The following is a 60,948-nucleotide window of genomic DNA, read 5'->3' as shown; positions in this document are numbered from 1 at the left end:
GAGAGTAATTTAAGGGTTTATTAATTACGATTTTACTTTACTGGTAGTTGGTTAATTAATTTATCTGTCTAGCTAGATGAATTAAATAGTAGATACTTTAACAACACTTTAAATTATCTCTTTTACTAAACATCAAAATAGCTTATCGTAATAATTGCTCAAATAGCACTTTTATAAAGTTAGATGAACATCTTTCAACTTATTGAACTCCGATAAGGGTCTGTTTTTTTGAGCTTAATTTCAGTTCAGCTTCAATTAGTTCAATTCAATTCAGTTTAGCTCCAACTAATTCAGTTTAGTTTAATTCACTTCAGTTCAGTAAATTAGAATAGACTCTAAGTTATTTATATCATCTAAATTTCAAAACAACAAAAAGATTTTGGTATTGTACTCAAGCCATCTAATTGCTGCTAAAAACAAAAATCTCAACAATCATCACTAGTTCACTATCATATTTAATATTAATAATATATATTGACAATTTAATATGTAAAATATTTTAAACTAGTCTTTATACTCTATATATTACTCCGTACTCTGTAGTAGATTAGATGTGTCAGACAAATTATTGCGACTAAACAGTATAATGCGAAGCTGAGTCCGGTGAGAATGTGAGATCTTTCGGTCCATTTTTACGCACCCATAAATGTACAGCCGTATCTTAAAAAGGATGGTGTAATATTTGCTGGGCTCAGCATTGAGGCACGTGTCATGCAAGATTGGTAGCTTGGGCCCAGAGTAGGATATTTTTTTTCTCGCACATCGTTACGTCAACCAAGGTACTTGCTTCTTTGGTCATGATTGTGACACGTGTTGGGCTATTTTTTCAATCATTTGATTTAATTAGTGGTTCTCATTTGTCTGACCTTAAGGTGCGGTTTTTTTTTTAATCTTTTTTCGCTTTTATGTTTAAAACTAGTTTAAGGTTCGGACGATGCCCCACATTTTGTTTGAAAAAAATGAAATATTTTAAAGTTTTAATAATATCCTGAAAACATATTATGTTAAGTTTAATAATAAAATAAAATGTACTTTAATAATATCTTGAAAATATTATTTTAAGGAAAAAAATATGGGATAAAAAGAGAGATGTAGTAGTATATGGTTTACAATTAAGTAGGGAATTGCATGATAATTACGAGTAATTTTTTTTTTAAAGCAATTGCATAATAAGTTAAAAAACTTTTAGAATCCTAAGTTAATGAAAATTTAAATCTGGTAAATATTAATTAAGTGATTGAATGACATTAATCGTGGAAAAAAAAAAACAAATGCAATAGAGTAAAGAGAAATTTATTTACGGGAAATCAATGTGGTCTAAATACAATAATGGTCATAAAAGTTGGACATTGCAAGGGTTGCGAGGGGATTCAATATGTTCTAAATATGTATATGTGGCGTCATGTCATTATCCATGTGACGCCATGTAATAAATCTCATTATGATATGGAGTGACACATGTCGCCAACACGTTGTTCCCATGAGATTTAATAATATTAAAGATTGAAATAGACGAGGGAAGACCGAAGAAATCTCATGACTAATCCCTTTTTTTAACTCCGTAGCATCACTTTTTGAGAGTAGAAAATTAGGAGTTAAACTGAAGTGAACTGAAATTAAGCTGAAGATAACATGTCCTTACTCCCATCACATACTCTGTAGACCTTATTAATGTTTTCCCTCAACATTTCTCTAGTAACAAATTGTCTAAAGATCCATAATTTTTAAAGTAATACCACTTAATAAAAACGAAGAAAGTAATGTAAAATCTAGTACTCTACTCCGTACTCTGGATATGAAGGGTGTTACGTGAAGTTTCTTGATGTCTTTGTAAGGAAACATTAGTACAATATATCTACAGGCCTATTCTCTTCAACTTATTTTCAGTATAGCTCCAATCAGTTTAGTTCATTTCAGTTTTTAATTTCCTTCTCTCATAGAATATTCAGTTTAGTTCAGTTCTTAATTTCCTTCTGTCATAAAATATTTAGTTCAGTTCTTAATTTCCTTCTCTTATAAAATATTCAGTTCAGCTCAATAAATCATAATAGGCTCTACGACCCTAAGCGGCTTTACTTGCTAGCCATTATTCCACATAATATTTCCTTTTTAGAATAATTAACACATCTTTTTAACTGTTTATCAAATAATTAACATGTTACTGTACATTTAATTACATATAAACAAAATTATACTCGTAGTAATATTAAATTGAATTTATCATATTCAGGATTTGTTTGGTTGAGAAAAAAATAGGGGAATTGAAAAGTCATAGTGGGAATTTAGAAACAGAGGTTTGTTTGGTTAGATATAAAAAGTGAAATATGTAGAAATTAAATTACCAATATCCCCTTGATAACTCAAAAGTCAAAATTTCCATAAGTTGCAAATTCCTTCATAGTAACAAACAAATTTATGCAATTCCTAGAAGATTGAAAGTGAGAATTTTAATGTAATGAAATGCAATTGCCTATAGGAAATAAGTTCCCATATCAGACAATAATACCTCAGTATAGTGCACAAACTTTTCTCACTCTCGCGTTTGTTTGTTTTTTTTATTTTTTAATTTTTTTTAAATTTTTTTTTTTATGTTATAAATTAGAGTCGCAAACTTCTCTATAAATTAAAATAATTATTTTTAAGGTCCTTATTGTGGAGTATATATTTTTTTTAATTACTTGGTATTGGAAGTGTGTCAATTATTTTAAAGTGGAGGGAGCAATTTAAAATATTATACTCCACATTTTTCTTTGTTTCGTAAACATCGTATCTTTAAGTATTCATCTTTATATATTTTTCTTCCACTACTCTAATTAGTAAATAAATTTAAGAATAAAAATAACCAACACTTCATAGTTTCTCCTCTTCCAAATTTTCTTTAGTAAAATGATTCTTTTGAGCACGTATGTGAATACAAAATTTGACCAATAGTGCAAAAAAAAATTACTACTTGTAAAGGCGTAATTTTTTAATGACAAAAAAAAAAAATTGTATGTTGATGGAAAAATAATGAGGAATTAAGGGGAGTTGGAATTTTTTTTTTTTTTTTTTTTTTAGGAAAAGGGGAGTTGGAATGTCATCCCACACAATATTTATTGAGGAAAAAAAAAAAAAGAGCAAATCAATGAGTCTATCGAACTCTAAAATATTTTGAAGAAAAATGTACTTTGTATATTTTAGTTTCATTACTCCGTTTGAGACAGAAAAAAAAAAGTTTGCGTATCATGTCATGGATCGAACACAAGATCTAGTGCGTGTAGGATAATTTACTAAATATTTAATTTTTAGTGATTTAATAATAAGTGGGTCCATAGCTCAGTGGTAGAGCATTTGACTGCTGATCAAGAGGTCACCGGTTTGAACCCGGTTGGGCCCTGTTTTGTAATTTATTTATTTATTTAAACGTGATTTAACTCATACTAAGAAAACATGTTTGATAGGAAACATAAAATCTCTCCTTCCTTTTTTTCATCATCTTGCCTTTTGATCTACTTCTTCCTCCAATCTATTTGTTGTCATTCGAATGCAGACTTACTCTTGATTAATGATCAACATAATTTGCTTAAGCTCAACTTTTAGGTGTAAGGAAAATAATAATTCGGACATCACTTAATCATGAATTGAATTTTTCCCCTCGTTTGTAAGTGTGTATTTTTCCCCTCGGCCCTATTTTGTAATTTATTTATTTATTTATTTATTTTTTTAAACGTGATTTAACTCATACTAAGAAAACATGTTTGATAGGAAACATAAAATCTCTCCTTCCTTTTTTTCATCATCTTGCCTTTTGATCTACTTCTTCCTCCAATCTATTTGTTGTCATTCGAATGCAGACTTACTCTTGATTAATGATCAACATAATTTGCTTAAGCTCAACTTTTAGGTGTAAGGAAAATAATAATTCGGACATCACTTAATCATGAATTGAATTTTTCCCCTCGTTTGTAAGTGTGTAGTTTTCCCCTCGGCCCTATTTTGTAATTTATTTATTTATTTTTTTAAACGTGATTTAACTCATACTAAGAAAACATGTTTGATAGGAAACATAAAATCTCTCCTTCCTTTTTTTCATCATCTTGCCTTTTGATCTACTTCTTCCTCCAATCTATTTGTTGTCATTCGAATGCAGACTTACTCTTGATTAATGATCAACATAATTTGCTTAAGCTCAACTTTTAGGTGTAAGGAAAATAATAATTCGGACATCACTTAATCATGAATTGAATTTTTCCCCTCGTTTGTAAGTGTGTAGTTTTCATCATCTATGTACATGAAAGATGTTGAAGCAACTGGTAATTGCGATGATTTGATTTTGTTGGAATAAGATGTGGTCTGGTCTTACGTTGGGAGCACCGGGGGGCGGGGGACTACTGCATGGCTAATATTGCCCTAACAACTATCCTAAGAGTGTGATAGATCGATAAATAGGAAAAATTAAATCATGTGGAAAGTCAATAGTCCGTATAATTGTATATGTTTAAAGTATACTAGTTTAAAAGTTTGCATTTCGATCATAACTCCCACTAAAAGCACTTTGAGGTGGGATTTCCAAAGGACCTAACCCACTACCTCAAGTCAGGTGTATATATAAGAGATCTCGTATAGATTCAATAAGATCCTTATCATTACCAGTAAGAAAAGGGTGATTCAAATAATTTATTAATTGTAAATATTGTTGTTGTTGGCTTGCATTCAATTTTTTGAGCCAAAAATATAGAGAATAGAAGGAATCCAGGTGTAGTACAAAGTATACAACTTATTAATAAAAATTAAAAATACAATTCATCATATTTCATCAATTGGGGATGTAGCTCAGATGGTAGAGCGCTCGCTTAGCATGCGAGAGGTACGGGGATCGATACCCCGCATCTCCATTTATTTGTTTTCTCTTTAATTTTTTTTTTCTTTGCTCCTAAACTAAAATAAACTCGTCAATAGTTCTACTATTGATTTCATCTAGGATCTATCAGTCAATAATTCTTCAATCTTTAATCTTCAATTTCATCCTCTGTTATGATTCCTATGAACTACCATAGCAATAATCAACCTATAATTTTTTCAATATGACAAATCATTCAGCCGCCTCACAATCTCCGCCGGCGACGGAGGAACTTGACCTTGACTCATTTCTCCGGCGACACAACGCCGCCTCCTCCGACGAAGACGACGGCGGAGACAATCGAAATTCCGACATTCTTCATCGTTCAATCGACGACATCCTCAACGATTCCTCTTCCGATTCTGATCACGACGCAATTTCGGTATCTTCTTCTGTTTCTCAAACTGAAACCCTAAATTCCGACAATAAACACTTGAATTCGACGCAAAGTAAGTATAGTTTAATACAAAGGTTAAAATCTGATGAGTTTGCTGGAAGTTCTAGTAGAAGACCGCCGATTCCGCCGCAGAATGTGCGGAATTCGTCGATTTTCGGCGGTGGAGTTAGTAGGAAGCCTGGGGCGGCGTTTGCGGCTGCTGCTGCGGCATCGAGGAATGTTCGGATGCCTCGTGCTGCGGTGATTAAGTCGAGGAGAGCTTTGAGTGTGAGTTTGGAGGGGAAGGTGTCGGATGGAGATGAATTGTTAGGGTTTGTTAGGGATGATGTGAAATCCGAGGGTGGTGATGGTGATAGCAATGTAAGTGAGGCTGTTGGAGGAGTGATTGAGGAGAGGGAGGATGGTGATGAGTCTGGCAGTGTGATGGATGTTGGAAATGGGGAGATGATTGCTTCACTGGAGAAGCAAGAAGTTTCGGAATTCGAGGATTCGAGTGTCGAACAGGTGATTGAAAAGAGAGAGCATGATGAAAAGGTAGGTAGTGAATTAGAGAAGGATGGGGAGTTAGTGTCTTGTTCTGAGAAGAATGATGTTATTCATGAGTGTTGGGGTGTGGAGAGGGAAGATAGTGTGGAGTTTGGGGAGAAGAGAATTCGGCATTCGTTAGATGATGAAGGGGAAGAAAGGAATGAGGAGAAGAATGTGGTTGGTTTGCATGAGAATTCTGTTGATGAGGGAGGTGGTTTGTCTTTAGAAGTTGAGAATGAGAATAAAGAAGAGCAGGATTTTGGGTTTGGGGTGCAGCAAGTACAGGAAAGTGAGAAGAGTGTGGTTTTAAATAGTGATGAATTTGGTTCTGGAAGAAATGAGGGCTCTGTAAGTGATGAGGTTAAGGAGCTTGGGCTTGCTGAGGATAGGATTGCTGAACTAGAGAGCGAGTTTGATAGTACAAAGACAGAGGAGAAATTGCTTCCTGTTAAGAAGCAACTAGAATTAGCAGAAGAACTTGAGATAAAACAAGCTTCTACGGGTCAGGATTGGGAGGAAGGGGCTGCTGCGCAGCCTATGAGGTTGGAAGGTGTGCGCAGAGGTTCGACTGTTCTGGGATATTTTGATGTAAATGCTGATAATCCAATTAGTCGAGCTATTAAATCTCAAGCATTTATTCGTGATTATGGTACCTCACAGGTCATTGCAGTGCATCTCAATTACATTGCTTTGGGGATGTCTAAGGGTGTCGTCGTTGTTGTGCCAAGTAAATATTCTGCACATCTTCCTGATAACATGGATCCAAAGGTTCCTGCTTTATCTTTCACCTCAGTGTTAATTTATTACATGTCTCAAAGTTTTACCTTGAGGGATGCCTGCTTACTTTTTGTTTCTGTTACCTGTATTATGCTCTGATGATCTATGAATTTGTTATGATCTATGCACCTTGTTTAGTTTATTTTGAGTGTGATACATTTTTTTTTGTTGGCTTACCCTGCAATATGATAAATTTGCTCGTAATTTGTTAATGAATATTTGATTTCATACTTGGGTTCATTTAGTGCTCTGATCATACTTCTTTCATTGATTTGAGAAATTTAATGGCCTAATTACCTATTTCACGAAGGAATCCTTTTGGCTAACATCCTATCCTATATTGTATTAACTTTTTCAGATGTTGTTGCTTGGTGCACATGCTGACCGATCCCAAGTTCCTGTAACTTCTATTTGTTTCAATCAGCAAGGGGATCTTCTTTTAGCAGGGTATGGTGATGGTCTTATTACATTGTGGAATATACCTAGGGGAACTGTAGCTAGGGTTGTCACTGGAGAGCATGCCGCACCTGTGGTACATACACTATTTCTGGCGCAGGATTTTCAAGTGACTCGCCAATTTAAAGCCGTTACTGGTGATTGTAAAGGATATGTTCAGCTACATGAATTCTCCTATATGCCAATAATTGGGGTGACAGTCAAAACACTGGTGAGCACTTTTTTTTTAAGCATATGTATTTGTTCTGAAAGTGCCTTGCAATATTTGATTGTGAAATTAGTTCTTGAAAACTGAGGCACATTATTGTGTCTTCTTGACTTGATGGACTATTGACATTTATGCTGTTGCTGAAACAGTGTCTTCTTGATGGTCAAAGGACAGGCACAGTGTTGTGTGCCTCACCACTTCTACCTGATGAATTTACTTTCTCAGGCAATACCACAGGCTCAGGAAGCAGCATAGGTGGTGTCATGGGTGGTGTAGGGGGAGCAGCCCCTTGGAAATTCTTCAATGAAGGTTCCTCCTTGTCTGAAGAAGGTGTGGTCATCTTTGTCACCCATCAGACTGCTCTGGTGGTATGAAGTCCTCATATAGCTGGACAAATTCCGTGTACTATTTATTCATACATTCATGCTTGCATTACTTTTTGTTCCTTTTCCATTATGTTGAAGTGATGAGTATGGGATGCAGGTGAGACTTAAACCTAGCTTGGAAGTCTATGCACAACTTTCTAGGCCAGAAGGCGTTCGGGAGGGTTCTATGCCATACACTGCTTGGAAATGTACCACAAAGTCACGGGGTTCCTCCACAGGTATGCAAAGATGTCTTTTTTACTATTGTGTGACAGGTGGTTAATATGTTACATTATTGCAGAAAATGTGAATCCTGAAGCATTGGAGAGGATCTCACTGCTTGCTATAGCATGGGATCGGAAGGTTCAAGTTGCCAAGCTAATAAGGTCAGAACTAAAAGATTCTGAAAAGCCAGAACTTAAAGAAAGTGGAAAGTGGACACTTAGAGTGTGTGGAAAGTGGACTCTTGAGAGCGCAGCTGTAGGTTTGGCATGGCTTGATGATCAGGTACATGTCTCTCCTCATTCAGAAGGCTTTATTTATTTATTTATAAACAATAAATAAGAACATTTTAGGCATGTTTTTTTTAGTTCATTCTTTGTTGTTGGAGGCATATATATAAGTGGAGTACTGGCCGTGGAAGTTGCCGGAAATATGACTTTTTTTCTGGCACAGATGTTGGTGATTCTTACATTGACTGGTCAACTTTGCTTGTATACAAGAGATGGGACCTTGATCCACCAAACTAGTTATGCTAGCGATGAAACTGGAGGAGATGATCTTATTTCATTTAACACGTATTTTACCAATGTGTTTGGCAACCCTGAGAAAGCGTATCACAATTGTCTAGCAGTCAGAGGAGCATCTATCTATATACTTGCACCCAGGCATGTTGTTGTTTCTCGCCTTCTTTTATGGCGAGAACGTATTGAGGTGTTGCGCAATGCAGGAGACTGGATGGGTGCCTTTAACATGGCTATGACATTATATGATGGTCAGGCTCATGGTGTTATTGACCTTCCCAGAGACTTGAACGCTATACAGGAAGCTATTATGCCCTATCTGGTGGAGTTGCTCTTTTCATATGTAGATGAGGTTTTCTCCTATATTTCAGTTGCCTGCTTCAACCAGATTGACAAAGAAGAAGAGGCGGATAATTCTCTCACAAATAGCAATACTGCATCTTCTGAAATAAAAGAGCAATTTACCCGTGTTGGTGGAGTAGCAGTTGAATTCTGTGTTCATATTAGAAGGACTGACATTCTTTTTGATGAAATATACTCAAAATTTGTAGCAGTTCAGCATAGAGGTATGTTGACACCATGTTTTTTTTTGGATATATTCTGCAATGTGTTCCAAAGCTTCTTGTTGATGACTGTTCATTGTAATGCTATGCTGCTACATGAAATGTACTTCATGCACAAATAACGTTCATGTTTGCTTTTATTGTTGAACTTTGACTACTTGTGAAAAGAAAAATGATACACATGAAATATATATATTAATGTAATCCGATTAATAATCAAATACTACTTTTATAGTAAGTTTTTCATAATAATTTTACTTAAGAATTCCGGAAATAAAAAGTGGTCAAGCTCAATGTAGGAGATGGAACACAACAGTTTTTTGTGGGCGGAACAGCTGGAAATTTTAGGCTTTCTTGCAATAGACATTTTTTCTTTGTTTGCTAGTTTTTGATATTGTGCATACAGGTAGTCGTAAGTTGTAAAATATCCTAGAGTTTGTTTTGGAGACTCGGAGATTTGTTTCTTGTTCCTGATGTAGTTTGCTGCTTTGCTGAATCGCAATATTATATTCGTTTACTTCTTCCTTTCTCACCTCTGTAAAAGAGAAAACAAAATGTGATACAAGATTACAAGCTCAATGTTTAAACTGGCCTGGATAGTAGTATTTTGACATTTGCTGTTTTCTTTTTCATTTTCTTTATGAAGATACATTTTTGGAGCTTCTGGAACCCTACATATTGAAGGATATGCTTGGATCACTGCCTCCTGAGGTATTCCTAATCCCAAATTTAAATACCTTTTCATACTTAGTTTTTTAAAATTGCCTTTCCTTGAGAAAAAGAATAATAATCTTGATTGATCTTTGTTCCCTTCCTTAGATTATGCAAGCACTAGTAGAGCATTACAACAGCAAAGGATGGCTGCAGCGAGTGGAGCAATGTGTTCTTCACATGGATATTTCATCCTTGGATTTTAATCAGGTCATATACATCTTCTATATTGCAGATAGTTGAAGCAGTTAACTTCATTTGGTAGCTTATGTTGTCACAAACCAGATCTTGTACTGATTTGAATTGCAAAAAATTTAGGTTGTGAGGCTATGTAGAGAGAATGGTTTGTATGGTGCCCTGATATACCTTTTCAACAAAGGGCTAGATGATTTCAAGACTCCTTTGGAAGAATTATTGAATGTGTTAAGAAATCATAAAAGAGATGCTGCTACTGCTGCTGTTGGGTGTGTAGCTTGGAGATGCATTCCCTTGATTTTGTTATACGTTTTGAGTATTATCTATCATTAATTAGATTATAAAATGCAGGTACCGAATGCTAGTTTATCTGAAGTACTGCTTTTTGGGCCTTGCTTTTCCACCAGGTATATATTGGTTGATTATCTGCAGGGTTGTCATAAAGATGTACTGAAGAAGATTGGGCATTGCTGTTTACTCATGTGATTATCATGGTCATTGTGATTATCGATTTTGTTGCTTCATAATAATTTCAATCTTCATGCACGGGGTTTCTTTAAAAACTAAAAACACATTTTAATTACAACTAGTGTGTGGCCTGGGTGATGCACTGGGTTTTACTTTGAATATCAATAATTATTATTTGAGCTATATAATATAAACTATATAACTAAAATAAAAGTGTACACTAATAACTATGAAACTAAGTGCTCTCAAATTGATGTTAAATACAATGTATCTAGTATATTATAATTGAATATGAAACATAATTACAAGATAGCAAAGATTGTAAAAACATTAATTTATTTTCTTATTGGTCGTGTTCAAACCTTATACTCCGTAATAAATATTTTTGTTGCCATTAAAACATGTTTATTATAATGGATGATGTGTCATACAATACATGTGAAAGGTGATGTGGCATACATCTTATACATGTGAAGGCCTGAAAGGTGCAGTGTGGCACATATTCTGTTTTAGGAACGCTTTTTAATAGATAAGTATAGATTTCCTTCCCGCACTTCTCATTGGACTTAATGAATTTATGTTTCACTGGGATGATCGTCTCAGGATGGAGTATTGTTTCAAGGAATACATCATCCAAATAATGACCACTGGCACTCTTCTTTTTTGTCTATTCAATGGGATACTTTGTGATACTGTCTGAATATGTTTTTGGTATTGACAAAATACTATGATAGCTTCATTGTTTATGATTTCTCACACAGTTGATATTCATTGCTGCTAAAGAAAAGAATGGTTTATGTTTATGTTAGACTTCACTTGTTTTTTCTCATTTCTCATTGCTGTCATGTAAGGTTTCACTCCGTGTATGGCTGTCACTTCAGCTATTGCATCCAGACTCTGCTGAATAAATGATATTGATTTCCTAATATTCAGAGATAAAATTAATGACAGATATAGGGTAACAAAACATGGGATATTTTATAATAATCTTCTCTTGTTAATATATTTAGTTTAACAGTTGACATCCTCAAGAAATTTCTGGGGAATTTCCAACAATCTTGTGATGATTTAAAGTTTCTTCTCCCCATTTGGCTCTTTTTATAATTTTCTTGTGATCACATGACTTCAACCGTGTATCATGAAATATATCTGTGTCTGTTATGCAGGACATGGAAAACTCCCTTCTGAGCGGCTCCCTTCTCTTAGGATGGAGCTTTTGCAATTTCTGCTGCAGGATTCTGGTGGCCCAAAGTCACAGACAGGCGCTAGCTTAACTTCAACTGGAGCTTTCCTGAACTTGCATTATCTACTAGAGTTGGATACAGAGGCTACATTAGATGTTTTAAGAATGTCGTTTCTGGAGGATGGGCAATCCAGGCTTGATAATTCTCTGCCTAACTATTCAGATGCTACTGATGACAATCCGATTGAAAATGAATTAATTGCTGGTGATCAGGATATGTTGGTTCAGAAAATTGTTGATGCTCTAGTTATTGTTCTTGATGTAGATATTTCTCAGTCACTCAGATCTACGGGCAATGATGATGCTAGCATGGTTGTATGGCCTTCAAAGAAAGATATAGGTTTTCTCATTGAGTTTGTGGCTAGTTATGTTGCATCTAAAAGAGCTAATGTATCAAAGAGTGTGTTGAGCCAAATATTGGAATACCTCACTTCAGAGAATCATCTTGCACTTGATGACTGTGAACAGAAACATGAATCTAAAAAAAGAAGGGAGAAAAAAGTACTTGCTCTGTTGGCCGCAGTTCCTCAAACAGAGTGGAATGCATCCTATGTCCTGCACCTGTGTGAAAAAGCTCAATTTTACCAGGTGTGTATACGCTTTGTGTTCTTTTATGTGGTTTCTTAGTAAAAAAAGAAACATGCTTGACATTTGAAATTACACAAGATAGCTGTATAGTGCTGACTATCTTCCCTATTTAAGGTTTGTGGCTTAATCCACACCATCAGACACAATTATCTTGCTGCTTTGGATTGCTATATGAAAGATGTGGATGAACCAGTGCACGCATTTTCATTTATTGATGGTATATTACTGCAGCTCAGTGAAACTGAGTCTGCTGCTTTCCAATCATCAGTCATTTCTCGGATTTCAGAGCTAGTCACTTTGAGCAGGTAGATCTTATAATGGAATCCTAAAGTTTATCTCACTTTGTTTTGTGGAGCATGTGAAATGTTTTGATGTTGTGGAATTAAACAACCATTTGTTTGTTCTTTAGCTGAAAAAAGAAATTTTGTTTGTTTACTTATTGTTTTTTGATCTGGCATTTTCAGAGAATGCACATTTTGCTTGGTGATTTATCACTTGAACAAAGAAAGGGGACATATTCTCTCTAATCTTCAATCAACCCCAAGAAGCCTTTTCCTTTATCTTAAGACTCTTTTTGAGGTTTATCATTCAGGCACCCTCAACTTTTCTTGTATAGAGGGGGATGGTATCTTTGATGGTCCCTGGGGCAGACAAAATGATGGGAATATTACTCTGGATGCTTATCTAGAAAGAATTTCTGAATTTCCGAAAATAATACAAAATAACCCCGTTGAAGTGAATGATGATATCGTTGAACTATACCTCGAGGTGAGTCTGTTCACACATCCTTCCTCTTTATTTTATTTATTTATATATATTTTTTTGGTTGGAGGGTTGGGGGTGTGAATGGAATATATGGATTAAAAAAACGGTTGCTTGCTTGCTTGCTGTGGCCTGTGGGCCTTAATGTTACACTTACTATTTTCTGCTCTTCAATCTGTTGTACTTACTCTTATAAGGTTCCTTGACGTGAGTTATCTGCTACAATTTTTTTGCAATTACTAGGATTCTTCAGTAACATAAATATCTAACTCAAATTTGGCTAACATTACTAAGTATCATATGCTACCCAACTATTGCCACATTTTTTTCTCTGCATCTACAGACTGTTCTTTGTATTGTAGCTACCTTCAGCACAAAGTGTTTTGGCTCCCATAAGTATTTAAAAACGGAGGGAGTATATTAAATTCTTATTTAACCAGATTGTGTTTTTTTTTTCTTCCCTACAGCTGTTATGTCAGTATGAACCTGATTCAGTTCTCAAGTTCCTAGATACTTTTGAAAATTATAGAGTTGATCGCTGTTTGTTGTTGTGCCAAAGATATGAAATCGTTGATGCTGCTTCGTTTTTATTAGAAAGGGTCGGTGATGTTGGAAGTGCTCTTCTGCTTACCCTCTCTGGACTCAATGATAAATTCATCATGCTTGGTACGGCAGTGGGAAATACAATTTCAGACATGGATGTAGGCAAATATATACATAAGGATTGCTTTGCTGCTGCTTTGGGGTTGAAAGAGGTGGTTAGATTTTGTATTTTCTATATAAAAATGTTCTTAATGTTGTTTATTGCATCAGATAATAAATTAATAATGTGATATCTATTTCCTTGCAGGTACAAGACATTAAAAAAGTACTACATTCATGTATTGGCCTTTGCCAACGCAACTCACCTCGTTTGAATCCGGAAGAGTCTGAATCGCTTTGGTTCCATGTGCTAGACTCGTAAGTTCTGTATCCTTTTGTCTATTAACAGCTCATAATTGTTTGGTTCCTTGGATGCTTTTTTTCCCCTTGAAAGTTGATTGTTGTGGAAGTCATTTTGTCCTTCCTGTTGACATGACTGAACTGTGCAGCAAGTAAGATTAGGTAATTTTTTATTATCGCACGACAAAAATAATAACATGGCACTAAATAAGTGTATATTGCAACTTATATTAGTGCATCTAGGTCTATTTCCAATTTGCTTCAGTATCTCAGTAAAACATTACTTCGTAAAAGAAAAGATAAGGATTTTCCCTCTGGATTTTAACTATTCCCTTGCCAGATGAGGAAAAAAAAATTACATTAGGTGATGCATGTAAATGACTAAATGGTTTTAAAATAAGTGAATTGGGACATCTCAATTCTCAAATAACACTGATCAATATGCGATGGGTAAGGGCAGCTTAGCCATTGCAGGGATAATATAATTAATTTAAAATTTAGATCTGTGAAAAGATATTGAGAGCAAGTTGCAAACAATTAACATATATCAATAGTCAAAAGCAATAGCATGTTATGCCTCAGTTGAGTAAGAATTGGATCTGAATTTTGTTTGCATGAATTAATAGATTAGGAGAAACAGGATGAAGAGAGAAATTTACAGATTATGTTGTATGGTGGAGCTTAGTGGTCTGGGAGGCGGAGGAAAGAGATAGTGCACTTAGAAGTATCTATTATTTTGGATTTTTAAATTTTTTTTTTTTTTGGCGGAGGGGCGTTCAGTAGTAGATGGGTTTGTTGAGAAGAAAAATGAGATAATTATTGCAATTAGTAATTGTGTTAAGTAATTGATGGTACAAATGCGATTCTTTGTTTTTTAGGGGAGATGATAAAATAAAGAAATACTTGTAAGATTTAAAAAAAAAATGAAAATATGATCCTTATATTTCTGAAGAAGCTTCACATGCTATCTGCTAGGCGGTAACTATTTATATTTGCTCTCAGGTTTTGTAGACCCTTACTTATTTCTCAAGGTAACTCTGAAAATGGTATTGCAACTCAGTCTTCAAACTTTAAAGATGACTTGGAGGCCAATTCCATCTCATGGACGATTTACAGGACTCAGAAATGTGCTCCTGTTCTGAAGAGAATATTTTCTGAATTTGTCAAGGAAATTGTTGAGGGAATGATAGGATATGTTCGCCTTCCATCTATCATGGAAAAACTCCTGTCAGATAATGGAAGCCAGGAATTTGGTGATTTTAAGCTGACCATATTAGGAATGCTGGGAACATACAGCTTTGAGAGGAGGATTCTGGTAAGTACATTTTGCCATTTGAAGTTTAATTCTTGGTTGTTGAATTCCTATTTATGTGGCTGTATTAAAGACATTTACTTTCAGAATTCAGATTATTGAAAGTAGTAAGAGTATCTAGAATTTTGAATTGTTAGGCATAAATTTTGTGTGAGACTGTTAAGGATTGATTCTTAGAGTTTCAGGTGTTGAATGGTATGTTAATAAATCCTCATCGTTTATTAGGTGGCCTAGTAGATAAGGATTCATTTTTACTACTGACCTAGTGACCTATGGGGATCTAGCACCTCGAGTGGAGATAGCTAGCCCACTTACATCTCTGTCAGCTTAAAACATCTATTTTTTTTCCTTTCTCTCTCTCTCTTTTTTTTTTTTTTTTAAATGTTTAAGGATGCTTAATTTAATTCTATTACAGCATCACCTGTGCCTGCTGTCCTTGTTTACACTAGCTTGAAAAGCATGAACTTTTGGGGCCATTATGCTTCTACCATTTATTTTTTTTGTTGGGGGAGGGGAGGGGGGGGGGGGGGGGGGGGGGAGTAATAAACACACGTGACTTGATTCCAGTTCTGACTTCTCTTTCAATTCACTTTTCACCTATATTATAATGCTTTCAGGATACCGCCAAATGCTTGATAGAGGATGATACATTCTATACTATGAGTTTACTCAAGAAAGGTGCTTTAAAGGGTTATGCCCCTCGAAGTCTTCAGTGCTCTATATGTAATTGCTCCTTCAAGAGCTCTTCAAATTCTGGAATCCGGGTGTTCAATTGTGGTCATGCAACCCATATACAATGTGATGTTCAGGAGAATGCTACAGGTAGTCAAAGTTCCTCTGGTGGATGTCCAATATGCGTGCATAAAAAAAAGATTCGGAAAGCAAAAGGTAAGATGGCAGAACTAGGTTTAGTGAGTGCTTCACCATCTACATCCCGACGAGCGCAGGGAACAAGTATTCTTCACCCTCGTGAACTGGATGTATTTGAAAACTCCACTGGCCCTCAAACTTCAAGAGTACGTATTTTGTGTATTTTCTACCTCTTTAAGTTTTTTCTGTTCTATTTCTATATGATAAGCTATCAAAATTTGATTGGAGCTATCTTTTGTGACCAGTTGGCAGTTGTCATGAATCTTACCTTGCAATTGCACAATAAGAACCAAAACAAATCAATGTTCCTGTAACAATTACACCTGTCATGTAATTGGTCCTGTGCCCATGCAAGGATCATTAATAAACCTCACTTAAGAGTTCCACAATCATTTCACTTGTGTTTTTTCTGGCATGAAATATAATGCCTTCAAAAAAAAATTATGATGTATTTACCTACTTGAGACTGTATATCTTGAACAGACAAATTCATCCCCCTTTTTTGGGTCTTAGTTTAATTCCTATCAGGCTATAGTTAGCTGATCAAAAAGAATTTACTGCTATAGAAGTAATAGAACTCATCCTCACATAAATCATTCTCATCCATGTTTCTGTTACCTCTTCATCCATTGCATTTCAAGACTTACATCCTCTTGTTATCTAGAAGATAGCCCCTCCCAAGATTTCCAATCCCAGCTACACCTTTAATAGCTGTTATGATCCTTCTCATCTCATCTTCTCTAGAATTTCTACAACATAATTACTTTTTAACTTCAAAGTATTTATTACTCATTTAAATTTACACTTAAATCATTCTCATCTAGGTTTATGTTACCTCTATTCCCGAAGCATTGTCTATAACAGCAGCTTATCTGTTTAGCATTGATTTTGCTCATTTTGAGTCGTTCACCGGCACTCCAAATTATCTTATCCTGTCTTGCTATACTGCAGTTTGAGATCTTGAATAGTCTTCAGAAGAACCAGAGATTGGTTACTTATGATACCATGCCCCAGCTGAGGTTAGCACCTCCATCTGTTTACCACGAAAAAGTAAACAAAAGAAATCATTTTACAGCAGGGGGAAGTAGAGAAGGCTTGATGGATTCTGAAAAGCCTAGTAGAAATAAGCAACTCCGAGATCTCAAAGTAAAAGGCTCGTCAGTTAGGTTCCCTCTCAAATCAAAAATATTTGGTAAGTTTATTGTTTATTCCTCCATATCATGTTTATTGGCTATTTACGCTGCTAATGCATGGTAAGAACATGCTGCAGGCAAGGAGAAGACTCGTGTCAACTAACCATGCTGCTAGTGTTGGGATCAAGCTCGGTACATTTCACTGGTCATATTGAATATTTATTAACATTTTCACATATTAGTATCCACCTTCTGATTAACTCATTTTTGTTTCAATATCGTACAGAGTAGAGACATCAATCCCCCTGTCCTTGTAATCAATTGTATCCCTGTATATAGCTATTCAAGTTAGGTAGACTAATAAACCATATTTGGGAATGAATTCATTGTAATATCTTCTTAGTGTTGATTTTCTAATACATTAATTTTTGGCAAAATTTTCACTTTTGCATTTTATTTTATTGCTAGTACTCGAAATTCTCTTCACTTCTGCATTTGCAACCTTGATTTCTGATAAATTTTATATGCTGCAATCAGCTTTTGACCTGTCAATCTTGTCGAGCAGGTTCTGCATGTTTGACCTCAATCCCCTTTCTACTTGCAATTACAGCCTATTTCAGCATGTGAACGTATGAGCCTGAAGTCGAATTCTTGCTGTCTCAATGTCAAATTTGGCTAAAACACTACTTGTATAGTTGTATGGTTACGTAAAACTGTGGAAGAACTCTTTCGTTTCAGCAAAAATAAGTTCAATGTCACCGCAGCTTCATTGCCTATAATCTCTACCATTAAGATCTGTAATTCTGTAAACATTAAGTCTAAACCATATACGGGGTAGTAAATTCAGTTAATGATCACATACTTCACGGGTTTCGCAATAACTAAAATCAGTAAACAAGCAAAAACCACATCAAACAATTTAAAATTCCCAAATTGCGCTTTATTGGTGAGGTAAGTAGAGAAGTACACAGACATTGTTGAAATGGATTGCCTTCTGGAACTAAATTAAAGAGCAAAAATGTCTACTCGTATAAAACAAGCTTAAATGCATCATGAAATCACAGTAACATAACGGAGCCACCATAATATGAAAGGGCCAAAAATCACTAGATTACTTTGTATTCAAAAGATGACTCCACATAATAGTAACAATAGCAAAATCTCAACATGTCTGATCTCCCAACGTACACAAAAAAAAGAAAATTAACAATAGATCTCTTGAAAATTGTGACTAATGTCATCATACTAATTAACTACGACAACGAAAAAGACAGGTGCCTTGCAGCTTAGTCGAACAAGCTGAATCCCATGTCATCATCACTCTCTTCCTTGGGTTCCTCCTGCAAGGATAAAATATCAAACATATTAGCCAAAATTCTAGAAGCAACGCCACAAAGGAAAAAACTAACAGAACAACAATACATGAAGTATATACCTTCTTCTCTTCCTTCTTCTCTTCAGCGGCAGGGGCAGCTGCAGCACCACCTGCAACGGCTGCAGCAGGGGCAGCACCTCCACCAGCACCTACATTCATGATAAGATCCTCAATGCTCCTCTTCTCAACTAGCTTGGCAAACAAATTTGGCCAGAAAGACTCGCATTCAATGCCAGCTGCTTTAACAAGAGTGGCAATCTTCTCAGCCTGCAAACACAAAACATAATTCCCATGAGCACATGTAGCTAGCTTATACATGAACGCACAAAGCTGCTTGACCAAAAAAATTATCAAAAATTGCCAAGAACATTTTACAAGGCTGAAGGTAATAGATAAGCCAACAATGCATAATTCTTCAATACAAGTACCAGTTTAAATTAATTTCAATAATGTAGGATAAAAAGATAAATATCTAAGGTAAATTGTACAACACCAAATAGAGAAATTGCACTTCCAACTTAAAATAAACAATCGATTAAACCGCTAAAATCCTCCAAGTTCCAACCAACGATAGTCCCAAACTCCAAATATTATATCAGATTAACAGCTAGAGTAATCAATTATGGGGAGAACTGGGGAATAGTACTCTTGCAGAGTATAAATGAATTAGCACACTAAAGAATAGATTATTGATAATTCAGTGAAACCATTACCAGTATCCTATCTTCGATATCTTAAGAGACGCACTTAGCAAAGACAAACAATTTGTAAAAGTCCTAGTTAACAATATCAACATGATCTGACAAACTGCTAAGGCTTTGGAAAGTTCCTAATACTTATAATAAATAATAGATAGGTAATAAAATCGATATAACCTAAATGCTAAAACCTAATACAACACTTTCTTAATACATACAAAGGTAGATTAAATCTTAAAATTATATTCCAGCTTAAAAGCAACCAGTTAAAGCTCTTGCAGTATAAGAAGATCCAAACAGATAAGAATGTATAACAAAAAATCTCAAATTAACGAGCAAAACAAGAACATACGAATGCCTAACCATTATTAGATACAAAATCATCAAACCAAAACACAGGTATAATACAATCAGCAAATTGCAAAAAATTCCAATTAAAATAGCAACAAAATCATCGAAAATCAAATCAAAGTCTTCCAGAATTTGAATCTAAAAATTATTATATACATAACACGATGAATTGCGATCGTAAAGCATTGTCAAAATAACAAAATCAAATCGAAATTAAATAAAGGAGCAGAACATTACAGTGACGGCGACTTCGTCGTCGTGGAGGATAAGAGCGGCGTAAGTGCAAGCGAGTTCTCCGACCGACATTGTTAATTGAGTTTTGTAACGAAAAACACAAAAATCTCTGCAAAAACAATTTCCAGAAAAAGAAACAAAAATATGAATAAGAAGATCAATCAAAGAAACTGGAGATTAAATTGAAGAAGAGAAGAAAGAGAATTACCAAAGGAAGAAGATGAATGTTCCTGCTTGCACGCGGCTACAATGGAGAGCAACTAGGGTTTTGAAGCAAAAAGAAGTAAGTGGCTATTTATAAGATGATTTCTCAGGGTTTTGAAGCTTTTATGCGGTAGGTCTTCTTTTGTGTTGTGGACTTTTTAAAGGGCCTTAACAAACCAGAGCCCATTAAACGATGTTTAGGCCCATTAAAATCTTCGATGACACGGTTTTTTTTTTTTTAAGAAAAAAAATATACTAATATATGGAAGTCTATCCATTAATCCAATTAAGTTTTATTATGGAAACATATTAAACAGAATAATTGGATGTTCTGACCATGATAAATTTTGGTTAAGCATAGGAGTATAGGACTATAGGAGTATAATCTGTATCACCGTATGACATGTTGCTTTTTAACTCAATAAACATTTTATTAATTAATCGGTATAATGAGCTATTTGAAAGATTTTGCGAGTATTTGAGTGACTAAATAATTTATTTATTTATTTTTTTGCAAAAGAGGATAAACCAATAAAAGAAAGTGACTAAATAATTTATAATAACTCTTATCAGTAAGGTGAGTTAGAAAACCTAATATGCATCCATGTTGTTACGGAGTACAACATTTTATGGGTAATGAGATATAATTATACATTGGTACCCATATGTCCAATTTCCATTCAAAAGCTATACTTGTTGAGTTGTTGCTATCCAGTCATAAGGTTGAAAATGTTATTGAAGATAGGATGAGGTATAGTTAAAAATTAAAAAAATAAAAAATAAAAAAATAAAAACATTTCCACCTTGCCCAAAATCACTTTAATGTCTTTAAGTACATCTTTGAAGGATCTACATTACAATGTAGAGAAAATGCTTTAGGTTAAAGATTTGGGCGCTTCAAGAAGGAACAAAGCAACTCCTTCTATAGGATAACATCTTTCTTTGATTAGTTCAATTAGTTGGAATTCACTTCACAACAGCATATGTTGAGCAGAAGTTAGATCCTTTGTTTTGTCACTTGTATAAAGAGACAAATCCAAGGTCGAAATTCATGGCTAATTTAGAGCATAACACTATTCTGTCGTATTGTTTCAACTCCTGTAATGTTTATTTTATAAAAATCACTTAAAACATATAAACACAAAGAGCGCGCACACACACATACAATATCAGTTGAAAATGGCTGGCTTTAAACACCAGAGAGTCGCTTATTAGGCACTTAGTTCACACAAGATGAGCTAAAGATAAACTCTTGGTTATATTGCTTCGCAGATCATTAAAAATACAGGAATTTGATGGTGGAAATTCATGTAAAAAATGCTATTGTATGCTTCACTCTATCTTTTGTCTACTATATCTGACACATTTTCCTGAATCATGAGGGCAGGAAGATAGTTAATGCTATTAAGAATAAACTAGTTTAACTTTTGATTACAAACATTTAACCCTTACAATTTGATTTCTTTCGAAACAAATTAGTAAAACAACATCAGCATGATACATCTCAAAAATTTGATATTATTTATTCATAAGATCATGGGACTGAAAAGTTTGCCACTACAACGAAATCCATTTAAAAAGTTAAGTCAGAAAACAAAGTAAAAATGTAAACTCAAATTCCTAAAGGCATAAAATCGAGTATAGTGTACAATGGCAAGGTTCAACAACCTAGCATATTAGAAGTGCTAGCTCTCTAATGCAGGCAAAGGTTGTCAGTGACAACACTTACGACCTGCCTACGATACAACTAGGATACCTAAACTACATTACATGGCTACAAAGTCACCATGATATCCAAGTACAAAACAACGCTACATATCATTTGCCACAACAATGCTTCATAACCACATTACTACAGGTACATTACTTTCTGAGATGGTAAGCTGAAAGTAGAGCGATTTTCACCATCCTTTTTCCCATCTCCTGATGAGAATCACCAAAGTTAATCCATAGTAATGCAGGCCCTGTTGTTAGGCAGAAAAAGGTTCAGAGCAACATACAATAGCTATGTTAATATGCAAATTAGATGGTGGATACTTCAGATAGTATAACGTCAAAGAAAACAGAATTCAACTACCTATGCATCATTAGTTCCAAAATAAAAAATTACCTATGCATCATTAAATCATTTATTAAGCATGTTTATAAATTAACAGAGTTTCTCAAATATAGCAAGACTCATTTATCAGGAGCACTTGTCCAGTTGGCCTTGATCATTTTGCAACCCATGACTTGCAGAAAAGCAGCTTTTATGCCTGTCTACGACAGATATAGTACCAAGCTCTTATTTCAAGTCTTTTATGCCAGTCTGCTTCTATTGTAAACATGTGTACTCTCAAGATACTGCAGAAGCTGAGCTAGGGCTTCTTGGACATTATATGAACATTTAGAAAGTTGTAATGCATGTCACACCGTTAACTAGGCTTTGTTGTTTGCATAGAAATAACATTACTTTTATCATCCATTAATTGATCCATACCTATTACTAATTCTACTACTCTGACATTCTATTTAGCAGTCTACAATACTCAGTAATATGAATAAGATGATCTTTCTATTTAGCAGCCTACAATACTCAGTAATATGAATAAGATGATCTATTTGATCATCAAATTATATGTAATATACCATTTAATAGCACTGTAGGTATTTTACCTTGAATATGAGGCATTTTTCTAGAGCGGAGAAGCAGACTTTGACCTAGATCAACAAGAGAAGGAAAGAAGTTTAAAAATAAAACAATGTTTTATTATAATATGCTGATTATCTAGGATCAAAAATGAAATACAGTACCTAGTTGGCTGTGCAGGGGATGCAGACCTAGATCTTGGAGCAGGTCTGGTTACATATATAATCATGTCATTCTTTGTAGACACCAAACAATGAACTTGATAAGCAATCAAGGGTGCCAAAATATATCTGAATCGCCAAAATATCATTAGAATGTTACCTTGGGCTCTTTCCTACACTCTTGCTTCTATCTCGGATAGGGCTCCTGCTTCTATCTCGGATAGGGGTCCTGCTTCTACTTCTGCTTCTGCTCCTTTGTGGACTACCCTCATAAGCTTTTATCTGTCAAGTGGGTTTCAGAAAATAGGGAATGAAGAAAATGAATAGTGTAAAGATTCAACTATGCCTTACAGAATTAAATCAGCTCCTATAGACAAACATCCTTCATGTCAGATTAAAAGAGGCATGTGCCTAAGTGGCTACACTTGTGTTTTCTCCTGATCACATCAAAATCCACAATACATGTCCCAACCTCTCTAAGGGTAATGCAGGCATAGTAAAATGAAAGCAATAACAGTCAAAAGGACATACAGTCATTGGTTATAATTTTAACAAAGAAAATTCCCAAACCAATAGGCCTAAAACCAAGACAAGACATTTGCTATTGACAGCAATGTGTTATAATGGCCTGATGGCAAATAACTATTTCGAAAATTAATCATTAAAATCTGTAATTACAACTATAGTAAAGGAAATTTACCCGAATGTAAGATTTTGAGAAAGGATTACGAAATTCAGTGTCATCTAGCTTCCGGATCTGTGTAAAATTTACCAGTGTTAAGATAGAATATCAAGACTTTATTACCATTGACTATCAGAAATTCGGAGTACTCTTGATACTTACAGCATATTGCATGTCCTCGTAATTAGTGTAGTCAACCATTCCCATCATACCTGCAACAATATTATTATTTCACAAATGATAGTTATCAATGAAACCTACACCTCAGCAAGCACTGATTTTGGAATAATTGCTTGTTGAAGAACATAAGGATCAAATTACACATGATAGACTCATTAGAACAAATAATTTTTTTGACTGAAGCACACTTCATAAAGACAGCAAATTTGAGCATAACTTTCAGAATTCGTGGAGAAAAACTTAAGTAGACTCAAAGTGAGCAAGAGCATAACTATAGGTAATGTAATTCCTAACATTCTCTCACCTTTAAATATAGCAAAGCTATTCTATAAATCTTTTCAGGTAGGTTAAGGAGGGTTTAAAATAATGTAAAGAGAAATAAAATAAAATAACGTATCATGCCTCAAGTCTAGACAGGAAATAAAATCATGATAGGATTTACACATTACATTTTACTCAGTGATCCATCGTCAAAATATATAGAAAGTAAGATCAAGTTGTCCATTAGATGGAACTTCAGGGGTTACCCTAAATCTTTAAGAAAAAGACAACACTGAAGGATAAACTAGAAAAAGATATAGCATACCTTCACCATCACGGAAAACTTGGGCAAAGCAGACATCCCCAGCCTTACGCATATGGTCCTACAAGACAAAATAACAGTGAGAATCTTTGACACCAGAGCAATTAGACTTTGGTGAAAAGAAAAAGAAAAAAAAAAGTCAATTTACACACCTTTAGATCCTGCCATGAAGCTGAAGGTGGCAGTCCACGCACAATTACTACATAAATAAGAACACGTATTAAACAACCCACGCAGGAGAGAAATAAGTAAGGTTCAAAGATGTGGCAAACAAGTTTTTGGACAACACTAAACTTTACGCTTGACCACATTACCAATGCCTTTTGATATCCTCACTAAAAGTCCAAGCTATGCTGCTATCACTTCTAAACAACCCCCCCCCCCCCCCAAATCCCCAAAAGAAAGTATAGAAAGCAAAAGGTCAGTATCCAAATTATTTGGTGTACCTCGAAACTCAGAGCGACGGGAAGCACCAAACTGCCCACCTCCACCCCCACCACCTGCACCTACAGCACCACCACCACCACGTCGGCCAACAGGGGACCTGCCTCTACCTCCATGAGCCAACTCAACCTGAATAGTGAACTACTTAGGCCTGAACATATTGAAAACGTAGCAGCAAGTCAATCAATCAATCAATCAATCAAAGCCTTAATCCCAAAAGTGGGGTCGGCTAACATGAACCAAATTTGATTATTCCGTGTAGTCATCAACATAAATCTTTCTCCTCCATCCCTTACGATCCAAAACTTCATCCTCACGTAAATCCATGCACTTCATATCCTTCCTCACTCCTTCCAACCAAGTCATCTTTGGTCTCCCTCTTCCTCGTTTAATCCCTCCATGGTCCCACTCTTCCACTCTTCGCACCGGTGCACCCTCGGGTCTCCGTCTTACATGTCCAAACCAACGCAGACGATTTTCCCTTAATTTATCTACAATGCCCGCCACACCTACTTTCTTGCGAATAACCTCATTTCTGATTCTATCTCTTAAAGTGTTTCCACACATCCACCTTAACATGCGCATTTCCGTAACCTCCATCTTTTTAATATGCTCTTTCTTAGAAGCCCAACATTCTGTACCATAGAGCAACACTGGTCTTATGGCAGTCCTGTAGAATTTTCCCTTCAACTTTAAGGGAATGCTGCGGTCGCATAGCACTCCCGTGGCCGCTCTCCATTTAAGCCACCCTGACTTAATCCTGTGGGTCACGTCTTGATCAATGTCACCATTCTTCTGGATGATCGACCCTAGGTACTTAAAACATTCACTCATGGTCAAATCCTTTCCATCCAAACTCACCACTTCATTGCTTGTCCCCCTCTGAGTGCCAAAACGACATACCAAATATTCAGTCTTACTCCGACTTAGCTTAAACCCTCTAGATTCCAACCTTTGCCTCCATTGCTCCAACTTGACATTAACCCCATCCTTAGTCTCATCCACCAAAACGATATCATCTGCGAACAGCATACACCATGGACCCTCATCTTGAATTGGTCTAGTTAATTCGTCTAGAACCGTTGCAAAAAGAAAAGGGCTTAATGCAGACCCTTGATGCAATCCGATTGTAATAGGGAAATCTTTTGTCAACCCTCCGCATGTCCTCACATTTGTTGACACATCCCGATACATATCCTTAACTAGGTCTACATACCTTCGTGGGATACCTTTCTTCAACATTGCCCACCAAAGTATCTCTCTTGGCACCTTGTCATATGCCTTCTCTAAATCAATAAAGACCATATGAAGATCTTTCTTCTTTACCCTATAAAACTCCATCATTTGTCTTATCAAATGGATTGCCTCCATAGTAGATCTCCCAGGCATAAAACCAAATTGGTTATCTGAAATGCTTGTGCATGCCCTCAACCTTTGTTCAATCACCCTTTCCCACAACTTCATAGTATGGCTCATAAGCTTAATTCCTCGATAGTTAGAACAATCTTGAGCGTCTCCTTTGTTTTTATAAACCGGGACCAAGGTGCTCTTCCTCCAATCTTGTGGGATCCTTGTAGCCGTCCATATCTTGTTGAAAAGGTTTGTTAACCAATCAATACCAATCTTACCCAAACACCTCCACACCTCTATCGGTACCCCATCAGGGCCAACCGCCTTCTTAGGTTTCATCTTCCTCAGTGCAATCTCCACCTCTACTCTCCTAATCCTTCGCACATACTCCATGTTGATTTCTTCATCACTCATAGAGGTATCTCCTATCACAACTCCATTACTTCCATTAAATAATTCATCGAAGTACCCCTTCCACCTGTCCTTGATGCCCTCCTCTTGCACTAGGACCATTTGGTTCTTATCTTTGACACACTTCACCATGCCAATATCCTTCCTTGCCTCTTGTCTTCTCTTTGCCATCTTATAAATGATCCTTTCTCCCTCCTTGGAATCAAGCTTTTCATAAACCTCCTGATATGCCTTTTCTTTTGCTTGGCGAACAGCTGCCTTTGCCTTACTCTTAGCCTCCTTATACGCTGCAAAGGTTTCATCACTCCTACATTTTCCTAAGGCTTGATAGCATTCCCTTTTTTGCTTAATTACTGCTTTCACCTCTTCAGTCCACCACGAAGTATCTCTCTGTACCGAAGTTCTTCCCCTTACTTCCCCTAAGACCTCTTTGGCCACTCTTAGGAAACAGTTCTTCATTCGTAACCAGGTCATGTCCGGATCCACCTCTCCATCCCAATCCGCTTCTTCAATTACCTTTTCTGTAAAAACCTTAGCTTTTGCATCCCTTAGGGTCCACCATCTTATCCTTGGTTCTTCTTGTCTAACTTTTTTCTTCGCCTTCTCTTTCAGACGAATAGTCATTACCAATAGCCGGTGTTGGGTGACCACACTCTCCCCTGGGATAACCTTACAGTTTATGCAACTTTGGCTATCTATGCTCCTTGTGAGCAGGAAGTCTATTTGAGTTGCATTTGCTCCATTCCGAAAAGTTATCAAGTGTGAATCCCTCTTCTTAAACCAAGTATTAGCCAAAATTAAATCATATGATTGGGCAAAATCCATAATAGCTTCACCACCGGCGTCCCTCTGCCCATACCCAAAGCCTCCATGGACACTCTCATAGCCATCTCGGCTCGCCCCAACGTGCCCATTTAGATCCCCTCCAATATATAACTTCTCTGAGTGGTGGACACCCTGCACCACCTCGTCTAGGTCCTCCCAAAATTGTCGTTTCTCTTCTGCATCTAAACCCACTTGGGGAGCATAAGCACTGATAACATTCACAATCTCCTTGCCACATAGCAACTTCAGCCTTATCAACCTATCGTTCTTCCGATAGACCTCGATCACCTCTTTTGCCAACCTCTCATCGAGAACCACACCAACTCCGTTCCTAGCTCCACCATTCCTTGTTCTGTGGCTCGTTTCTTGCCCAACATACCATACCTTATACCCCAAAACCAAGCCTCGAGCTCCTTCTCCTGTCCATCTTGTCTCTTGGAGGCACATGATGTTCACGCGTCGTCTTTTCATTACTTCTACCAATTCTGCTGATTTTCCCGTAAGAGACCCCACATTCCAAGAACCAATCCGCAAACTAAATTCTTTTCTCCCACGCTCCCTCCTGATCCCAACTCCAAGTCCTTGATTATTTGACACCACAATTGGGCAATATGGCGCGTCGCTTCTGGGCGACGACCTAGCAACCCTTACATACTTATCACTGCACCCGGGTCTGGGAAGTGCAGCGCGTCGCTCAGTAGGGAACGCCCCAATGGCACGCCCTTGCTCATTTGACACCACACTCGGGCAATGTGGCGCGTCGCTTCTGGGCGACGACCTAGCAACCCTTGCATACTTATCACTACACCCGGGTCTAGGAAGTGCAGCGCGTCGCTGAGTAGGGAACGCCCCCACGAAAATATCTGTTTGGCTCATGTCATGGGATGTGACGAAGTTTTATACTGGCTGTCACTGGCCTACCGTAACCCTCCTCCTTTATCCAGGCTTGGGACCCTCAGAAGACAACCGTCAAAGTTATAGCCATCACGACCCCTAATTGCTTCTTGAGCATCCCTAGGATCCTCAAACTGTACGAAAGAAAACAAAAGAATAAGAAACTGCAGATGCTAACACTGGGCAGGCCTCCAATAGGCCAAGGCGTAAGCCCTTTATTAATTCCTGACCCTGGCTATCAGCTCAACGATGAATGTACGTGAAAATGAAGGGTATACCTCCACAAATGAATAGCCTGGAGGGCGTGGCGGAAGCTTCATTTCGATATCAACGATACGACCATACTGCAGTAAGAGGAAAACAAATCTTAAGAATTCAGTATATATTAAAAAAAAAAAAAAAAAAAAAACAAAGCAGATTGGTGCACAACTGCACATCAATGAAAAATACAGTATTTCTTAAAAGTAATTAAGTTTTGTTTGGGTTGGCAGTTTGGCACTGCACTTGACATGCTAGAATTCCATGCTACGAAGTACAATGAAGAGTAACAACTAATAAAATGAGATAACCACAATAGAATTTGCAAAATCTTGCACACATAAGAACACAGATACAAAAAGCCAAAAATAACCTGGCAGTGTCCCATTCTCCATGTGCAATATATGGAAATTAATTCAATGAGATTAATAATAGTCACTAGCAGAATAGTCAACAGAGATCTAAACAGCATCAAGGTTTATCATTGAGATATATACTCATTGAGATATATACTGATTTAGACATTTGACTAGGATAGGAGATGCTGCACTCATATCATTGCAGCAAGAGGTGCATTATCCCTCAGAATGTTAAACTTCATGCAAGAACTAGTCCATTATAACCTTTCTGGTTAATATGAGAATTATAAATCTCCAAACTAAAGGTTGTTGAATTTATATACAAAGATTACACGAGAATACTACCATAAGTTCAAAATATCTGAACATATTTGAGTTGAAGATGAAAACAGAACCTTGTAAAACAGATCTTCAAGCTCCCATTCCTTTACATCCAGGGGAAGATTGCCAACATAAATTGTGCGGGAGGCACGGCCAGCCATCACTGTAATGCATCTATTTAGCAGCAATTTCTCTACATACAACATAAATGCTTATCAATGAGGGCATAAGAGGACATTAAACACCGATCAACTAAAAAAAAAAGTTTCTTCATAAAGTAGCTTCAACAAAACAGCACAGAAAAGCAAAAGCCCAAACTGTGAAGCGGACCATGAGAGCAATTCTTGACGTGGTGCTACACAACTTTCACCATTTAATCTTCCAAAATGCTCCAGGATTAATATTAAATCATATAAAAATGAAACCCCATACTCTTCCTGATTTTTGCAGAGGCAAAGAAGACCATCTAAGCATGAGCAACAATCTCCATTACCAAGAAATCCAGAAAAGTACACAGAACTCTCCCTCTCTTTTTCTACATCCCTACATATCTTGCTCCTATTCGTCCAAGCTCTTTTCATCTATCATGAGGAAAGCTTGAGTCATCAAATGTGACAATACGGAGAATAGTTCATGCATTTATCATCAGTTATTAAATACTTCATTATCAACCACAGAGAAAAATGATGTATAGCTCCACGTCATTTTCTTGTGAATATTGTTTTGTGACCGGAAGCAGATTTAGATCAGGAGGCAAACACCAAATACAAGGGACTCAAGATTCATAAGTTATTGTATACAGTTGATAGTAAATTCAATTTTGCAAGGTTTATGGTCATTTGCAATGTCACTTAGTAGTTAATGAATACCAGCATCAGCATAAGAATCAACCCAGTGCCTCTAAAGAGGCTCCTGTCCAAGGCAAAGTAAAGGGTCAGCTTAAACAGCCTTACCAAAGTAGTCAATGACCCATTAGCATAATGGTAAAATAGAAAGTTAAAAATAGTTCTGAAGATGACTATAATTAATGTTGCTTAGACACAAGATAGAAAAGAAAAGAGTTGATGAAAGAAGAAGTTCAAAAAACCAACAAATAACCTTCAGCAATAGAGACACAATGTGCATTAGGAATTTTATTCATTAAAAATAATGTGTGAATGTTAAGGTGCTTCAAACATAATCTGAATTGAGATTAATGATCCTTAATGAAATTCCAGTTTCTCATAAGTAAGCATGCTTTATCAAAGCTGCTTAAGTTTGAGCTTTATAGGGAATATGCATAACAATAGTGTATATTTTACCATAAACAAAGTAAAGGTGGAATTATTCTCATTAACACAATTTAGAATTCAATAGCAGCAAAACTTCATTGTGATGACTGCAAGACATTCTTACAATGAGAGCATTAAAGTGTTCATGAGTAAGAGAATTTCCTTAAGTAGCAAAAGCCCTAAAATCCTAGCTTCCTAGTCTAGTACTCTAGTCAGCTTAAAATTTGTGATGAACTCATGAACCTCGTCGATAAGTAACAAATTACATGTTTTATGATGATACTTTTTCACAAAAAAAGCAAGCAATATCTAACACAACAAAGCTTATCTGCAACAGTACAAGAATGATAGCATGAAATTTGTATTCACAAAGTTGTCAACTGTCACCATCTTTTGTTGAAGATATCCATATCCACTAGCACACGAATAATAATAAATCGAAACTTTGAATTGGCTATAGCCATTGTCACCTTCAAAATGCTCCCAGGATTTGAGCCCATACCCCAACTCAACAGTAATACTCTAATACATATGAAGTGCAAAAAAAAAATATATGTAGCAAACAAACAATTCCAAACCACAAAATAAAATGAAAAAATGGATAAAAAGTACAATCCATCCAAAAAACTACCTTAAAATTGAACGAACAAGCCAATGTCGGATCTATAAATCAACTCATTTCTGGGAAATTAATCCCTTAAACAGGAATATCGTTGACTGCTTAGTAACTTAATCAAAACAAAGGCCTACAAACTCAACATTCCACGCATTTACCAATTCAATTTCTGGGTAAAATTACTACTACAACCAAATTCAAAACCCATATGAACAACTTCTAATTTCTTCCCGAGTTTTATCACATACAGACATACAGTTAACGCTAATCTGTAAACCCCAGAAATTAAAAATCAGGAATCACCCACCATTGCACTGATATACCAAGACTAAATACTGGCAGTAAACAAAAAATAACTCACAAATTAAACTTCAATTAAGATAAACAACTACAAAAACAAAATAAATAACAAATAAAAGACAATAAAAAGATCTGGGTGATGAAATTACTTGTTAATGAGGTAAAAAGCGAAGTTGAAAAATCAGCTGAGTATGCAAAATCTTCGTCTTGTTCAAGTGTTCTGGGTATTGCAGCTTAAAGCAGAACAGAGAGAATAGAGGTTTAAAGAAAAAGGGAAAAAGGCCAGGTAAAATCTTCAGTCTATTGTGTACCCTAAAACTGAAAAATGAAAATGAAAATGAAATTAAATCGTGCGACACATAATTAATAATGAAAAGATGATAAATTTATTATTTTCAAAAAAAAAAAAAAAAAAAAAAAATGGGGATTGGATACTTTGGTGGAGGTTTGAAGTTAAGTAGTGATGAAACGTGGCAATAGCCAATAAGCTGTTGGTTTTAGTAAAGGAGAGGAACTTCAATACTTTTGGAATTCTACTCGTTGCTTATGTCTCGAGATGGGAGTTTTTTTTTTTTTTTTTGGTTTTTCAAACTTGACCGTGGGGTTAAAGTGTTAGACTGTTAGAGGTCTTAACGTTTGAAGAAGACTTCGACTGTATTACTTGTAGTCGGAAGGGGAAAGACTACACATACAATGGTTGTATGTGGACCCCCCACATACAACTATTGTTGGATGCATTTGATTGGTTTGCATTTTTATGTCCACTTTTTCCATTTAGTTTCTTCCTATTTTTTACTCTTATTATTTCCCTCCCTTTTGATAATTTGATGTGGCATGCATATAATGGTGTTGTATGTGGGCTACTACATACAACCATTGTATGTGTAGCATCACTCGGAAGGGAGTGCTAATGTAGTGTTATGAATTTGAATAGTTATAACAAAGTACGGAGTACTAAAATACTAGAATTCACATGAAAAGGAGAGAAAGGAAGAAAGAGAAAGATGTGTGGGACCACTTCTAATTGCGGCTATTTCATCAAATGTTGCTGAGCACTTTGGAAATTCACCAAATGTCATCCAACTTTTTAAAATTCACCAAATGTCACTCACAAACAGTACAATGACATGACATGCCATTAATGAGGTTTGGACGTTAACAATCCATTATTGCGAAATGACCAGTATGCCCTGTGTTGGGGTTAATGGCGCGTTAAACCTCATTGACTCTCTGACTTCTTCAAGTTTGATATAAAAAAAAGTCATCTCATTCTTCTTCTCTGTTCTTCGAGCTTTCACCATTATTCAAACCCTGAAATCCATAATCAAACAAGAAGCTTTCTTCAACACCTGAACCAAACATTCCTAAAAATTGAAGCTTTTTTTGCTATTAAAGTTGGGCGAACCAGAACAGCGCTGACAAGTAGGGGAGGAAGTTGAAGCTAAAAGCACTTGAATTTGACTTTGGGGTGTTGGAGATAGCAAACAAGGTAATATTCTCACTTTCGATCTTGTTTTCGCGTTTTGAATTTGACAGTTTTTGCGAGAATTGAGTTAGGGTTAAGGTTTTTTGAAATGTTCATGTTAAATGTGATTACTTGACTTGACTGTGTGAAATAATCTTAAATTTCAAGTTAAAAATGTTATTTGTTGTGTAATTGATTTGGTATTGTTATGGTTTTTGATTGTGAAGTCTTTAAATTACATTTTTTTGCGATTTTTGTATTGGCATTGTTGGTAATGATTTGGTCTGTTATGATGTGTGGTGTGTTGATATGAATCTTGTGTGTTGTTGTTCAGTGAAGTAATATGTCTGCAATTTTTTGTTGATAGGATGAGTAGAGTGTGGCTTGATGTTCATTACAGAGATCAGGGGTTTGATGTCCTGGTTGATGATACTAACAGAACAAGTCTAATGGACTTGTATGAGTTTATGTTTGAGGACTCTGTGTAAGAAAAATGTGATCCTTCCTAAATACTACTTTAGTTTGTATGTAATGCCACCTAGGACTAATAGGAAGTTGGAGTTGTGTGGGGATAGGGACATGTTGAGAATGTGGGATTGGTTTCAAGGTAAGGAAACAGTAGTAGGGGTGTAAATGAACTGATACGTTTGTGAACTACTCGCGAACAAGCTCGGTCAAAACTCGTTTGTTAAGCTAACAAACAAGCTTGAACAAAAATCTTAAGCTCGTCAAATAGGTGAACAAAGCTCGAATAACATCATGTTCGACTCGGTGATGTTCATGAACAACTCGTTTAAGTCAATTTATAAGTTTTTCCACACCCAATTAAAATTCAAAAATTTATATATCTTTTATTCATACATATTTGTAAAAAGTATTAATTATTTCATTATGTAAAAGCATGAAAACTCCGTCATTACCTTATTCTATAGAAAGAATATAAAAATCTTTATAAAATTATTAAATGGATGTGTTAAAATTTGAAAGAAACCATTTTTTAATGATAAATAAATTAAGGCTCGTTTATTTAATCAAGCCCGATTTAGACCCGTTCAAGCTCGAACTTAAACTCGAAATGCAAACGAGTACGTTTGTGAACAAAGCTTGAACAAGCTAAATTCTTAACGAGCCTAGCTAGCTCGAACAAGATTTTAAAAAGCTCGTTCAAGCTCGAGATAGTTCGAACACGAATGTTCCTTATCAAGCTTAGCTCGAACAGACTAAAACTCGGCTCGGCCCGGATTGTTTGCAGCCCTAAACAGTAGTAATTTTTTTAGAGGAGAAAGAAAGTCTTGGGCAGGTGTTTAAGGATGCTCTGGCTAATTGGGATAAAAAGGTAAAGGCCTTGGCTGAGAAGGCTAGATTAGAACAGGAAAAGGCCTAGGAGTTAGGAGGGACATGAACATTATAGTACACAAACCCATGCACAACAGCTTCCCTCAAATAACTCACATCTATCCTATCCTGTACCACATCCCTCCTCCAATAACACAATCCACCACACCACACCAGCAAAGCAAATGTTTTGTTTGTGACACCCTTTTGGGAACAAAAGCACCCCCAACTCTGAACTTTATATTAATTAAACCATCTTGGTTGTTGGCCATTTATCTACTCAATAAACATATGCAGAAGAAGTCAAAATAAGCCATCATCTATTGACCCAATTACACAGTCAATTTTACTACTTTAATCAATAAAACCAAACATATTTTACCAACTAAACAAACTTCAGTCAACAAAACCAAGGACAAAAGAGTGAACATACATGTCAACAAAATCAATGAATCACAGTCGTAAACAATAAACTAATTGCACTAATGCATAGTTCAATTAAGTAAATTCTATTTTAATTAGAAAATCGCACAGTACACTAAGTAATTCACACCCAATTTCACTTTATTATTTAGGGTTCCCAATTTTTTTCCCAAAATACCCCAGAATACTAATGAAAATAGCATAATTAACTTCAAAAGATGCTTAAAATAACTTTAAAAGATTCGAAAGGTACCTCTTTTAATTTGGAATCTTGCTTCTATTTCTGTCAGATTCCACGAAGAAATCCAAGCTTTTTTGTTGTTGATAATGTCTGACGCCCACTCGCTGACTTGTTTCGCTCCACTTCTGACACCTCCCTATGCAACTCAAATTCACTACCACACAATTCAAATATTATATTAGAGTTGATGATGTATATGTAGATTTCGCTTAAATTTGACATTATATTGGTTAGGGATAATTATTGTATTTTATATCACATTAAAAAAAAATGGGGTACATGTGGTGGCATTATAGGAATTTGCTAATTAAATTTTTTTTTTTTTAAAAAACACACAATTCGTAACTGGCGTTAGGCCACGCCAGTTACAAGTAATACTCTATTTGTAACCGACATAACTTAATGCCAGTTACAAATAGTATGCTTTCTAACTTGGAAAATAGACTATTTGTAACTGGTGTTAGGATAAGCCAGTTACAAATAGTATATTATTTGTAACTAACATTAGCCGATTACGAATAATTTTCATTAGTTGTAACGGCGGCATTCGCAACCAACAATGCCAGTTACAAAAAGTAAATTTCGCCAGTTACATGCAACTAGCAGTTTTTCTACTAGTAATTGTTAGGGTTTAATTCTTTATAAGTAGTTGAAGGTATAAAGAGAGAATTGATTGAATAAAGGAGGAGTAGTTGGGTATTGAATGAAGAAGAGAGAGAATCGAATTGAAGAGGATGAAAATTGGATGGTAAACTGTTATGTGGGCCCTTTTCAAATTTTCCGTCACAGTTTCCGTCATCTGGTGGTGAAACCAACATTTAATTTTTTTCAATGGTGTTATAATATAAATTTGAAAATTTCTGGTGTTAAAAACAAAATTCTGTGATTTTGTAGGTGTTATTTTCTAAAATTTCCTAATAATCATTATGTGTTAATACGAAATATGTACAAAAAAAAATATATATGATTTTTGTAAATGATTTGCTTATGAAATTAAAATATTTTTTTTTAAAAAAAAAGAAAAAAATAACTAAGGACACACCAGGAGATGACACGTGTCATCGCTGGTGTGTCTTTTAGTATATACTATTGATTGATGATTGATTTCGCCTAAAATATTCATGATCATATTTCAAATTATATATTTTTCAATTAAAAATTTTAATTGACAACCATTAAATGCGAAATGTTTACCAAAAAAAAATCATAAAACGTATACTTTCAAAGTTTCAAGTATAGTTTTACTCTAATCTATATATATCTTATAATATCATATCACTGATATATAAAGTCTGTCTCGCAGCCAGACTACGTGTAACGCCCCGTATTTTCGAACCATTACTTTATGTGTGTTTCAACCTATAAAGCCTACTTTCAAATTTTAATCTCAATTTCTAAATTTGAAATGTTAATTTAATTATTAAGACTGTTCTTTGTTTTAAAGGCCATCCCAACCTTTTTAGACCCTAATTATAGTATTTTGATAGAACGTTTGAAAGTTATTATTTAAAAAGGTTCTATAATTGAGTTTTAATCATTTCAAATTGTATTTGACTTGTCTGAATTGATATTATATTAGCCTTACAGGGTGATTCCTTAAGCTTAAGCATCAATTTAGTAAGTGCTACTAAATTATATGTAATTTTAATATTTAACATATTGCGATTGATACGGGTCATCATGGGTGATTCCTTGACCGAGGTACCAATCTAATAGGTATAAAATGATTTTTAGAGTTTTAAAAACGTTTTATGCGCAATCGCATCAATATCGATAAATAAAGTTGTATTGGGTGATTCCGTCAACTCGTTTATCAAATTGATATTGTTTATAAACTATTCTTTAATTCTTTTATTTATTGTACTCATTATAATGTCCTTTTGTTAATTATAAGGTCATTATAAATGAATAATATTACTGATTTCACATTTCGTCTTTTATGTCGCTTTTCAGTACTTATGAACTTTATATATATATATTTTCTTTATTGTGATTTAAATGATTATTTTCATTATTATTATCGATATTATATATTATTGAGATATAAATAATACAATCTATATTATCATTTTTGCATGCGTTTTAAATAAAATGCCTTTCGTTACTTTCCTTTCCTAGTCTAGTTTTGGGTCAACTAGCATTTATATATTGGTCGAGTTTTTCCTCAAAGCTTTCATGACTATATAGATTAAGATAGACTTGTTTATTAGCTTCCTTAAACCTATTCTTAAGCTAATGTAATCATTTAATCAAGCCCTAAAGAAAATCCTTGAACCTCGGTATTATGAGGCTTGTTTATGCGCTTCATTTAAGCCCAATTTAGGCTGATTTACACAACAGCTTTGAGGGATATATGGCTGATCATTTTACCCTAAGTAACCTCCTCTAATCAATGGTAATAATACCTAATTATGGCTGCCCAACTCCTCTCCTTCTCTTATAACGTACAAAACAAGGCTAACTTTTATCAGTTTTCTCCACCCAAAAGATGCAGCAACTCACTTCTCTTCTCCCCATCTTTTTTTTGTGGGATTCAAGGTGGGAATAAAAGGGAAATCAAAGACTAACTACTTCCATAAACTCTGCAAAAGTCGTGCTCCATTTCCTCTATAAAAACAACACGGAAACGAAGCAAGGCACAAGGCTACTTGGGTGGGTGTTGTTCGTATTGGTTGCTGCTGTTTGTGCGTGGTTTATCCCTTTCTTTGAGTTTCGATTGCCTATACATCAAGAGGTAACTAGCACTATTCCAAGCTTTAGAAATCATGGCTAGGATAGGTTAAGGCTAGGTGCAAATTAGAGTTGATTAGATTAGAAATTGTTGTAGTTTATCTCATGGTTGTTTGCTGTTTTGTGTGTGAGGAATGAGGGTATTATATTCATGTTTATTTCTGGTTTTTATGTTGTTTAATCATGCCTAGGAGTACTGTATATATATAGGTTTGGTACCATATATTATTGTCGTGTTTTGTGGTGGTTTTCAAGCGTTAATTTTACTCTAATGTTCACGAATTTGCTGCTCTAATTGCTGTAATTGTTCAGTGGGTTTACAGCCTCATTTGGTCTTGATTAAGTTTGTTTTTTATGCCTAAAATGGAATAGCACCATTTTAGGTTTATCCCTAAGATTATTTATCATGTTTTTGGTAAGTTTGGGTGTGAATATTTGCCCAAACGTGAGCAGAGTTGCTGCTGCCATTCAACTTGAGGGGAGTATGATTTGAGTGTGTTTAAGTGATGCATTGCCTAATTTTTATGCCTAATATTGTGCCTTTCCTGAGCTATTATGTTTTTATATTATGTATGTTCATGGGCTAAGATTAATTATGGGTTTTAAGGTTGGTTTCGGTGAAATTGTTGTGCATTGTACTGCTGTAATTCTAATTAGGGGCTGCTGCATTGTCATGTAGTTTTTAGTATGTTAAAAGCATGAATTTAATCATATCTTGTGTGTATATATTGCCTATTATGTGGATTAATATGTCCTAGTTTTATTTTATCATTTTGGCATGCTTTGGGTGTGTTCATGAAGCATTTAAGATGTCATATATTGGCTGCCATTTTTGGGTGTTAAGTGAATTGTCGACGTCGTTGTGCTTTAAAGTAGAATAACACTGTTTTTAGCACCGCTTCGCCAAGGGTTGTGTACGGAGTGTATTGTGATATTTTATTATAATTAGCTTCGTACCCAAATCCAGACAATAAGAGTGACACCTTGTTATGATATATAAATGATTTTTTGTACACTTTGAATGAAGAATTTCGAAGTTAAACTCTTTTGAAGGATTTTTGTTGAAATTTGGTCTTAGAAGTAAAGACCTACAGTATTTTAAGTTGGGGTTGATGATCCCTAAATGTGTTTGGATAATTTTGAAGAATTATTTTTACTGCTTTATTTGATTCGTGAGTGTAAGACAACCATTGGGCTGCGGAATTCAATGGTTGGAACATGCCAACATCTTGGGCTGCGGAATTCGAGATGTAATTTTCTAGGTTAATTGTTGTCGTCCGGAACTACTCGGGTTGCGGAATTCGAGTAGGAAAACTGGGAGTTTGGCCATTCTCAGACGCAGACGGCTGCGGAATCGTCTGTAGGTTCGCCGTGACAAACCTTTGATGGTGGGCTGCAGAATTCACTGCACCGGCGTTCATATTTTATATGCTTGCCTCACTATGGATCAGTTTCCGAAAAGTTAAATTCTCTATTTCAAAATTTTTACTACTTTCAGATGGTCTTCTTAAGTCAAGTCAAGAATTTTCTAAATCTATTTAAAGAACCTTTATAAGTGTTAATTATTGTTTTTATGAGTTTATTGCTTATGCTTTGGGTTTTATTTATTCTTACTCTGTAATCATGTGGTAATATATTCATTTTCTTTAATATACATGTTTGTTTTGTATTGTATTGTAATCATGTTGCATGTTTTGACTTGTATTCCTATCTATGTATCTTATCATGTTTATCTTGAGTATATTGTGAAGTAGTTGTTTATCTTGTCTACATGTTGTATTGTTTTTATGTATGCTTCTATGCTTTACACTATGCTTAGCTTTGTGTTTCTACAAGTTTTGAGAGAACTGCTAGTTACTCCCCACTGATTGTGGAACCTAAATGTTATTTGCAGGTGAAGAGTAGCGTTTGTTGAGTCTGGGTTGAGAGCAGAGTGTTTAGGTTGTTCCCAAGTAGTTTTATCGATTATTCTTTAATTTGATGTCTTTACCTCTCTTTATGAGATAGTAGAATTTGAGGTTGTTCTGCCTCGTTAAAAGTTTTCTTTGATCATTTGAGATTTCTTTCTCTTCATAATGTTTGTTTCAGTTATTTATTTATTTTGTTTAGTTTTAGTAACCCTTAGAGTGACATTCCGTCTTGACGTTATTTCCGCTAATGTTTCGCCTTCTATTTTAGACGGGGTGTTACACTACGTGTCGAGCCACATAGGCAATAAATAGGTATTATTGTGACACATAGGATGCTAAATAAGCGAATTTTAGATAAATTTTTTAAGATAGAAATGTTGTATAGTGTTTTATTATTGATATACTTCTAATATTTCATGTATACAAAATTAATTATAACTTTTAATAAATCATATCATTTCATATAACTAGTATATATAAAGCTAAACTTTTAGCAAGGTCACGAGACAGTGACACTTGGCATTCCAACTTTGGAATGCCAAGTGTCGCGCCACATTGGATATATCTATATAGACTTCGTAGGATAAAAAAATTAGTATAAAGTTTTATTTTCAATCAAATTTAGATAGAGTTTTAGGATTAAATTCTTAGTTTAGAGTTTTATTTTCGATAAAATACCACTATTATTTCATATGTACAAGTTGAATTATAATTTTATTTTAAAAAAATATTATATTATAACACTCACTAATTATTATATAAATCTATTTTTTATATCACAATATTGTTTGGAGCGAAAGAAGTAGTTCATCTAATCTATTAAAATAATATACTTCACAATATAATACTTTGTATGATTCTATGACTGTATGTAGATCAATCAATTGGGTCGGGCCACTTTAAGTTACGAGTCAAGAAATGTTCAACCCTATCCCAAAGTTTTGGGTTCGGGTAACACACTAATTAAGCTTAGAACAATTTGTTTTACTTAATTTTTTTTATTTCTTTTTGCTAATTTATAGAAATTTCTAATATTTCATGCTTACTTTGTTTTGTTTTTTTTTTAAATGTATTAATCAAATACTGTTCACCAATATTATTATTAGACATTTACGTGCCTACTACAAAGTTTAAATCGTTTCAAAAGCATATCAATTGTTAGCTAATTTTGCATCAATGATATATTTTAAAATTTGACATATAGATCAAAACTTTATCTTAAAATTAATAAACAACGAACCCGAGCATTGCACGGGGCACAAAACTAGTAACTAATATATAAAGCTAAACTTTTAGATAGGCCATGAGACAGCGACACTTGACATTCCAGCTATTCACCAAGTGTCGTCGTGCCACGTAGGTAGAAATTAATTATAACCTTAACTGTTTTGCCCTTACTTGAGTCACATTCATTGAATTTAAATATTTTTACTAATTGAGACTTATTTTTAACAATTCTCTATTATTTTTTTTAAAATAAATTCAATAACAAATGGATCTTGCTTTAAAGAACTTTTTAAAACGAATTTATTTTGAAAATAGAATGTAGTTATAAGATATTTAATAAAAGTTAGGATTAATTATGTATAAAAGAATTTATTTTGGAAATAGAATCCAGTTATAAGATATTTATTACTCCCCCGCCTCTTTATTAATGTCCACTTCCTATCATTTATTACTCACATAATAGAGAGAAAGTGGACATTAATAAAGAGACGGAGGGAGTAAAGTTAGGATTAATTAATAATTATGTATATATATGATAATTAGAAGTATATCGATAATAAAACTCTTTGTCACAATAAGTCAATAATACCAATTTGTCGCCTGCTTTATTTATTAGTGACATGATATTGTATTTTTTTAGTGATATGATATGATTATGACATTTGCTTTACATAAAAAATTAAACTAAACTTTCTAATTAAAATATTAATTTGTTTATTATAGCTACTTGTATATATATCTACATGTGGTAATTTTTTAAAATACTTGAACGAGATTTAACCTAGTTATTTAGTTAAAGATAAGCTCCTCCAATCCATTATGTATATGTACTAGGCATACAACTGATTGGTGTCATATTATAAAAAGTTTCCGAAATTAAGACGCTTACTATACTGTAGGTGATTAAAATAGCGGCCATATAAATTACATAGGTGTGAACATCAAGCACTAATTAGAGTTTAGAGGTGTATGCATACTGTCATACATAACAACATGATCACTACATAATACAAGTAATAACTGAATAGACTTTGGAATATCTTATTTCATCAAATAAAGGGAGTACATACATCAAACAACAAGCACCTCTAAATCCTCAAATTATACAAAATATTCCATATTATTATTATTATTATTATTATTATTATTATTATTATTAATCCCTAAAATCCTAAATATTACAGAGTAGAACTATTTGCGGCTTTCTTCTTAGTTTTGTATTTAATGAGGCTCATATCCCCTTTCACATCCTTGACATATTCCAACTTGTGGCCGTTGACAGTAATTGGTTTTTCAAAACGCCCGCAATTAGTTTCGGACGCTGCTGTGTGAATTTCTTGAGATATATTATCCCACGCATTCTCATAGCTTATCATTTTATTCCTAAATTCTGGTGTAATTGCTTGATTCTCAATGGCAGTTTCAATAAACTTGAAACGTGCCGCTTCAGACACGAATTGGGTAGCTCTTAAAAAGAACTTAGCCACCACTTTATTTTGTACAGATTTTTGGCCAGCAATGGCTTCAACGTCACCATATAGGCTTTCAAATGTTAATTCAATTGTCGCTCTATTGGTGCCCGAAATTGATGGTCGCTCAAGATCAGAATAACTGCTACTAAAAGAAAAGGTTACTGTTGTTGCTGCATTAGGAAATAGCTCCTTAGCTTCAGTTGCTTTAATATCCTTAAACACATTGGCTCGGATTTTTCCATCGTAACTGTCTTGATACCCTAAAACATACCCATTTTTGACATTTACTCCCAAGGTGATCTCTTTGCTGTCAGTTTTGAGCTTCACCCACACGTACTTCACACCTATTGCTGGATTACTTGGCGTTGTCTGTATCTCACATGTTTTCACCGAGCTAGCGAGTTGATTTCGCACTTGGGTTAAGAAGTCTGAGTAGTCGGTTTCATAAAATTCAAATGTGACAGTATTGAAACTCGCTGTTGGATGAATAAAAAAGGACGCCATAATCATGCACCACCAGATGCATTTTGCGGCTCTTGACAACTCCATGATTAGCTCTTTTGGTGTTAGATGTAAGAAATGTATTTTCGAGTGTTATTTTTTTTCTGTGTGTGTGCAAAATGCTTTTACATACAACGTAGTAATAAAACAACTGAATAGGCTGACCTATATATACAAGCATAAAATGCAAGCTACAATGACATATATGAACTATATGTTGCAAGCCATAATTAGAAAAGGAACAAGGAAGGATCATCTTGTCAGATAGTGGAGCACTAGTCATTCATTTGAAACTATCATCACTACGTTACTTCTCATAATAGGGGAATATTATTATATTATCTATAATTAGGGATCATAATATTGTTATAGTGGACTAATTTACTGTTTTGGTAACCCCATTGTATTGAAGGACTTCTTTAATTAATTCTTAATTACTCGCTTATAATAGGGGAATCTTATAATATTATCTAGAATTAGGGATCATAATATTGTTATAGTGGACTAATTTATTATTTTGGTAAGCTCATTTGTATGGAAGACCTTCTTTAATGAATTTTTACTCGCTCATAATAGGGGAATATTATATTCACAATACTTTGAGTGCATGCAACAGCGTACGATATGTAACCTGAGAATCCACCTCCTTTTCAACTATCGATATGTGTCGAAAATGACGATGAAGGTGAGAGAATGTGTAGGTTTTTTTAGGAAACAAATTAAGTTGTGAGTGATGGTGGTTGATGAGTTGGAGATTGAGTGCTGCATGCCATTGTTGGTAATCTAATCATTGATTAATTTGTAATTTCGCACGGTTTCATTCCGCCAATTTTGAGTTTAGACTTTGTGACAGTGTGACACTAACAAATAGTTTTATCATGAAGTTAGTATCGTAGGCCATGAGTAGATTGAATACACGAAAACATTTGACAATAATACTTGGCCACTTAAGGCATATTTTAAAGAGTTGGAAAAAATAATTAAATTGAACTAGACTAAATTAAATAGAGTTGTAGTGAACTAAAATATAATTATTAGTAACAATCACTACTAGAAAACAACTATTTCCGACGAACACTTAAATCCGTCGGAAACACTAAATTTTCCGACGGATTTTCATTCCGTTGGGTATTTCCGACAAATTCATTAAATCCGTCAGAAAATCCGTCGAAAATTTCCTACGTATCGTAAATCCGTCAAAAAATAGGTACTTTACAATGGATTTAAAATTCGTCTGAAATTTCCGACGGGAAAATCCGTTGGAAAGTAATTAAATTTCCGACGGAATTGAAATCCGTCGGAAAATTAATGCTTTCCGACGGATTTTTCCGTCGGAACCATTATAATATCTTTTTTATAACACCCTTAACCATATGGGCATAATGTATGGGCGCCGCTTCTTTCCTCCTCTTATCCTTCGTCTTTCTCCTATTCTCCTCTCCATCGTCTTTCTCCTATTCTCCTCTCCATCGTCTTTCTCTTTCCTCTTTCTCTCCTTCGTCTTTCTCTTTCCTCTTTCCTCTTTCTCGTCTTTCTCTTTCCCTCCTTCTCCTTCGTCTTTTCTATCTCCTCTCCTCTTTCCCTTTGTTCTTTCTTTGTTTTTCTCGCAATACTGGTGATTTCACGGTCAAATTGGTGACATTTGCATAATTCCGTCAAAAACGATGGTTTCTATGGTGAAATCGAAGGTTTTGAGGTCAAATTCGACCCTAAAAAGCACTCGATCCAACACCTACAAGGACTGGTTTTATCAAAAAACATAAAACACTAAACTGCACTAGTAAAGTTGTTGAAGAGGCAATGTAGGACGGACTAAGCTCAATTGTTTCCTGCTTCAACTTCCTCAGCATTCTTATCCTTGATCGAAACCAGGCTTTCCATGTATGCAAAAGCTCCTGCACACCATGTATGCTGAAATGCAAGATCCTTTATCTCTTGTGTGTCGGGATCTAATAAACCTAGCCCACCATCATGGCACTGTAGTAGAAGTTTATTGTCCATCGAATGACCAAGAGGACGCCAAACATCAGGAAACGGCCCGACACTTAATTTCTTGGTCCAACACCCTTCTTTCAATGTCCATACATCAAAATTCTTCTCACTCTCATGGAGAGACATAAATGCAAGAGAATCATCATACATTCCAAGACACTTGGAGCTTGGTTGTGCATAGTCTGGAACATCCATTTCTTCGAATGTATCAATAGCCAAGTCAAAAGAAATGATCACTTCATCCCTAGAATCATATGATCCAAACCAATAGCAACATCCATTCACATAAATATAGCACGTATTGACTTCCAAATTATAAGGCCTACGCAAATCTCCACAATATTTCCACAAATTAGTCCTTAACGAGTAGACAAGGACCGATATAGGGTCATTGAGATAGGAGTCTTCCTCATTCAAAGTATTCCAATAACCTTTAACAACCACCACTTTATAGTCTCTAGTGATAGGGTCTAACCCGAAACCATAAACTTCATAATTTTCATAAGTGAGATTAGCCGGAAGATCAGGCCTCGATATTATCGTAGGTAAGGGCCTAAACTCATTGATGGCCGGATTCCACAAAGCGCGCTCTCTACGGCAACAGTGAAACATATAATAGATGCCATCACAAGGGCCACACACATAAGAGTTAGACTTGGGCATGTAAGCCAATACTTCATCAGCTAAAACTCGCGGAGTTTCATCAACTAACAACTCATACACCTCATGTTCAGCATAAGGTATAGGAAACTGAACAAGGAGACAACTTCGCCCAGTATCATTGTTGCTATAATAGTAGTTTTTCAGATGTTTGGAAGCAAAAGCAGGACTTGAAATAATAGAACACCATGATTTGCAAACACTTTTAAACTGTAGCAGATCTTTGACTGGCAACCGCGAGAGAATCTCAACAATGAGATTTTCAGGCAAATGGTCTAGCTTCTCAATTGCAATTGACATTGATTTTCTTACAATTTTTATTTTCTATTCCTGTACGAAACTCTTCCTTTCATTGTTTTTATTTTAACAAAAATAATTTTAATTTAACAAAAACAATCTATTTTAACAAATATTTTTAATTTAACAAAAACATATAATGTCATAGACACTACTGAGTACTGACTACTCTACTATGTATATTTTGAAAATAGTATAGTGCATGCGCATGGTGCAACCGGAAAGAACATTAAGCATATTTTAAAGAACATGGGAAAAAAAAAAGAACATGCTAGTATTTGAAAAAGAACATACATGTGTTTGACAAAAGAACATGTTTGTGTTTGACAAGAACGTGACATTACAAAGAACATAAAGTCTGTACAAAAAGAACATGTTATTTTTCATGGTTACTTGGGTGGTTGAACGTGTTTGAAAAAGAACATTATATTTGACAAAAAAGAACATGCTCGTGTTTGACAAAGATATAGGTGATCATTGGACGGACCGGGGCAAGGTTAAAAAATCAGCTCACTTCTCGAGTCGGGCCAAGTTTTGGGCTGAAGTTTTTGTGCCCAAACCTGCCCAAAATGGTCCGGCCGTGCGGGCTTTTCGGGTTGAGTTAAAAAAATCAACTAAAATAATGCATAAAAACGCAATCCCAAACTCGCCCAAAAATTTAAATTTACGGGCTGGGTCCGACCCGATTTGGGGGCAAAAAAATTCTGCCCAAAACCCGTCCAAAATCAAGTCGGGTTAGTCTAACTTTGATCACCTCTAGCCAAAGAACATAAAGGCTTTACAAAAATAACATGATAATACAGTAAAAAACATGTTCTTTTTTCTAGTTACTCGGGTGAATTTTTTTTTTTTTTTAAATGTACATACATTAAAGAATATATTGTATAATATAAAGAACACATATTTCAAACTCAAAGAACATAATAATCAAATTTAAAGAACATATTATGTTCATGTTCTTTATAAATATCTATAATATTCTTTTTTTCGCCCATGTTCTTTTAAATATACCTAATGTTCTTTTCGGGTGCACCATGCGCATGGTGCACCGGGTGCACCAACCATACATTATGTATATTTTAATCTCAAAAATAAGGGAGTTTAATTGTGATGGGTAATTTGTTTTAATGGGTTATACGAATGGATGAGGGGCACAAGCGGCCCGCTATGTGGAGCCACAAAGCCCTACAGTAGTCCATTTAGCAGACAAATATTTGCCTGACGAATTGCCATCACTTTTGCGCCAATCAATTAATGAATCTACTTCTTTATAGCTCTAGAACATATAATGGCGTAGGGGTGTAACATAATCTATTGTATGATTGATTTCTCCATGTATAATATGGGAGTTAATAAAATCGTCTTTTCAATATATAAGACGAGAGGAAATAAAATTGACTTCTTGATATATAAGACAGGAGGAAATTAAACCAAAGCGTGGGAAAAGATCTTTTATATCACCCATAAGAAGTTGGCATAACTCTATAATCTTTACTTTATTTTATGAGCTTAATAAGTTAATACAAAGTGTAACATCAACTAATAATATGATTACCCTATCAGTTCTCAATGGATAAAGCAGTATTTCCTTCATTTCTTTATAGTTACAACACTTCTCTAAAATGAAAATGTCACTATTGCAACACACAATAAAAGGAAGATTTCTATGGTGAAAATTGTATAATTACCTTTATTTAAATCTCATGGGCCACTTGATTATACTCCTAACAAGAGTAACAACCTCTTAATCTCATTTTAAGTGTATTATATTATATGCGATCCACTTTTCTTAAATAACGTGATAAAGTGTTTGTTGCAACAATTAAAAAAATAGAGGAAGTATTGTGTAAAAATAGTGTACAAATGTCAAAAGGATCAAAGATTTTTTTGTTAATTCTAGCAATAAAAAATCATGGACCGTAGGCTATTTACAAACCCAAAGATTGGCCTTTTATTAGGTGGGCTTTATTGTCCATTTTAAAAACCCACTCTTTTTCGTCTTCTTCAATCTCCCAACAGTTTTCGTTTTTCCACTGTAATAAACCCTAACCAAATCAAATCAAATCAAATCAAACCAAACCCAGAAATCAATTTCTCCATCCTCCATTTTCAAAGCTCAAAAGAAGAAAAATGCGTTCAGTAATCACCAGAATCCCATCAAAATACCTAGTCAAACGCTTCATTCCATCAATTTCTCTCTCAACCCACTCTCTTTCTACATCAACTGAATCCAAACCCCAGAAATTAGATCGAATCGCAAATGAGCTGCTTTCCCTCAATCCCGTTGAACTTCACGATTACTCTATTCTGTTTGGGATGAAGATGGGCCTTAAGAATGCTGGGTTAGCTGGACTTTCAGCTGGGCCAAGCTCATCTGGGTCAGCCCAGCCCAGTGCAGAGGCTGAGACCAAGGAGAAGACGATGTTCGATGTGAAATTGGAGAAGTTTGATGCAGGGGCGAAGTTAAAGGTGATTAAAGAGGTGAGAAGTTTTACAGAATTGGGGTTGAAGGAAGCAAAAGATTTGGTTGAGAAAACACCTGCATTTGTGAAGAAAGGGGTTACTAAGGAAGAAGGTGAAGCTATTATTGAGAAATTGAAGGCGCTTGGTGCTACTGTCGTTTTGGAATGATTTTGATTTTGTAAGTTTTAATCATTGTAGAATTATTATCGTTATTGTTTATTTTATACAGTATGATGATATGAAAATGGTGATTTTTTTTATTGTCATCATAAATTGAGTTGAAGATTGTTACATGTTGCATTGCATAAATAAGCAATTAAAGTTTTATGATTCTTTGTTGGATGTTTTTTTTCAATGTGTGAATGCGCATTTCGAACTTTATATGCTCGTTGTTGGATTTCTTATTTCGCCAATTGTTGCCATATTATTTGAAAGTGCTTGTAGTTGTAACTCTTGTAAGACTTGTAACTGAGGAAATGAACTTAGGATTAGCTTATGGAAAAGAATTTGGCTAGCAAATACAAATAACTGAATAAGTTGTAGTAGCATGTTGTTTTGCGTCCTATTTATGGTTGGACTACTGTGTGAGGCTTATTGGAAGTGTGTTGAGAGCAAGCATGGATGCTGGCAAAATGTATGTTAGACGCTCATTTCATCTCGTGTCCTAGACTCCTAGTCCTGATAGACTGATACTGATGATCCCTTGTATGTGAATGAAAGATTGTTCTTTGATGATTATTATATGGACTAAGGGAGCAGTTGAGATGGTCTATCTGGTTGTACTCGTTCAAGGAAAGATATGGTCCAGTTGCATGGTATTAGGGTTGTTTTAAAAAGGTTCGCTTGATAATGTCTTGAATGTTTAGGTTGATTTATACTGACTGTATATTGGAGCTAAGACAGTGTTAATATTCTGTGCAATATGAAATCCAGCATTTTTGAAGCCAAATCTTCATGCACCTATGTACATTAAGGACTGTGCTGTAGTTTGTACACCTAAAAGAATGGACACATTCATTATTTTTAAATGTTAGCATCAAACCCTCCAACAATGGGAATTTGGGATTATTTTTTGTCATTTGGATTTTGGAGGATGAAGGCTGGGACAAGTTAGTGTGGATTGTTGGAGCTATGTTTCTTGGACTTGTAGATAATAATTGCATATAAATTCAGATTCAGGAGTTTCACTTTAAACAAGCCTCCATTGGTTTTCTTGATGTATTTAAAATGGGTATCCTGATGTCTTCTGAACATGAAATGTACAAAGTATTCGATTACTGCCAGCTCAAACTTTTCTGTTAGGTAATTCAGTACCGACTACCAAGTATATTAACTGAATTCTTACTGAGTTCTCCAGCTTGTTGTTGGAGTTTGGGTACTCTTGAAATGCCATGGAAACACCATGATACAATAGTATTTGCTTGAGTCTGGGAAACACCATGATACAATAGTAACTCAAACACTATTGGTTTGTCAAACTTTATTAGAGTCTGGGATTCCTTTAACTGTAGTTATTTTAGCTGGTCACATGAATTGGTGCCTTGACGCTTCTTGGAGTAAACATCTGCTTCCAAAGCCAACTTTGGATGTAGAATTGTTTCTATTAAAGAAGAATCATGGCAAAGTCAAATTGCAAACTACCACTCTTATAATCCTTTGTGTTCTTTTTTTTTCTAGGTGTAGGTTGCAAAATTTATAGAAAAGTGCATATCATGACTTATCTATCCCACCCCTGAGTCACGTAATTGGGAATTAGTCAATGCTTGTGAGTTTTAAGTCTAATTCCTTTTGTTCTGTAGGAGTTGGGCAAAATTTCCAATAAAGTATTACATCCTGTTAGCAACATATCATTCCCTTATCTATCCCACCCCTGAGTCATATAATTGGGAATTAGTCAATGCTTGTGAGTTTTAAGCCTAATTCCTTTTGTTCTGTAGGAGTTGGGCAAAAATTCCAATAAAGTATTACATCCTGTTAGCAACATAACATTCCCTTATAATCTTGTAGGTTGTGATTTTGATTCCTAAGGTACCGTCCCCAACCTATGTTACCTGAAATGAGGTAGTTGTGACAACCATGGGTACATCTCCAAGACTCCAAGTATTAAACTTGGCTGGTTTACGAAAAGAGCCCTCATTATAGAGAAGGAAGGAAGTGCCAAGTGTTCATACCTACGAGTATTGTTGAGTTATAGTAACACACCCAAACTTGTGCTGTTAAATGGGTTCACTTGAGGAATTCCCCTTCCCCCTTTTCAGGAGATATATATATATTATCGGTGTGCACACTATTGCAGTTGGTTCATATAAACCTTCATGAACGAACCAAACATATTGAGGTTAGACTGCCATTTCATCAAAGACAAGGTTCTAGAGGGTCTGTTATAGATTTGCTTGTTTCTCATAATTAGTTACTTGAAATAGGGAATCTACCTTCACAATCCTTCCCCCGCTTTTTATTACTATTGATTCTCAACTTGGATCGATATCTGGTGTATGAATTAGAATGTTGGCTTTTGTATCTTATAAAGTAATAGTTGGGACAAAATGTTTAGGATGTTTCCTGTACAAATAAAGATATTCTTCCCTTTTTTGGAGTACTACATTGATATTCTCATAATGAGAAAATTTTCTGAGCTGAAGATGCCAGTAGTGAAAGTTAGAAGTTCTTTACTATGCATATTATCATAATTTTCAATATAAAGACTTGTAAGAAACCTTCTGATTTTTGCTCCCTTTGCTTGCATTGGCAAATGTGTCAATGCTTTTAACTTTTAAAGTTCCTAGAACATAACTCAGTTGGATGGAACTTCATAACCACTCTTTATATAGCAGTAGATCAGGCTAGTAAAAAATTCGAATTCTTTTGCTACAGCATGGATATATGTTTTTTCTTCTGTTCGCTCATGATTATGTGTGAGAATAATTAGACAGTGTATTTTAGATGAGTTAGATCCCCTGGTTGTGGGTAATAGAGGGTTCCTTGTTCTATAGTCAATAAGTTCATGCACTGCTGGTTCATGTAAGAAAATAATGGTGCTTAAGAGGCCATGTTGTCTGTTTTTGTTAATGCCCTGATTTTCTGCTAAGAGGTCATCTTGTCTTTTGCAGTTTTATTCTCACGCTTTATGATACAAGTGTGGACTGATGCATACTTCTGCTGGTCTCTCTTGGCCTCCCATCTTCCCATCCCTTTTTGATTTCTCAAACCATTATTTGCTTTCAATAGATCTGTTCAGATTCAGATGCCAACACTTTGCCAGACAATTTAGTCTTTGGCCACTTTCATGTTCCGTTGTAGTCTTTGTACTGATTATAATAATATCAATAATTGACCTTAGCCCTCCTCTACATATACCTTTTCTTATTGATTCTTAGAGTAAACGTTGGATATCTGTTGCTTTGTCACAAATCTTGTGTGTGAAACTGTAGAATTTAGAGACTGGAACTTGGCTTTGTGTGCCTACTCATCTCTTATAAAGCTAAGCTGTACAACGATCACACTCTTACCCGAGATTACGAAAATTGCACACAACTTCGTGCAGTTGTCAAGCAGGAAGTTTTTTTACAGAAGTCATTACAGTTGCTTTTTTCTTCCAAAATACTCATTCTAATTATTCGAATTGGAAGCATGAAACATTCCTTGATACTTAATACGTTGTTGATTGACTATGAGTTCGAAGTCTATAGTTAGAGTCAGAGATGTGTCTAGCGGTATGTCATTTTCAGAATAAGAGATGTTGGATGAGAGCATATAACATTTCCTTTGCATATACAAGAGCTTTATATTTTGGACGCGGCAAAATGGGATCCACATTCGACAGTTCCACACTGACACTTCGCACGAGTTGGAAACTTCATAGATGATAGCGATTGCTGACCCTGATAATCTCATAAAACATACGTACGGAGTCTGGAAAAGCCCTTTTTAGTAGCCTTTTCAGCGCTTTAGAGGTGTTAAGTCAATTTTGTACCAATGTGTTCATGCTGATTGCTGATACCGTAGTAGTTGGTACCACCCATGCGTTAATAATCTGTCTTTTGACCGTTATCTTCTCCTTATTTGACTCACCTGTACCTTCAGGCCGTCAACCTCAACATTCTATTACTCAATCTTATTTCTGTTAGTTATTTTCGTATTTGATCGATATTTCTGAATTCCTTTGTTTAATATTCGAATGGGCTAAAATATTTCCATCTCTCGTAACATACGAAAAGGCAGAGTACTTCGTATCATTTTCGATACACCCGAATACCCGATTGCATGATTTGTAACAACTCTTGTATAAGTTTAATTTTAACTTCACTAAAAACCTTTGACAAGCCTAAATGCAAAGGATGAGACCTCTTTAAAGGGGTGTTCTTGTACGAAGTAATAGGTGTCATGCAAAACATCCACTAACATAAAATTATACGGTAAAATACATCTGCACGAATGCGGAATGAGTGAATCACCTTTGTTGGGCAGCTAATAAATGGTACAGTAGCAATTTTAGTCACCAAAAGCGAATGTACCTAGAAATAAGTAGTCCATGTCTCAATTGTATGAATGAGATCATCCCACAATTATTGTACTACTTAATTACCCATTATAATAATCAAAATGATAGATTGAGGGGGCCTGATAAATATTTGATCCCAAATAAGCCCAAGTAAAGTGGGTCCATATACCACTTCAACACCTTATATTATATTTGGATCAACATGTAAGGAAGTCGTTTCAACTTAACTATAAATCTTTCGTTAAAAGCCATAAAAAGGCATTAGTGACCAAGATATCTTCCATTTGGAGCATAACCCAATTCTAATATAAATTAATTAGTTTTATATGCATTAGCTGAGAATATGAGGCAAATTATAAGATGCACCATGGTGCATATAGTTCTAGGTGAACCACCAATTAAAATATAATCTCTATTCTCTTTCCTCTACTTTCCTAATTTCTGATTTTTTTTTCTCTCTCCTCTCTTTTCTCTCTCCTCTATTTTTCTCTCTATTTTATTTTTCTTTCTCTTGAATTCGTTCATCATCCTTTTAATTGAATTCCTTCATATTGTTAATCACCATAGAGTGAATTTCTTCATTACAATAAATTAAATTCAAATTTTGTTTTCTTCAACCTTCGATTTGAAGCTTCGTTGATGGAGTTTTACAATGAAGTAGTGAAGCTAAAAATGGCGTCGTCGTCAAATAGAAGGTGGTTAAGACGATGGTGTGATTATTTTTCACGAGATTTCATCATCTAAATCACCATGGCTAGGTTTGAGTTTTGAAATATGTAACTTTCATATTATTTTGATTTTTTTTAGTGATAATTGTGCATTTTGTTATTAATAGTTCTGCATTTGATTATATTTTAGTATTTTGAACATTTTACGTTAAAAATTTGAACGTATGATACGTTTTCTGTAAATACATAACATGTATTTTTGGAATTTCGAACATCTTTATTATAATTATGAACATGCAATACATTACTTATGAACTTATTTTTGTTTCAGATCTATGTATTTTTAATTTTATTAAAAAAATTTGGCATTCTCTACTTTATAATTTATAAATCTAAACATTTGACATTCTGAGCAGTGTCTTCAAGTGTAGAAGTTTTTGAAGGGTATTCAGATGTTTGTGCTTGGGGTTCATAAGTTTAGGTTTTTGTAGGGTGTTCAGTGGTTTATGATTGGGGTTCAAAGGTTTTTGTAAGGGTTCATAAGTTTTTGAAGGTTGTTCAGTGGTTTGTAGGGGTTCAGAAGTTTTGGGGGTTCAGAGATTTTTGAAGGGTGTTCAGTGGTTTGTGATTGGGGTTTAGAAGTTTTTGTAGGGGGTTCAGAAGTTTTTGAAAGGTGTTAAGTGGTTTATGATTGGAGTTCAAAGGTTTTGTAAGGGTTCAGAAGTTTTTGAAGGGTGTTCAGTGGTTTGTGGTTGGTGTTCAGAGATTTTTGTAGGGTGTTCAGTGGTTTGTGGTTGGGGTTCAGAAGTTTTTGGGGGTTCAGAGGTTTTTGAAGGGTGTTCAATGGTTTGTGATTGGGTTCAGAAGTTTTTGTAAGGGGTTCAGAGGTTTTTGAAGGGTGTTCAGTGGTTTATGGTTGAGGTTCAAAAGTTTTTGTAAGGCGTTCAGAGGTTAATGTAGGGTGTTCAGTGGTTTGTGGTTGTGGTTCAGAAGTTTTTGAGGGGCTTGAGAGGCTTTTGTAGGGTGTTCAGTAGTTTATGGTTTGGGTTCAGAGGTTTTTGTAGGGGTTCAAAAGTTTTTAAAGGGTGTTCAGTGGTTTGTAGTTGGGGTTTAGAAGTTTTGTATGGGGTTTAGAGGTTTTTGTAGGGTGTTCGATCAATGGTTTGTAATTGGGGTTCAGAAGTTTTTAACAATTGGTTTTTTCTTAGATACATCATCGAATTTCTTCTTTTTTTGGTGTTCTGATGTTGAACATTTGACTAATTGTACAATTTAAAAACAAATTGTGAATTTAAACAATAAATTACTAACAGATCTTTATCCTCTTCAGTAGGAGCAGATAATTTTGATTTTCAACCAAAAAAAATTTTAAAAATTAATTTAAAAAAGTCAAAAAGACAATTATATAGTAGAATATAGTTTCAACTTTACAATTTGTTGAATTATATTAGCAAATTTATTTAACATAAATGTAGGAAAATAAAAAAAGTTAAGTATTGTTTATCTTTTTGAAGGTATTTTCGTGTGTTTTTTGTCTTTTGTCATGGTAGCTTTCAGTTTTTAGAGAGACAAAAATGGTGAGAGGAGAGAGAAAATACAAAGGAATTCATTGAGGAAGATTTTCAATTTATGAGAGGAGAGAGAAAATTTTTAAAATGAAATAAAAATAGATATGACATTTTTTAAAAGAAAAAACTTAAATAGATTTGACAGTTGGAGAGAGGAGGAACTATTATAAAAATATATAAAAAAAACTTTGTGGGCTTCTTTCATTTGGGCTTCTTGTGTGTTGGGTGTGGATTAGGTCAGGTGCACCTATTTCTAGGTGCACCATAGTGCACATAATACTAATCGGAGAATATGAGATTATCATTTAACCAACATAGAAAAAGAAGTGGGCCCAAAAACCAAACATCACTCAATGGGCCACAATGGCTAATTGACAAGACCTATAATTATAAATTACTAATATACGATCTTAATTTTGTTTGCCAAAGCAAAGGATTCTTGTGTCGGCCAGCTAATTACTCATTTTAGTATTTAACGCAAAACCTTTCTCATTTCTCCTTTCATTTTCATCCTACAACACTTTCATACACATTTTTCTCACCCCAAAAAAAAATGGGAAATTGCGCGTGTGCAATCAAAGATTACTACACCAACACCACCACCTCAACACCAGTTTATCACCACCGTCGACAACGTCGTCTCGAGGCCGAAGCCACGAAGACAACAGAGCAAAAAACCATGATTAAGGTTGTTACAACAACAGGCGGAATCATGGAATTGTATTCACCAATTACAGTTGAACAAATAACCTCAGAGTTTCCAAACCACGGAATATTCCTTAACCCGAACCCTGCCTCCAACCCTCCTATGTTACACAATGACAACCTCTGCCCCGGTCAACTTTACTACCTCCTCCCTCTTAACCTCCCCTCCTCTGTCGCGACAGAGACCGACACAAGTAACTATAACATATCGACACCGTACAGAATGTCCGTCGATACGACTGGTACAAGAGTAGTGTACAAGAATCAACCAGACACGGATGTTGTCCCAAGGAATGATAACGGTTCCGGTGTTTGGAAGGTAAGGTTGGTTATAAACCCGGAGCATTTGTCTGAGATTTTGTCACAGGATAATAAAACTCAGCAATTGATCGAAAGTGTTAGGACCGTTGCTAAGTGTGGCAGTGGGAATGCAACCAATGGTGGTGCTAAAACGTCGTCGTCGCTGTCGTTGTCGTCGTCTGCCGGGAGTTCAAGCACCCCTAATAATTCCGATCAGTGTAGTGTGTCTAGTTGAATTTTATACATGACATGATCTCTAATTTTAATATTGATTCATATTATGTAGGAGGTCTGTCTATGTCAAATGGTTAGATGTTAGGGAAATTAATACATACAACATTACTACTATTAGTTTTGTAGTAATTATTATTTAATTTGATTTATGGATTTACATGTACTTTTAAAAAGGATTTATTTATACAATTGAAAGCGTAGAAGAATCATGGCGAGTTCGTATGATATTGATATTGTATTTCGTATAGGTATGTGACAATTAAATTCAAAAGAGAAAAATTAATGTGTCGTTATTTATAATGATTTATTTATATATTATAGGGTTATTTTATATGGATTGCTAATGTAAAATCTGATAAATTGATAATGATGTCTCATCAGATGGTAGATGAGACTTTAAAATGTATGTAAAATTCTAATACTTACCTCAAAATAATAGGTATTCTAGTGTTTGTGTTCCATATAGTTTTAACCTTTATATGCTCAATATGTAAAAATTTAATTTTTTTTTAATATAATTTTGTCATTTTAGTTCTCAAATTTGAGTATGTGGATACCATAGAGTATAAAAGTAAAAAGAACTACTAGCATTATTGAAAATCAAGGGGATTAGGGGACAATTATAAAAAAGCAAATTGTATTATCAGAAAAGATAGTACTATGTATGTGATGATTGTGATCAGTAAAAAGATTGCAATAATTAAAATTACCTAAAGTGCACGATCACAATCAATATTATCTTATACATTTAATCCAAGATTACACAACTATGGGGATAATATTCTTTCTGTTTTTATGTGGATATATTACCTCAATTATATTATAATGAAATAAATAATAATCAACAAGATCCTCTGTATATAATAATCCAATTTCAATTTAATCCAACATATATGAATTTGGGAAATTTTAATCGTAGCAAAATAAAATAAATAATAATCAACAAGATCCTATGTATATAATAATCCAATTTCAATTTAATCCTACATATATGAATTTGTGAAATTTTAATTGTATGCTACGAGTAACAATTTTTAGTTTTTAACATTGGTTATTCAATCATCTGTTATTGTACAGAGTTTTGTATCCTTACAAAAATGAATTTAGGGCCCAATTAACAAAATTAATTACATTGGACTATTTTCAGTGTTAGCATTTGTAACTTCTGAAAATGGAGATGATATTTAACAAACAAATTATCACATATTAAGGGGTTGTCGTGTAGTCTTTTAAAACATATACACAATACATTAAATTGGTAATTTGTGTCGTGCATAGGATATAAGGATCTTTACAAAATACCTGTAATTGGAAAGAAATTTAGATACATAAATTAAGAAATAGCCTACCGAAAAAAAAAGACTACTCTACACAAAATTATGGATCATTCGTACCTCTTGAGCTCATAACTAATGTCAAGTCAAGCTTCAAAAGTGAAACAAATTTCATTGTCATAATTAATTATGATTGATTGTTAGGTTTATCATCATGATCTAAACCCTTTTCAAAATCTTTTATTAGTAACACTTTAGAGGTTAATTGGGATGGAGCTAATTATACTAATCAACTGCATATCTACTCAGTAAAATTTAATGGTAATGATTCTAAAGAGTCAATTGTTAGAAATCCATGTTTGGTTGGTTGGGAAGGGGTCCATAAAATTTAGCCTCATTTTTAGGGGTGTCTAATTGAGCCATAGAGAGAGTATGACCAACTCAACTCCTAATAAAGTAACTACTAAAAAAACTCAACTTTATGGAATATTTATTATAAATCACACAAATTACAAACAAAATTATCAACCCAATTAGCAAGTACTATTTCTTGTATACTTGTTCATAGTTAGAGATAAAGCTAAAGACAAACTTAAATTAAATTGCTTTTAATTAGTTTAGTTGTCATACATATATTCCACTAAACTAGATAAAATTAGTATAAGATCCATTTCCCTATACGGGTTGTAGGGGTTAGTTAATCAATCAGTGTTACTCTGTATAAGGGTTACTTATTGTTATAGAAGTTATTTTGGTATTATTATAGGGTATACTCATAAAAATTACTTTTTCTTTTAAAAGTAGCCACATGGTGTAGCCAGCCGGCGGCGACACACAACACGCATTGTTAATTTTGTGAAGTACATCATTTTTTAAAGATAATTCATATAATGTACATTATTGACATTAATCACATTATTAATATTGCCGTGCAGCTCCAATTTCATCAGAAAAATAAATCCGAAAAATTAAATTACAGTAATACGGAAGTGAGTAGTGAATATCGACTATCGAGTTCTATGAAGAAATAATCAGATATTCAAAATTAATCAATTGATTTCGAAGAACCAATTTTACTTCTCTCTGTCAATCACCATTCGCATTAGCGAGGAATTATGAAATTAGGGTTTATGGATTTCGATTATTATTAACTTGCTTCACATGGAATACAAATGTAGGAAAAATTCAAAGCTTTGGGCATTGTTATGGAGAGAGAAAATGTAGATATCTATAGAAACAAGGAGAGAACAACGAAGAGGAAAGAGGTGAGCAATTTTCATCAAAGATTACTTTTTTTTTTTTTTTTTAATTTGGATTTTTTTTGTGATAATTTTCTTACAGATTTTTGGTGGGTGTTGTATAAATTTGTAGATTTTAGAGAAGAAGAGAATTGTAAATGGGTTGATCAAAGCAGCTTCTTTCCTGAAAGACCCTCTTGCTTCTTTTCCTGAATTCCTCCATTATAATCAACAAGGTGACCATTCATCTCTCCATATTTTGTTCTAATAATTTAATCAAATTGTTTGAATAAGTTTAGTAATAAAATGTAGATGAAATTTAAGGATTACTGAAAGAATTAATTTGCTGATTGTTATTGATTGCTGAACATTGTAGTTGAATTGCATGAAGACAATACAAGAGGTGGAAATTGACTAGAATATACTTGGTATATTTTTGATAGCTTAGATAGTTTTGAGATGCATTTTAATTGAATAACTCAATGTGTTAGTGAATACTAGAAGGCTAGAAGCAATAGGATGTATGGATGATTTTAAATACCAAATCGAGTGAACTTCATGTGTTGATCTTGTAGTTACTTGGCTTGGAGTTATGCATTCGCTCACGAATAATATTGGTTTGATCCAGGAGGGGATGTATCAAATTTTAGATAGTATATAATATAATGTTTGAATATTGATGAAGTTGGATGAGTGTTGGTTACACTGGATGCTAGTATTTTCCAAGGGTATAATTTCGAGGGATTTTAAATGAGATGGATATTGTTTCAGCTTTGGAGTTGTAAAAAGATTACTGTATTTGTGATTCTTATGAATGTGGATGTATTAGGGTTTTCCATGGGGCTTAAGACCCTAGACTAGCTATTATTACAGAGGTTTTGTAGTGAGTGTAGTTTGGTGAGTGAGGGTAGAAACTTACTGAAATATATAACTTTCAGATCAAGAACAGGAGTTTTCTGTTTTCAAATTGCAAATGACCTGAAAACTGTTACCTAATAATAACTACAGAAAGTGAGGCATTGTTTGGACTTCAGGATTTGTTTAACTCTGGTATAAATTAAGGCAATTTCTTCTACCTTTCTGCCGCTGAAATTTGTGTTTCTTAGTGAAGGGAATGATTGAATGAGGGTTCATCACATTACTGCTTGCTATGTAGTATTGCTGTGAATCAACAATCAAAACCCCATTCCATGCCTGATTCTATATCCAAAAATCTGTCCTTTATATGGAATTTACAATAAAAAAAACTTCAGCTATGCTTGTGCTGTGTTACGGCATGACTTATCCTCCAAACAATAGAGATTAAGGTTTGAGGAGTGAGGACTAATTGTAGGAGTTTATTTATTTATTTTTGTGGTGATTCAGTAAGATGGATTTTTGGATGAATTAGTGGATGAATTTTTGTATTAGACATCAATCTTGCTAACATAAAAGGATCCTGGATATGCAAATCTGACTTTTCATCCATGGAATGAATGGATTGGTTAGGTATTACAGTCCTGCATAACCCTTTGTTTTTCTGTAGGTAGCCTGCATGATCTCTGTTTTTCTGCTTTATTTATGGTTTCTGATTTTGTTAATTTAGTGATATGAATGCTAGAGTAACACTCATTTCGCTTGGAAGAAATAGCTTTTTATGTGTTGGGCTGTTTACATAATTAAGTAAAATATTTCTGCACAATGGAGCAATTAATTAAGCACATTGTTTAAAGATACTTAAGATGTACTTCGTAAGCTGAGGGTGACTAGAGCTTATGAAAAAAATGCACGTCATAACACCAAAAAAAATTCACATCGTGAGTTGTCCCTCTTTGGAGAAGAGAAGAGATAATAATAACTGACTTATAAGCTCGAGTAATTACGATTGCCTATTTTTTTGGGGTAGCTCCTCTTATGCTTAAAAGTGGATAGCTCTACTTCTCCTTGATGGGTGCGGCCCAGGCCCATTTAAATAAGTCAACAAGGGGAGATAGAGAAGTTAAATAAAATCATCATCTTTTTTTCGGATAACACACGTCAAAGTTGGAAAAATCATACTTGCTACAACTGCAATGTTTAAATTGTATATCCTAACACATCAGCACATTTATGGTTTTGATGTCTATGTTTGGTAGAATAATTATTTTTGAGAGGTTCCAGAGCGTAGTCTTGTTAAAATGAGATCATTGTCTGTTTTGAACAATTCATGTGAAATCTATATATACTGAAGAATTAGATGTTTCTTGGAAGTAGATTTTGAGATTAGCTTTAGATTATTATGGAGCAAATTGTCAACTTTACTTTTGATTCTCATCGGTGTCTTCATATCTATATCTATAAGGTCTCTGTTTATGCTTGGAGGGAGCACGTGGGACCAAGTTATCTCGATCCTTGAAGCAGTATGCTCAGAAATTGGTAAAGGTAATCACCATAATATATCTATGGCACTTCTTTTCTGCTTACTGTGTTGCAGTGTCTT

General features: G+C 34.7%; 7 protein-coding genes, 2 non-coding genes and 1 pseudogene across 11 annotated transcripts in view; 6 read left to right on the top strand and 4 right to left on the bottom strand.

Annotated features, from left to right (window-relative positions):
• Window positions 1-3,304: 3,304 nt before the first annotated feature.
• Window positions 3,305-3,376, top strand: TRNAS-GCU (transfer RNA serine (anticodon GCU)). The gene has a single exon. It is a non-coding gene; the product is annotated as a tRNA-Ser (tRNA).
• Window positions 3,377-4,801: 1,425 nt separating this feature from the next.
• TRNAA-AGC (transfer RNA alanine (anticodon AGC)) lies at window positions 4,802-4,874 on the top strand. Its single transcript has one exon. It is a non-coding gene; the product is annotated as a tRNA-Ala (tRNA).
• Window positions 4,875-4,943: 69 nt separating this feature from the next.
• LOC145586889 (uncharacterized) lies at window positions 4,944-17,599 on the top strand. Of its 3 annotated transcripts, none has more exons than XM_081643848.1 (19): window positions 4,946-6,572; window positions 6,940-7,248; window positions 7,395-7,610; window positions 7,729-7,849; window positions 7,912-8,117; window positions 8,286-8,919; window positions 9,563-9,627; window positions 9,736-9,837; window positions 9,946-10,091; window positions 10,174-10,229; window positions 11,457-12,121; window positions 12,236-12,426; window positions 12,586-12,889; window positions 13,351-13,638; window positions 13,734-13,843; window positions 14,828-15,140; window positions 15,755-16,153; window positions 16,959-17,199; window positions 17,278-17,599. In XM_081643848.1, the coding sequence occupies exons 1-19, from the start codon at window positions 5,064-5,066 to the stop codon at window positions 17,301-17,303; spliced, it is 5,901 nt and encodes a 1,966-aa protein (XP_081499974.1). In that variant the 5' UTR covers window positions 4,946-5,063; the 3' UTR covers window positions 17,304-17,599. The 3 variants fall into 3 exon arrangements, with proteins under 3 accessions (XP_081499975.1, XP_081499974.1, XP_081499973.1); XM_081643847.1 differs by having other exon boundaries at window positions 7,395-7,613; XM_081643849.1 differs by lacking the exons at window positions 15,755-16,153; window positions 16,959-17,199; window positions 17,278-17,599 and having other exon boundaries at window positions 4,944-6,572; window positions 7,395-7,613; window positions 14,828-14,856; window positions 14,942-15,111.
• A 629-nt stretch (window positions 17,600-18,228) lies between these two features.
• Window positions 18,229-20,143, bottom strand: LOC145586888 (large ribosomal subunit protein P1-like). The gene is made up of 4 exons (XM_081643846.1): window positions 20,007-20,143; window positions 19,802-19,907; window positions 18,576-18,782; window positions 18,229-18,480 (listed from the first exon to the last, which is right to left on the bottom strand). Exons 2-4 carry the CDS (start codon window positions 19,868-19,870, stop codon window positions 18,427-18,429), a joined length of 330 nt encoding a protein of 109 aa, XP_081499972.1. The 5' UTR covers window positions 19,871-19,907; window positions 20,007-20,143; the 3' UTR covers window positions 18,229-18,426.
• A 1,361-nt stretch (window positions 20,144-21,504) lies between these two features.
• Window positions 21,505-29,292, bottom strand: LOC145586887 (serine/arginine-rich splicing factor SR34A-like). Its single transcript, XM_081643845.1, has 12 exons — window positions 29,174-29,292; window positions 28,440-28,505; window positions 28,221-28,295; window positions 24,684-24,810; window positions 24,390-24,436; window positions 24,241-24,298; window positions 23,637-23,686; window positions 23,493-23,549; window positions 22,953-23,074; window positions 22,796-22,840; window positions 22,658-22,702; window positions 21,505-21,966 (listed from the first exon to the last, which is right to left on the bottom strand). Exons 1-11 carry the CDS (start codon window positions 29,258-29,260, stop codon window positions 22,678-22,680), a joined length of 759 nt encoding a protein of 252 aa, XP_081499971.1. The 5' UTR covers window positions 29,261-29,292; the 3' UTR covers window positions 21,505-21,966; window positions 22,658-22,677.
• Window positions 29,293-41,795: 12,503 nt separating this feature from the next.
• LOC145584512 (protein synthesis inhibitor PD-S2-like) lies at window positions 41,796-42,638 on the bottom strand. Its single transcript, XM_081641337.1, has one exon. The coding sequence runs from the start codon at window positions 42,636-42,638 to the stop codon at window positions 41,796-41,798; it is 843 nt and encodes a 280-aa protein (XP_081497463.1).
• Window positions 42,639-44,331: 1,693 nt separating this feature from the next.
• On the bottom strand, window positions 44,332-46,772 carry LOC145584510 (F-box/kelch-repeat protein At3g23880-like). Its single transcript, XM_081641336.1, has 2 exons — window positions 46,729-46,772; window positions 44,332-45,549 (listed from the first exon to the last, which is right to left on the bottom strand). Exons 1-2 carry the CDS (start codon window positions 46,770-46,772, stop codon window positions 44,409-44,411), a joined length of 1,185 nt encoding a protein of 394 aa, XP_081497462.1. The 3' UTR covers window positions 44,332-44,408.
• An 805-nt stretch (window positions 46,773-47,577) lies between these two features.
• Window positions 47,578-48,334, top strand: LOC145585830 (uncharacterized; annotated as a pseudogene).
• A 6,936-nt stretch (window positions 48,335-55,270) lies between these two features.
• On the top strand, window positions 55,271-56,131 carry LOC145585829 (uncharacterized). Its single transcript, XM_081642544.1, has one exon. The coding sequence runs from the start codon at window positions 55,293-55,295 to the stop codon at window positions 55,977-55,979; it is 687 nt and encodes a 228-aa protein (XP_081498670.1). The 5' UTR covers window positions 55,271-55,292; the 3' UTR covers window positions 55,980-56,131.
• Window positions 56,132-58,185: 2,054 nt separating this feature from the next.
• The window catches only part of LOC145585828 (uncharacterized), a 6,923-nt gene continuing 4,160 nt past the window's right edge, over window positions 58,186-60,948 (top strand). The window contains exons 1-3 of the mRNA XM_081642542.1: window positions 58,186-58,517; window positions 58,624-58,726; window positions 60,811-60,890. Coding sequence (XP_081498668.1) covers window positions 58,458-58,517; window positions 58,624-58,726; window positions 60,811-60,890 — 243 coding nt within the window. The 5' untranslated portion in view covers window positions 58,186-58,457. The remainder of the gene's footprint in view (window positions 58,518-58,623; window positions 58,727-60,810; window positions 60,891-60,948) is intronic.

The sequence above is a fragment of the Chenopodium album genome, chromosome 16, assembly GCF_948465745.1.
Source record: "Chenopodium album chromosome 16, dcCheAlbu1.1, whole genome shotgun sequence".
NCBI lineage: Eukaryota > Viridiplantae > Streptophyta > Magnoliopsida > Caryophyllales > Amaranthaceae > Chenopodium > Chenopodium album.
Note: the sequence above shows the minus strand (reverse complement) of the source record. Positions and strands in the feature narration are given on the sequence as shown.

What these genes read in the sequence shown, in the direction of transcription:
- LOC145586889 (XM_081643847.1), top strand. Translation starts at nt 5,064, where the DNA reads ATGACAAATCATTCAGCCGCCTCACAATCTCCGCCGGCGACGGAGGAA. An exon ending in GCTTTGAGAGGAGGATTCTG is followed by an intron (nt 15,141 to 15,754) that starts GTAAGTACATTT and finishes TAATGCTTTCAG; the next exon opens with GATACCGCCAAATGCTTGAT. An exon ending in CTGGCCCTCAAACTTCAAGA is followed by an intron (nt 16,154 to 16,958) that starts GTACGTATTTTG and finishes GCTATACTGCAG; the next exon opens with TTTGAGATCTTGAATAGTCT.
- LOC145586888 (XM_081643846.1), bottom strand. Translation starts at nt 19,870, where the DNA reads ATGTCGGTCGGAGAACTCGCTTGCACTTACGCCGCTCTTATCCTCCAC. An exon ending in ACGACGAAGTCGCCGTCACT is followed by an intron (nt 18,783 to 19,801) that starts GTAATGTTCTGC and finishes TTGTGTTTGCAG; the next exon opens with GCTGAGAAGATTGCCACTCT. An exon ending in AGAAGAAGGAAGAGAAGAAG is followed by an intron (nt 18,481 to 18,575) that starts GTATATACTTCA and finishes TTATCCTTGCAG; the next exon opens with GAGGAACCCAAGGAAGAGAG.
- LOC145586887 (XM_081643845.1), bottom strand. Translation starts at nt 29,260, where the DNA reads ATGGCTGGCCGTGCCTCCCGCACAATTTATGTTGGCAATCTTCCCCTG. An exon ending in CCGTCGCTCTGAGTTTCGAG is followed by an intron (nt 24,437 to 24,683) that starts GTACACCAAATA and finishes TTATTTATGTAG; the next exon opens with TAATTGTGCGTGGACTGCCA. An exon ending in AGTGTAGGAAAGAGCCCAAG is followed by an intron (nt 22,841 to 22,952) that starts GTAACATTCTAA and finishes ATATGTAACCAG; the next exon opens with ACCTGCTCCAAGATCTAGGT.
- LOC145584512 (XM_081641337.1), bottom strand. Translation starts at nt 42,638, where the DNA reads ATGGAGTTGTCAAGAGCCGCAAAATGCATCTGGTGGTGCATGATTATG.
- LOC145584510 (XM_081641336.1), bottom strand. Translation starts at nt 46,772, where the DNA reads ATGGCAATTCGTCAGGCAAATATTTGTCTGCTAAATGGACTACT. An exon ending in TGTCTGCTAAATGGACTACT is followed by an intron (nt 45,550 to 46,728) that starts GTAGGGCTTTGT and finishes AAAAATTGTAAG; the next exon opens with AAAATCAATGTCAATTGCAA.
- LOC145585829 (XM_081642544.1), top strand. Translation starts at nt 55,293, where the DNA reads ATGGGAAATTGCGCGTGTGCAATCAAAGATTACTACACCAACACCACC.